This window comes from Aegilops tauschii, chromosome 4 (genome assembly GCF_002575655.3).
Source record: "Aegilops tauschii subsp. strangulata cultivar AL8/78 chromosome 4, Aet v6.0, whole genome shotgun sequence".
NCBI classification, from domain to species: Eukaryota; Viridiplantae; Streptophyta; class Magnoliopsida; order Poales; family Poaceae; genus Aegilops; species Aegilops tauschii.
Window position 1 is genome coordinate 268,830,128 of NC_053038.3, and position 72,089 is coordinate 268,902,216.

Sequence of the window (72,089 nt, forward strand, 5' to 3'; positions counted from 1 at the left end):
CAATGGGCTCTGGTAATCCTTGTTGACCTGCCTAACAATAAGCTGCGAGTCACCCCTGACGATGAGCTTCTTAACCCCGAGGTCTGCCGCGATCCTGAGACCGGCGAGCAATCCATCGTACTCAGCAGTGTTGTTGGTGGACATCTCCCTGGGGAAGTGCATTTGGATCACATACTTGAGGTGCTCTCCGGTGGGTGCGATGAGCAGCACACCGGCACCGGCGCCTTGCAGCGAGAAAGCCCCATCAAAGTACATGATCTAGTCGCGGTCTGCTTCCTTGCCGGGAGATTGGTCTCCTGGATTTCTTCGTTAGGCGTTGAGGTCCATTCTGCAATGAACTCTGCCAAGACTCTGCTCTGGATTGTCGAGGTACTTTCAAACTTCAAACCGAAACTTGATAACTCCAAGGCCCATTCCACAATCCTTCCGGTTGCATCTGGGTTATGCAGTATCCGTTGCAATGGGAGGCGGGTGACGACAGTGATCTCGTGGGCTTGGAAGTAATTACGCAGCTTCCTCGAGGCCATAAGGAGGCCGAAGAGCAATTTCTGCACACCGGAGTACCTCGATCTAGCTCCCTGCAAGAGGGAGCTGACAAAGTAAACCGGGTGCTGCATCATCTTCTTCTTCTGCACCACCTCACTCGACTGCGCGGGCACTGCCTTGGTGGCATCAGACTCTGCCGGGGGCCTCACCTGGCCGGCACCAGGCCCTGCTGGGGGAATCTTTGGCTTGCCATCCGCTGGTTCTGCCGCCGTCACTACCTCCTCGTCTACCTCCCTCTGTGCCACCAGTGCGGCGCTGACCACTTTATTCGTCGCCGCCAGATACAGCAGCAACAGCTCTTGTGGTTTAGGCGCAACCAGTATTGGCGTGGAGGAAAGGTATTTCTTCAGATCCTAAAATGCTGCCTCGGCTTCTGGGGTCCACTCCATTGGGCCTGCCTTCTTCAAGATTTTGAAGAAAGGAAGGGCGCGCTCGGCGGACTTGGAGATGAATCGGCTCATGGCGGCGACGCAGCCGGTGAGCCGACGCACATCCTTGATCCGCTTGGGCGCCTCAATCTGCTCAATAGCCTTGATTTTGTCTGGGTTTGCCTCGACCCCACGCTGCGACACAAAGAACCCAAGAAGCTTGCGGACGGAACGCCGAAGACACACTTCTCAGGGTTTAGCTTGAGGTTGATCTTGCGCAGGTTGGCAAATGTCTCTTCCAGATCTTGCACAAGAGTTGCCCCGTCTTTGGTCTTGACCACTATATCATCCATGTATGCTTCCATATTTCTATGGAGCTGGGGTTCAAAACCAATTTGGACTGCTCTTGCAAACGTCGAGCCAGCACTCTTCAACCCGAAAGGCATCCGCAAAAAGCAATACGTACCACATGGGGTGATGAATGCTGTCTTCTCTTCATCTTCTCTTGTCATGAAGATTTGGTGGTAGCCCGAGTAGGCATCGAGGAATGACAACAGATCACACCCGACCGTGGAGTCAACAATCTGGTCGATGCAAGGCAACGGGAAGGGGTCCTTAGGACAAGCCTTATTGATATCTGTGTAGTCAATACACATCCTCCACTTCCCATTTGCCTTGCACACCACTACCGGATTGGCAAACCACGTCGGGTGGAGCACTCCTCTCACCAAACCTGCCGCTTCCAACTTCCTGATCTCCTCTGTGATGAACTCCTGCCTCTCCAGAGCCTGCTTTCTGACCTTCTGCTTGATGGGCCGCGCATGAGGACAGACAGCTAGGTGGTGCTCAATCACCTCCCTGGGAACACCGGGGATGTCAGATGCTTGCCACGCAAACACATCGACATTCGCCCGCAGGAAGGTGACGAGCGCGCCTTCCTATTTGCTTTCGAGGGTGGAGCCGATGGTGAAGGCCCCTCCCGTGCCATCCTCCCTGACGGACACCTTCTTGGTCTGCGACGGCTCAGCTCTGGATTTCTTGCTCTTGCTGGTAGAGCTCTCTGGCACGTCCTCGACGGTAGCACAACACTCCGAGGAGGTGCACTTGCCGAAGTGGGTGCGAGAGGTCTTGCCAGGATTCTTCTTCCATCCTGGGCCTTCAGCGGCAGGAGCAGGTGCCTTGATGGCAGCTGCTGCAATAGCTTCCCTGTAGAGTTGGTCAGCGCAAATCAGCGTGTCCTTCTTGTCGGAGGGGATGGAGATGATGGTCAATGGCCCAGGCATCTTTAGCATGTTGTAGGCGTAGTGTGATGCCGCCATGAACTTGGCTAGTGCCGGGCGGCCGAGGATCCCGTTGTAGGGCAAGGGGATCTCGGCCACGTCGAATATGATCCTCTCCGTCCTGTAGTTCAACTCTCCTCCAAACGTCACGAGTAGTGTGACCTTCCCCTTCAGCTGGCTCCTCCCCGGATTGACCCCTTGAAACGTGCCTGTTTCCTCGAGGTCTTCATCAGGAATTTGCAGCATTTTGATCATGACGGGTGAGATCAAGTTCAGGCCGGCCCCGCCGTCAACCAACATCTTGTTCACCTTGAGGTTGCGTATCGTTGGTGAGACCAACAATGGCAAACACCCGACCGCGGTCGTGCGGTCAGGGTGGTCCTCGGCGTCAAAGATGAGGGGCGTGCTGGACCACTTCAGTGGCTTCTGAGCGTCGAACAACGGCTCTGCTGCTGTAATCTCACGCGCCCACTGCTTGAGCTGGCGGTGAGAAGTATGCAGCGAGGCGCCACCATCGACAGACATGGCCTCCGTAGCCTTCTGGAACTCTTGCTCACCGGACTCGCCATCCTCGTTGTGATCATCGTCTTCTTGTTTCTTGTCACGGCCCTGGGCGGGCCTCTCTTGCTGGTTGTCCTTGCCGGGGTGGCTTCCTTGGCCGCCACGCTTCTTGCCGGATCCCTCAGCACAGTCCTGACCTTTCTCCTTGTCCCGCCTTTCATACTCGGCCTTTTGCTTTTCAGCAAGCAGCTCGACTTGTCGGCAGTTCTGGAGGTCGTGGCCCTTGGTGTGGTGGATCTTGCAGTACTGCTTGCCGGAGCCCCCTGGCTTGTCGGTGGCTGCTAAGGCCCGGCAGGCGGCGCACCCGACAATCTCCTTGCCGGGGCCGTCTGCCTTGACCTTCTTGGCAGCGCCGGTGTCGTCAGACCCCTCGACGGCAAGTAGGGCCTTGCCCTTGCGTTTCCTGTTGCGACGCCGGCCTTTCTTTGTCGGGGTGGCGGCGTCTTCGTCGGTAGAGTCGGTTTCCGCACCGGCGTCTTCGCCGGGGTACTTCCTTCCCTCTTCAGCCCGGGCGCATTTATCGGCCAGAACGTAGAGCTCGGCCACATCCTTAACCTTGGTCATCGCCAGCTCTTCGCGCATCTTGCGATTGCGCACGTTCTGGTGCAACGCGCTGATCACAACGGCAGGATGAATGTCAGGGATGTTGTACTGCACCGGGCTGAACCTCTGGATGTACTTGCGCAGGGTTTCCCCTTCCTTCTGGGGGATGATATGCAGATCGCTGGCCTGGCCATGAGCTTGGTGGCCTCCTGTGAAGGGGCCAACGAACTCATGGCACAGATCCGACCAAGAAGAAATGGAATCCGCCGGCAAGTGCATCAACCAAGACATAACATTGGGCTTCAGCGCCAGTGGGAAATAATTGGCAAGCACCTTGTCGTCGTGAGCTCCGGCTGCCTGCATCGCGATGGTGTAGATGCTAAGGAACTCGGATGGATGGGTCTTGCCAGTGTACTTCTCGCCGACGTCGGGCTTGAACGTGTGGTGGGACGGCCACTTGAACTGCCGCAGCTCACGGGTAAAGGCCGGGCAGCCCACCTTGTAAGGTAGGCCACCGGAGCCCCCCGGTGCTGGGTGGTCCATAGCAGGCCCCGCCCGCTTGTCCGACTGGTGGCGTGATACTATCACCCTAGCGCTCAATAGTGGTCCAAGCATCTTCGTGAGCTCGTTCTCGAAGAACTTGGCGCTGGTCGCGGTGGGTCCGCGGGTCGGACGACGCTATAGAGATGTTATCACAAGCGCCATCACGACGGGCAGACGCCCGCGGCGGCTGACGAGGAGGAGGAGAGTGCAGCGTGGCCGCAGCTCCCCCGGTCCTCCCAGTGCCAGCATGTGGTGGCTCGGTGGAGCGCCGCCCCGAGGGCCCCGCCGGTCGCGGATCATCTTTGTTGGCGACGGCGACGAGGCTTCAGATGGTGGCCCTCCACTCGTCGAGCTTCTCAGCAGCAGGAGGGAAGTAGAGGAGCAGCTGCGCGCGCGCCAAAGCTTCCGCTGGCGTGGGTGGCGGCGCTAGCTGCATGGACCGTGGCGTGCTTCGACTTCTAATCATCTTAGAAGGAGCTCCACCACGACCCAGCGGCTGCGCGCCATTTTCGCGAGCACTTCGGCGGGCATGCTGAACTCCTTCATCCCCCGAACGACGCACAGGGCTCCTCCCACGGCGGTGCCCAGGGTCGCCGGCGTGGTGACGCTGTTCGTCGCGCACACCATGGGAAGAACGCGCAGTGGTCACCGGCGTGGGTGTCTTGCAGGTCGCTGCGCCGCCCGGAGGTGGCACAACGACACCCCTGGAGGGCCCGGCGCCGCCTGCGGGGGGCCCCACTCCGTCTTTGGATCTGGCGACTTGCGGCCGGTCGTCGGGCGTGCGAACGATGCCGCTCGCCAGGCTCTGACTGCCAGGGTGATGCTGGTGCTCGCGAACCGCGGCCCTGGTCCTGTCCGTGACCGGGCCGCTGCTCGCCTGTAGTGGTACGGTCCGTTCGGCCCCCGACGAGCCGATGGCCGTGGCCGTCTTCTTCTTGGGAGCCATGGCGATGAAGAAACGCTAGGCTAGCTACTACACCAGATTCTCACAATTGCACCCCCTACCTGGCGCGCCAAAGATGTCGGTGCGGAACGACACCTATGGGATCACAAGAATCCCTACTATGGTTGCCGGGGCGCGGGGTTGCGAGAAGAGTAGGAATAGTAACCAGCACAAGGATCGTTTGCCCAGGTTCGGGCCGCGAGGATGCGTAAAACCCTAGTCCTGCTTTGGTGGGTGTATTTCAGAGAGTTCTTGAGCTCTCGAACTAGCTGTGGTGTGTGTGTGGTTCGAAAGAGCCGAATCCTTCTCCAGTATGCCATGGGCCTCCTTTTATAGTCGAAAGGGGCTGCCACAGTGGCACATAGGAGGTGGAAAGGCGCACAGTGCTATGAGCTTATCGCTCGTATTATAGGACAAGACGCATTTAATGCGTAGCTTAGATGTCCCCTTGCTTTATCGGGGATGGGGGCGAGGCCCGTCCCGTCCCGTCGCCGCTCCTCCTTGCTTCAACACACGCCCTGGCTAGCGACGCATGCGGCGCCACGTAGGTAGGCAGGCAGCTAAGGTGGCGCGGTGGTGGAGCCTCCACGAAGATCTGCATGCCGCCACGCAGGCGTTTGATGAGTTGGCCTGGGAGCTGCATGTTGCCACGCATGTACCCGCCCAGCTGGTTGGGCTGGCAGCCGCATGTGAACAGTGGTAGAGACTTGGTTGGTGTGGGCCTGGTAGTGGCCCTACTGGCATCCTCGCTGAGGGCCTTGCCGGGTGGCCCGACAAGGGTCTTGCCGTGGCGCGCTGTCGTCCCCGGCAAGGATCCTGCTGAGGATCGTCGTCTTCTAATCCTCATCTGATCTTGAGTGTTCCTTGTCTTCACAAAGATCTGCATGCCACCATGGAGGTGCCTCCCGAGCCCTGGCCCAACGTGATGTTTGAGACCGTGGGCTCAAGGGTGGCTCGCTCTGTTGGTGTGGGGCGAGCTGCCCCGGCAAGGGTCTTGCCGGGGCTGTTGAGGCTGCCCCGGCAAGGGTCTTGTCGGGCGAACCTGCTTCGTCCCTCTGCCCTTTGTAGTCTTGGCCTTGGCGTTGCTCTGGTTATCTTGGGCTTCGGTCTTACCTTGGCTCACCTCCCCTGTTCTGCTTGGTGTGACCGTGGGCGCGGCTCCGACTGCCCGTGCACAGGTAAAGGGGTACAAAAGTGCGCCCCTCCTTTTGTACACCGACATATATATGTTATGGTATCTACCTATGTTACTTCTTCTTTGCCACATCATTATATTTTCTATTCCCGGGTGCATGATACCGGCTATGAAACCCCCATTATGGCCACCCTAATAAGGGTGCTCGTAATATGGGAGTACCAAGCGGTATGATGCATGCCAACTAGACTTTTTGGATGATGTGGCACACAGTTAAATGATGAAAGAGAGGGTGTGTGGTATCATATCATGATACCGTATCATATTAGAATGTTGTACTACTTTGTGTCATGCATGGTAATTAATAAGGAACCTAAGATACTAACTTATGATACTATGCATGTGCGCATTACGGAGGTATTGTCGATCATATACTAGTATCATGCATATATACTCCCTCCTTTCCGGTTTATAGGCTTATCTCAAAATTTTAGTTTTTCCATTTTATAAGGCTCAATTTGGTTGTTCCCCATCACATGTCCAAATTCCAAGGTGCATTAAATCATTGCATGAAAGTATTAAGAGAAAGTTGACCAATGCATGTACTTTATATATGCATGCATGTATTGCAATTAATACATTGGAAAACATAAATTTTGAGGAAAATAAAAGCATTAATTGGGTGTTTTTGCAAGATACAAAAAGTATTCCAGCACTCACCATCTACCTTGGTTGGTGAGATTTTTGAATTGAGCCCTATAAGGCTGGTTGTAATGGGGAGTATCATATATACTAGTAGTATCATGCATATATATGATAGTGTAGCTAGGATACTACTTCTGTAATGCATACTATCATAAGTTAACATCTTAGGTTGCCTTACTAATTGTCATGCATCACACGAAGTAGTAGTACAACATTTAATATGACACGGTATCATGATATGATACCACATCCTCTCTTGTGTGCCACATCATCCAGAAAGTCTAGTTGGCATGCATGATACCGCTTATGATAATACCATTACAACCAGCCTAAACCGGAAAGGAGGGAGTACGAGACTAGCCACAATGGAGAGTAGTACACTAGTAACATACACATATCCCTAGACTATATATGTTACTACCTTCATAGTGGGTAGTAACATAAGGGTAGTGTCATGCAAAGCTTCATTTCTTAGGTTACAGACTCATATTGCATTGGGACATGTGATGCTACAGTAACTAGCTAAGTTACTGAAACTATCTCTCTCCTCATTAACTTATTGCCACATAAGCAAGTTTGCTGAGTTGGAGTCAGTGTTACTGCTGAAGTTACTCCCACTATGGCTAGTCTGATACTAGCTAGTCGTCTATGATATACTAGGTACCTCACTAAGAGCATGGTTAATAATACAGCCAAGGGTCGGCTATAAGAAGTTGCCATGTCATATACAGCAACCTCTTAGCGGGCATGTACAATAATAAGTTTTATATACGTACTAGTTTATCAATAGTTGGCCCACCTTACATCCTCACAAAGTGTCTTGGGTCTCGTGTTGCAGCTGGCTCTACTAACCAAGAGCCCGCTCCTCTTCTCTTTCCTCCAACTAATAAGCACATATATATTATTCTATTCCTTATAACCAGACTACCCACAGTGGGAGTAACATAGGTTGTAACATCAGACATGTCTTGATAAAATATATGATGTGGCAAGCAATAAATAAAGAAATGGAGGAAAGTGGATATGTGTGATGTTACTACCTATGTTACTCCCACTGTGGATATAGTCTTATAATAGTATGAGACTACCCACAATGGGAGTAACATAGGTAGTAACATCACACATATCTAGATAAAGTAGATGATGTGTCAAGCAATAAATGAAGAAAGAGAGGAAAGTAGAAACATAGCTAGTTACTAGTAGTATGAGTAACATCACATGTACATATCAAGGCAAAGATGTGTCTATATCCTAATAAATGAAGTGTTGCATGTTACCACACATATATGTTACTCCCCACTATAGAGGTAGTAATATAGACTAGTAACACATGGGCATGTTAGTAGTCTATGTTACTACCCATTGTGGCTAGTCTGAGTAACATCACACATCTCAAGGCAAGATGAGTCTATACCCTAATAAATGAAGTGTTGCATGTTACTACACATATGTTACTCCCCACTATAGAGGTAGTAACATAGACTAGTAACATTCTATGTTACTACCCATTGTGGCTAGTCTTATGTCACTCTATTGTGAACTTACTTGCTCTAATGCATAGTATCATAGAGTAGCTAGTATCATATGTAGTACTTTATTTATATTGTCATGCATGACAAATAGTAGCATAACATTTATTATGTGTAGCGATCCGACCTCAAACGGTCAAATCTCTGTGCATAACTGTCATCCCTGGATCGGTAATGCTGACACACACAGTACTTGAAGGATTTATAACAGAGTGCAATAACACACTTATTACATCGAATGTCTCAAAAGAGAACTTATTACAATAATATGGCTTAAGGCCATCTAAATAAGATAACAGCGGAAGGCTTGGAAGATAAAGTGAGTCCATCAACTCTATCGACATAGCTGAGTGCACAACAATGACCTAGCGCACCTTACTCTTCGTCTGAAAAGTCTGCAACATGATATGTTGCAGCCCGAAACGGGTCAGCACATGCAATATGCTGGCAAGATAACACAATAGAGCAATGAACAAGTAAATGCTATCACTACATGCATATATGGCTGTTGGAGGCTCTATGGTTATAATGTTTTGCGAAAAGCCAATTTTTTCCTACAACAAAGGAATATATTTTATTTAACTATCATGTTAGTTGATAAATATTGAGAATGGTACCCCCATCTCAATCCCAATTAAACAGTAATTATTAACCCAACAAATTAGTTAAGAGTGATGAGATCAACAAGATAATCCAAGAACCAGATACTCAAGATGTCCATAACCGGGGACACGGCTAACGGTGATTAGTTTGTACACTCTGCAGAGGTTTGCGCACTTTTCCCCACAAGACTCAATCTCCTCCGTTGGATTTCTCGCACTACATGGTGTTTGAGAAATGGATGACCGAGACACAGTCTTTCAGAAGCATTAACTCTTTACTCTGGGTGGATAGTTACACCTACTTTTCCCTACATCTGCTAGCCCACCACTCAAAAAGGTCAAGCAACATACTCAACTATGCTAGAGCCCATAATAGCTTGTGGCTGCACACGGAAGTTTCTAGCATGAATAATCTTATGACCCCTTTGAGTCTGGGTGGCGAACCAAAGGACAACACTAGTATATCCCCAGGTGCCCGCAACCAATCCACCCAGATGTGTATTTAAGTAGCCACCTTAAGTTAACCATTAATTAGCTATCTCACATCTGTCATGGATCACTCAAACCAAACCACGTCTACGAGCATAGCATAGCAGTATAAGCATAACGTAGAAGTAACTCCCAAGGGTTTGACAATAAAAGGGCAATAGGTTCTACCTCATCAACTACTTCCCAATACCCACAAATTAATCACATCCTAATCATGCAGTGTCTGAGGATTGTAACTAATGCATAAAAACTGGGTAATAAAGGGGTACGATCAATGTGTTACTTGCCTTGCTAACGATCCGCAAAACCTAGAGACTCGTAGTAGCACGCTTCCCACTCCGGGAATTCTATTGCAAAGAAACAATAGCATACATAAGCACTCAAGTATAGATTTAAGGGTAAAACTCAAATAAAAAGATCCGAATCTGAAAGTCCAACTGAAGAGCTTCGATCTGCAAAAAGAATCAATCAAATCGGAGCTACGGAACTGAAACTACGGTCAAAAGAACTTCGAAAGCAAATCTGCTTGAAACCAAATTTTAAATTGTCAAAACCATGTTCAAGTTGATTAACCAGGAAGAGGGGCTCGAGACGAAGATTTTGGCATTGGTTTTACTGGATTTGGTTGAACAGTTAAAAAGTTACGAGGGTTTGAAGATCAGGGGCTAATCTGCGATAAAAATAATCGCGGATAGGTCCCTAGCCGAAAGTAAACGGAAAAAGAAAAATCTACCGAACGAACGTCCGCTAACAGAGACTAACGAACGAATTCGTTCGTTAAAACGAGCTAACGAATGAACGTTCGCAAAATAACCTAATCCGAAGAAAACTGGGAAAACCGAACCGATGTGGGAAAAAAACCGATTTAGGGTTTTAAAAAACATGGCGGTGGCTTTGCGGTTTTTACCGGTTCACCAAAGAAAACCGGCGGGTCGGCGGGGTCAATGGCGCGGCGGCTCCGGCGGGGCTCCGCGGCTGTGGCGGGGCGGCGCGGGCAGGCGGCGGCGAGCGACGCGGGCGGCGAGGCTGCTGCGGCGTGCGGGCAGGCGGTGGCAACGGCTGGTGCGGCTGGCTGCTGCGGCAGCGGCGGGACGAGGTGGGGAGGGGCGGCGGCGTTATAAAGGGGGGTGGCGGCCGACTTGGGCAAGGGGGCGACGGGGCGCGGCTCGGAGCCGGACTCCGGCCGGTGTCCGGAGTGGACACGGCGGGGAAGGCGGCGGCGCAACGGGCAGGCTAGGCCTTTGGCCCAGTTCGGTCTAGGAACCCTTTTTTTAATAACTTTCGCCGAAAGGAAAAATCCTAAATAAATATAAAAAATCTAAAAATGCCAAAAACAATTTTTGCCGTCTAAATAAAATATTTAGAACATAGTGAACATTTTCTTGGCCTAAAAATGCAATTTTTGAAAAATGCATATTTTTCTAATTCGAATAAAATAGCAATAAAAATCCAAATAAATTATTTATTTGATTTTAATATTTTTCCTCCAATATTTCTTCTATTTTGGAGAAGTCATTTTATCTCCGCTCTTTTATTTTTTATATTGAAATATTTTGGAGAGAAAAATAGTTAAAACCAAAATGATCCTGTTTTCAATATTTGAGAAGAATTCAAATATGAAAATGAGTGAAATCCCCAACTCTCTCCATGGGTCCTTGAGTTGCTTAGAATTTCTAGGATCAAAAACCAAAATGCAAATAAAATGTGATATGCATATGATGACCTATGTATAACATTCCAAATTGAAAATTTGGGATGTTACAAACCTACCCCCCTTAAGATGAATCTCGCCCTCGAGATTCGGGTTGGCTAGAAAATAGGTGTGGGTGGTCTTTCCGTAGGTCTTCCTCTCATTCCCAGGTGGCTTCATCCTCGATATGGTGGCTCCATTGAACTTTGCAAAACTTAACAACCTTGTTGCGTGTCACTCGACTGGCAAACTCGAGAATCTTGACAGGTTTCTCCTCGTAGGTTAGATCACTATCCAACTGAATTGCTTCTAGGGGCACTGTATCTCTCAGAGGAATATCGGCCATCTCAGCATGGCACTTCTTCAGCTGGGAAATGTGAAACACATCATGAACTCTTGACAGTCCTTCGGCTAACTCCAACTTGTAGGCCACTTCGGCAGAAACTTGGTATGGCCCTACAAATCTCGGGGCTAACTTTCCCTTAACTCCAAAGTGTTTAACTCCTCGCAGAGGTGACACTCGAAGATATGCTCTGTCTCCGATTTCATAGACTACCTCCTTGCATTTTGAGTCTGCATAACTCTTCTGCCTGGACTGAGCTACCTTCAGTATATCGTGAATCAACTTGACCTTCTCTTCGGACTCCCTGATCAAATCTGGTCCGAACAACTATCGGTCTCCAACTTCATGCCACATTAACGGTGTCCTGCACCTCCTTCCATACAAACCTTTGAAAGGTGCCATCTTCAAACTGGCCTGGTAGCTGTTGTTGTATGAGAACTCTGCGTAAGGCAAATTATCATCCCAACTAGATCCATAATCTAGTGCACAAGCTCTCAACATGTCCTCCAGAATCTGATTGACTCTCTCGGTCTGTCCATCTATCTGCAAATGAAAGGTTGTACTGAACTCTAGTCTGGTACCCAAAGTCTGGTGCAGCTGATTCCAAAACTTCGAAGTAAACTTAGTCCCTCTATCTGATACGCTGGTCCTTGGAACTCCATGCAGACACACGATCCTGGTCATATATATCTTGGCCAACTTCGCACTCGTATAGGTGGTTCTCACTGGGATAAAGTGAGCTACTTTGGTCAAACAATCCACTGCTACCCAGATAGAATCGTATCCTGATCGGGTCCTGAGTAATCCGGTGATAAAATCCATGCCAAGCTTATTCCACTTCCATTCGGGTATCAGTAGGCTGCAGTAATCCTGCTGGCTTCTGTTGTTCTGCCTTCACTCGCTGACATACATCACATACGGCTACATACTCGGCAATATTCTTCTTCATTCCTGTCCACCAGAAAAGCTCCTTCAAATCCAAATACATCTTGGTGTTTCCGGGGTGTATCGAGTATGGCGAGTCATGAGCTTCCTGCAGTATTAACTTCCTGATCTCTGCATTATTGGGCACATAAACACGGTCCTCAAACCACAAGGTGTCGTGCTCATCCTCACGAAAACCTTTGGCTTTTCCTTTGCTCATCTTCTCCTTTATCTCAGCAATCTCCTTATCATTCTTTTGAGCTTCTTGAATCTTTCCCAATAATGTTGACTGAACCTCCATCGCTGCAACAAAACCTCTAGGGACTATCTCCAAACATAGCTCCCTGAGATCTTCGGCTAACTCCCTTGGTAATCCCCTGCTTTCGAGGGTATTGGCACAACTCTTCCTGCTCAAAGCGTCTGCTATGACATTGGCCTTGCCTGGATGATAATGCAACTTCATGTCATAATCCTTTATAAGCTCCAACCATCTCCTTTGCCTAAGATTCAGCTCCTTCTGAGTTAAAATGTACTTCAAACTCTTATGATCCGTGTACACATCACAACGGTTTCCAATAAGAAAATTTCTCCAGGTCTTGAGTGCATGCACAATAGCTGCTAACTCCAAATCATGCCTGGCATAATTCAACTCATGCGGTCGAAGCTGCCGTGAGGCATATGAAACAACTTTTCCGTCCTGCATAAGTACACCTCCAAGTCCCAAGCGAGAAGCATCGCAATACACTTGGAAATCCTTGCGTATATCCGGCAGAATCAGCACTGGGGCTGTAACCAAACGTTTCTTCAGCTCCTGAAAACTTGCCTCACATTCATCTGTCCACTTAAACTTAGTGTCTTTCTTCAACAACTCCGTCATGGGCTTCTCAATCTTAGAAAAATTCTCAATGAATCTCCGGTAATATCCCGCGAGTCCAAGAAAACTGCAGATCTCTCCAACTGAGGTGGGTGCCAAGCACTCAGTGATAGACTGAATCTTGGTAGGATCCACTACTATACCTTCTCCTGATATAACATGGCCAATAAATCCAACTTCCTTCAACCAAAACTCACAATTGCTGAACTTGGCATACAACTGGTGTTCCCTGAGCTTCTCGAGAACTAAACGCAAAGGCTCCTTGTGCTCCTCTTCATTCTTTGAGTACACCAAGATATCATCAATGAACACCACAACAAACTTATCCAAGAACTCCATGAAGACCTTATTCATCATACTCATGAAATAGGCAGGGGCATTAGTCAACACAAATGACATAACCGTATACTCGTATAGCCTGTACCTTGTGGTGAAAGCTGTCTTAGGTATATCCTGTTCTTGGATCTTCAACTGGTGGTATCCTGATCGCAGATTGATCTTGGAGAATACTTTAGCTCCTTGCAACTGATCAAACAAATCATTGATCATCGGCAGTGGGTACTTGTTCTTAATCGTCACTTCGTTCGATGCACGATAATCAACAACCATTCTCAAAGATCCATCCTTCTTCTCTACTTAGAGCACTGGGGCTCCCCACGGTGACGAACTTCGTCGAATGTAACCTTTCTCCAATAACTCTTTAATCTGCTTCTTGATCTCCTCCAGATCATTTGCGGGCATCCGGTATGGTCTCTTCGATATCGGTCCAGTGCCTGGCAACAGCTCTATCAAAAACTCAATGTCCCGGTCCGGCGGCATGCCTGGTAATTCCTCTAGAAATACATCCGGGTAATCCTTCACTACAGGCACTGCCTCCTGAACAATTCCCGTGAGAGAATTTACTTGGGTCCTCCTCGGCGCATGCCTGGATACATACTTGATCCTTTTCCCTCCGGGGTGGTGAGCAGAATTGACTTACTGGCGCAATCGATGTTTCCTCCATACATCGATAGCCAATCCATCCCTAGTATCACATCCAATCCTTGCGACTCCAGAATTATTAAGTCTGAGGGGAAAACATGCCTACCTATGGTCACTGGTATCTGAAAACATCCTTGGCTTACCATATACTCCGCTCCTGCCGAGCTTACTAACATGCGTGTCCTAAGAACTTTGGTGGGAAACTTATACTTATCCACAAATCCACTTGAAATGTATGAATGCGATGCACCAGTATCAAAAAGAATGATTGCAGTAAATGACTTAACCAAAATCTTACCTATAAATGCATCTGGCTGCTCTTCAACCTCCTCCACGTTAACGTGGTTCACTTATCCCCTATTGAAAGGGTTGGGCTTCTTCCTAGAGCTTCCATTGCCATTTCCATTCTTTGCTTCAGGACACTCATTGGCATAGTGTCCAGTCTTCCCGCACTTGAAACAAGTAATGTGACTTTGGTCCTTCTTGGCGGGTGTGGCTGGGTTAGAGCGGTTCTGGTTGCTGCCTGCTCCATTCCCATTTCCATTCTCTGGGCCACTGTGGTTATGCGAACTTCCTCCATTGTGCGTATGGCCTCCATGGTTATGGGTATATCCTCCCGAGTTCGGGGTAAAACAAGGCTTCTGCTGAGCACCTGAATTGTACTTCCCTTGTCCATACTTCCTTTTGCGGCTCTCAATCTGCTGCTGCTTCCCTTCAATCATAAGAGCCTTGTCTACCAACTCCTGGTAGTTGTTAAATGTTGCCACCATTAACTGCATACTCATCTCATCATTCAACCCTTCCATAAACTTCTCCTTCTTCGCGGCATCTGTGGCCACATCATCTGGGGCATAGCGGGCTAACCTGCTGAACTCATCCATGTACTGCCCCACAGTACGGTTTACCTGGCGTAAGTTGCGAAACTCACGCTTCTTCATGCTCATAGCTCCAGTTGAGACATGTGATGTGCGGAATGCTTGCTGAAACTGCTCCCAAGTGACATTGGCTATGGGGAAAGTGGTTGTGTAATTCTCCCACCATGAGGCTGCGGGTCCATCCAATTGATGTGCGGCAAAACGCACCTTCTCAGCATCTGTGCAACCTGCGGTGGTCAATTCCCTTCCAATCCAACGTAGCCAATCGTCAGCAACTATTGGCTCGGTGCTACTGGAAAACACCGGCGGCTGCAACCTCAGAAAACGGGCTAAGTTGTCAACTGGAGGTGGTGGCGGTGGGTTGTTGTTGTTGTTGCCTTGGTTCTGTACTAGCAACTGCATCAAGGCATTCTGCTGTTGGATCAACTGAGTGAGCTCCGGTGGGAAGACAAATCCGGGGTCACGTCTCGGAGGCATCTAATGGGTTTAGAGGGGAGAGATTAGAATAGAATGAGGTCTAGTGAGAAAGCACTACCCATATGCACCTGAGACAAACATATTCATATCACACCAAATCAATTCAAACAAGGGCATACAATCGATCTAACTATCGTTATAGTGCTCGGGCTACTACTATATACATGGGGGAATACTACTGATAATATGGTGGTCGACTAGAAGTTTTGGTCGGTGGAAGACTCCATGATATCCGCTCCAGCTTCATCTTCATAATCATCATCACTACTGTCGGGGTCGGAGTCGGTGTCGTCGATGATGATGATGTAGTCTTCCGAACGGATGTCATCGGGATGGTCGTCATCTCCTTGTGGCGCGGGGTCTCCCGTGAATACACCTAGCTTCCTTGTCAGGTCGTCATTCTTCTCCACTAGTATTGCGATTTCCTCCTCATATCCGTCGCGTGTAGACTTGAGTTCCTCTTCAAGCTCCATGTTCCTGGTCATCACCTTCTTCAGGTCTATCATGCTTGCGGACATTTGGTTCTCCTGGCGATGAATGTGCTAGTTTAACTCCTGGATGAAAGCTGCAATGGACTTGTCCCTCCTGGTGCTGATCATCTCCCATTGCTCATCTCGGCGCCCACATATCTGGTAGATGGTGTCCTTAAGATCCTTGTGATAAACTTTGCCGATGCGTCCCATGGCGATGTGGGATGCCTGCTCTTTCCGAGACTCCAGGTTGGTGCATCAAAGGAAAACTCTACGGGCTCAGTAACTGGCGTGAATGTCCTTCCTGGAACTTGAACTCGAATCATCCAACGCTCCTCTTCTGGTAAAGTGGCGGTGTAGGTCCCGGTGAAGCTTGGTATTCCTATGTTCAGGTACCTAGTGACTTCCTTCAAGTATGGTCCAAAAGGTGTGTCTTCATCCGGTTGTGCAAACTTGTTCCTTGAGTCTGCCATCCTATAGTGTGGAAAATGGAGAGGAGTCAGAAATGAGTAGAGAAGAGTGACCTATGGCTTATCTTAGTGGTCGTGTCCTACAATCAACGTGTGCTCTGATACCATCTTGTAGCGATCTGACCTCAAACGGTCAAATCTCTGTGCATAAGTGTCATCCCTGGATCGGTAATGCTGACACACACAGTACTTGAAGGATTTATAACAGAGTGCAATCACACACTTATTACATCGAATGTCTCAAAAGAGAACTTATTACAATAATATGGCTTAAGGCCATCTAAATAAGATAACAGCGGAAGGCTTGGAAGATAAAGTGAGTCCATCAACTCCAACGGCATAGCTGAGTGCACGGCAACGACCTAGCGCACCTTACTCTTCGTCTGAAAAGTCTGCAACATGCTATGTTGCAGCCCGAAACGGGTCAGCACATGGAATATGCTGGCAAGATAACATAATAGAGCAATGAACAAGTAAATTCTATCACTACATGCATATATGGCTGGTGGAGGCTCTACGGTTATAATGTTTTGCGAAAAGCCAATTTTTCCCTACAACAAAGGAATATATTTTATTTAACTATCATGGTAGTTGATAAACATTGAGAATGGTACCCCCATCTCAATCCCAATTAAACAATAATTATTAACCCAACAAATTAGTTAAGAGTGATGAGATCAACATGATAATCCAAGAACTAGATACTCAAGATGTCCATAACCGGGGACACGGCTAACCATGATTAGTTTGTACACTCTGCAGAGGTTTGCGCACTTTTCCCCACAAGACTCGATCTCCTCCGTTGGATTTCTCGCACTACATGGTGTTTGAGAAACGGATGACCGAGACACAGTTTTTCAGAAGCATTAACTCTTTACTCTGGGTGGACAGTTACACCTACTTTCCCCTACATCTGCTAGCCCACCACTAAAGAAGGTCATGCAACATACTCAACTATGCTAGAGCCCATAATAGCTTGTGGTTGCACACAGAAGTTTCTAGCATGAATAATCTTATGATCCCTTTGAGCCTGGGTGGCGAACCAAAGGACAATACTGGTATATCCCCAGGTGCCCGCAACCAATCCACCCAGATGTGTATTTAAGTAGCCACCTTAAGTTAACCATTAATTAACAATCTCACATCTGTCATGCATCACTCAAACCAAACCACGTCTACGAGCATAGCATAGCAGTATAAGCATAACGTAGAAGTAACTCCCAAGGGTTTGATAATAAAAGGGCAATAGGTTCTACCTCATCATCTACTTCCCAATACCCACAATTTAATCACATCCTAATCGTACAGTGTTTGAGAATTGTAACTAATGCATAAAAACTAGGTAATAAAGGGGTATGATCAATGTGTTATTTGCCTTGTTGACGATCCGCAAAACCTAGAGTCTCGTAGTAGCACGCTTCGCACTCCGGGAATTCTATCGCAAACAAACAATAGCATACATAAGCACTCAATCATAGATGCAAGAGTAAAACTCAAATAAGAAGATCCAAATCTGAAATTCCAACTGAAAAGCTTCGATTTGCAAAAAGAATCAATCGAATCGGAGCTACGGAACTGAAACTACGGTCAAAAGAACTTCGAACGCAAATCTACTTGAAACCAAATTTTAAATTGTCAAAACCATGTTCAAGTTGATTAACCAGAAATAGGGGCTAGAGACGAAGATTTTGGCATTGGTTTCTGTGGATTTGGACGAACAGTTAAAAAGTTACGAGGGTTTGAAGATCAGGGGCTAATCTACGATAAAAATAACCGCGATAGGTCCCTTACCGAAAATAAATGGAAAAAGAAAAATCTACCGGACGAACGTCCGCTAACCGAGACTAACGAACAAATTCATTCATTAAAACGAGCTAACAAACGTTCGCAAAATAACCTAATCCGAAGAAAACCGGGAAAACCGAACTGATTTGGAAAAAAACTTATCTAGGGTTTTAAAAAACACGGCGGCGGCTTTGCGGTTTTTACTGGTTCACCGAAGAAAACCGACGAGTCGGCGGGGTCAACGGCGGCGGACGGCGAGGCGACTTCGGCGGCGCGGTAGTGGGGCGCGGCGAGCGATGCGGGCGGCGAGGCTGCGGTGGTGCGCGGGCAGGTGGCGGTGGCGGCTGGCGCGGCTGGCGGCGGCGGCGCGGCTAGCTGCTGCTGCTTGCTGCGGCTGCGGCGGGACAAGATGGGGAGGGGCGGCGGCGAGGTTATAAAGGTGGGTGGCGGCCGACTTGGGCAAGGGGGCGACGGGGCGCGGCTCGGAGCCGGACTCCGGCCGGTGTCCGGAGCGGACACGGCGGGGAAGGCGGCGGCGCAACGGGCCGGCTGGGCCTTCGGCCCAGTTCGGTCCGGGAACCTTTTTTTAAATAAATTTCGCCGAAAGGAAAAATCCTAAATAAATATAAAAAATTCTAAAAATGCCAAAAACAATTTTCACCTTCTAAATAAAATATTTAGAACATAGTGAACATTTTCTTGGCCTAAAAAAGTAATTTTTGAAAAAATGCATATTTTTCTAATTCGAATAAAATAGCAATAAAAATCCAAATAAAGTATTTATTTGATTTTAATATTTTTCCTCCAATATTTCTTTTGTTTTGGAGAAGTCATTTTATCTTCGCTCTTTTAGTTTTTATATTGAAATATTTTGTAGAGAAAAATAGTTAAAACCAAAATGATCCTCTTTTCAATATTTGAGAAGAATTCAAATATGAAAATGAGTGAAATCCCCAACTCTCTCCGTGGGTCCTTGAGTTGCTTAGAATTTCTAGGATCAAAAACCAAAATGAAAATAAAATATGATATGCATATGATGACCTATGTATAACATTCCAAATTGAAAATTTGGGATGTTACATTATGGTACGATTTCATGATATGATACTTAACCCTCACTTTCTTCATTTAATTAATTCTATGACAGCTCATCAAAATTGCCTAGTTGGCATGCATGATACTAGCTATGATACCCCCTTACTATTAGCCTAGCAAAGATGTACATATCATTTGTGCGTCGCTTTGTGAGTTTTCATCCGTTTGTTCGAGAAGCGGGGAGAAGTTTCAAACATTTCGGCCGCGAGGTGCGGCCACTAGCGTAGGCCTAGTTGGTATTTTAATTACAAAAAATTCAGATGGAGTTTGGACATCATCAAAATCGATGTGTGCCTGTGGCGTGCTCTCATGACCCCGTGGAAAAAATTGGTAAAGTTTGGCACAAGTTTTGATGACCGCTCCTTCCAAACCGGAGCATATCACATGAAGGATCATGGTTTTCCAAAAGGAGACATGTCAATTCAAACTCCTATGGCCGGTTACTTCATCGTTTGGCCTCATAAAAATTTCCACGATACGCAATCACCATTATACCACGGGTTTGATTTTCTGGCGCATTTCCGGTATTGTTAGCTATATTTAAGACATTTTTTGAGATTAACATGCAGTTTGTGCATAAAAATAAAATTACAACCGGAAATGCATGTGCTGTCGAAACGGATGAGTATCGTCGTTCGATAGGGAGCATCCAACGGTGCAGACGTACGTTCTGTGGGGTTTGGGTTCTCGCCAATCAGAAAGCACAACTCAGATCGTGGGCGGGGTGACGGGGTTTGGTCGGCACACGGCTTTCATCAACGAACCGTGTGCTATTCGCAAACCAGATTGCATATTTTTGTTCACACATACTGTAGTGAGAACGATTGAGTGTGCTACCTCTATGATATAATAATAATAATAATAATAATAACAACAACAACAAAAAACAGTTTATATTCATTGCCTGAGCTGACAGCATATCAAGGTCAACATATTAACGGTTCTTACATCAACAGAAAACCAGGAATAACTCACAAATTCAGTACACGCGACAGTTCTAAATTGACGAATTAAGTTGTAGGGTAGGCATAAAGACTAGTCTCACGGCTTAATTCCCATATACATGGGGGAACTGGGATCATTAAGTTGACCCCGAATGAACTTGGGATTTTTGATGATTTTACGCTGCTCTGTTGCACGAGTGCGTGATTCCTTGGTTGCAAACTCATCAAATTCATCGTAGTCGTCCTCATCGGCAACATCGTCGACACCCAGGACCCTTCTCTTCCCATGCAACGCTAAATGGCCGTTCTTATGCAAGGGGTCTTCCACAAAGAAAATCTAGGTAGCATCGCTGGCAAGAATGAATGGGTCCGCGTGATATGCCATCGTTGTCCTGTTAACACAGGTCTTCCTGTACTCATCAATCCTTACCTGACCAGGAGCGGTCCATGCGCACCTAAATAATGTCACCTTAATTTTCACATAGTCAAGCTCCCAAATCTCTTTGATGGTTCCATAGTATACCCTTTTATCAGCTTCATTTACAGTCATGCATTCTATTCGAACAGAGCTGTTCTGATATGAGGTCTTCTTATCACGTTCCTCAGTGTAGAACGCGTATCCATTTATGTCATATGCTTGGTATGTCAACACCGTAGGTGATGGCTTTTGTGCCAACCACATAGCAATGTCATCGATGGATCCTTGTGCCAAACGATTTTTCAGCCATTCGGCGTACTTCTTAGTGTGCTCCTTCATCTCCACTTCTGATGAAGGCACCATTGGTAACAAGCTTTGGCGTATCTCCGCCAAGTGTTCTTTGGCATAAGCGATGAGAACTGGGTTGTTAAGCAGTACCGTCAAATGGGCTTTCTTTGCCAATTCTCTGGGTGCACCATTTGCGTGCCAGCAAGGACCGGCTTACCTTTCAGCCTTCCCTCGTGGTGAGAGAGGGGCAAACCTATAGGTCTTTGTTGCATGTATTCAGTGCAAAACTCAACCACCTCCTCCGCGGTATAACCTTGTAGGATGCTTTCCTCTGGATGGTTTCAGTTCCGAGAAAAGTGCTTCAGTATTCCCATGAACCGCTCGAAGGGATACATGTTGCGAAGAAACATAGGACCACAATACTTTATCTCGTCGACAAGGTGCACAGTGAGATGGACCATGACATCAAAGAATGACGATGGGAAAACATCTCTTGGTTGGACAATATTCTTGCAATATCATCTTGCATATGATCCAACTCTTCAGGATTTACAACTTTCTGCCATAGTTGGTTGAAGAAATCACAGAGGTTAATGAGTGTGTTTCTTATATCTTTGTCCATAAAATTCCTGATGGCCACCGGGAGGATTTGCATCAACATTACGTGGCAATCATGTGACTTCATGTGTCCCAACTTCATTTTACCTGAGCTCACATCCACGAGACTTCTGATGTTTGCACAGTAGGAAGAGGGTGTCTTATCTGACAACAAATAGGTGAAGAACCGTGTTGCTTCTTTTGTACTGAAATTGTAACTCTGGCGAGCTTTGGTGAATTTGTCATCATCTTCTGCTTCACTCTTGCGTTGTGATTGATCAGCAAGCATATCGAGTCATGAACCGTCAGCATCCTTTCTTTTACCTTTAACCTTGAGCAGAGTACCAAGGATGCTTTGACATACCTTCTTCTCTACGTGCATCACATCGATGCAGTGACGTACACATAGAATCTCCCAGTGAGGTAATTTCCAGAACACCGATTTCTTCTTAAACACTTGATCCTTGGGTGTTAGTTTCACCATCAAAGGGTGGTTCTTGCCAAGCACAACATTAATTTTTTTAGCCATGTTGTGGACCACCTCCCCTTCATAGGGTCTTGGGCCCTCAGCGGCCTCTGCCGTACCATCAAATTCAGCTTTCATCTTTCGGTATGGGTGCTTTTCTGTAAGAACCTACAATGACGCAAATACACTGTTTTGCGCGAGTTGGGAAGTCTTTTGCTAGCTGTCCTATCCATGCATGTGACACACCCTACATCTCCCCTTGTTTTCTGCCCCGATGTGTTGCCTAATGCCGGCATATCTTGAATGGTGTGCACCAGCATCGCATGTAGATCGAATATCTCCTTTCTGTAAGCATCATAATATTTTACAGCAGGCGCATCTATCCACACTGTCAGCAGTTCTAATACCAGTAGCTGAAAGTAAATGTCGATGTCATTTCCAGGTTGCTTTGGTCCTTGGATAATCATTGACATCGTAATGTATTTTTTCTTCATACACAACCAAGGAGCTAGGTTATATATGCACAGAAGCACATGCCATGTGTTGTGATTGGTGCTCATATTGCCAAAAGGATTCATCCCGTCAGTACACTCCCCGAGCCTTATACTTCTAGGATCCTTGGAAAAATTTCCAAACTTGTTGTCGATTAATTCCCACTGAGCCCCATCTTTCGGGTGCCTCATAAACCTATCCGCAATTCGCTCATCATGATGCCACTGCAACCTCTTTGGCTCTCTAGGGTTTGCAAACAAACGCCTCAACCTTGGAATTAAAGGCAAGTACCAAACAACCTTGAATGGGATTCCTGTCTTGATCTCATCGTCCAATTTGTACTTGTCCTTTGCTCTCCTGCACTTGTGCATGCTTGCATGTGGGACATGCACGAAAATCTTTGTACTCACCATGGTACAATATACAATCATTCACACAAGCGTGTATCTTCTGTACTTCAAGTTCCAATGGGCAAACAATTTTCTTCACTTCATTCGTGCTTCTGGGGAGCACATTATCTTCCGGAAGAATTTCTTTCAAAAGACCTAACATCTCTGTGAAGCCCTTGTTTGATAGATCGTTTGCTACTTTAAATCTAAGAAGCGCCAGGGTGGCACTCAACCTGGAATATTTCTTTTTGCAACCTGGATACAATTATTTCTTGGAGTCCACATCAATGGTTGGCCGATCCTTGTACCCAATCATATCCTTTTCTGGGCCCTCGAAATCTGCAATCATAGCAGCAAAATCTAGCATATCAAGATCGTCGTCATCTGCATGGACGTCTTGGTTTTCCAGTGGGCGTTTTGGCTTTCCAGTGTTCCATTGGTAGCTTGACGCCTTTGCCCTGATGTTAGATTCAACATCCATGTGACATTGATCGGGGTTTGGCATCTCGCTGCCCTGGGTATCTTCATCCATGACCTCCTCTTCACCGTGTCTGGTCCAACGTGTATATCCATCCATGAATCCCCTAGAGAATAAGTGCATCTGACATCTGCAACTTCATGTGACTCTGTATTAGAACAATCAGTACATGGACACGGGATGTAATCTGCATCACCAATTCTCCTCTTTGTACTTTCAGCCAAATTCCTGAACTCTGTCGCGCCACTGATAAAATCTGCGGTTTTCCGATTCTTCATCCATCGAGATCTTTCCATCTGCAGCAGACGAATGGTAATTAAGACAAAACAACAACATTAATACACGGATTAACTTTTGCCCAGAGATGTGTGCATAAATCACAAGGTATTATTTCAATAATTACTCAGGGCGCTCCATGTTGTTATCCAGACGTGCAATGACAAAAATTAATGGCCAGTCAATTTGCATGCAGAGTACTAGTACAACACTACACTTAGGAATTGAATACCTTAATTAAGCCACTCATGAAAAGAATACCTTAATTAATTAGTCACGAGGCGACCTCCACCTAGCAGACAGACAAGCGCGATGCGGCGGCACGCCGAGACAGCAGGGTCGAGGAGCAAAGCTTAGTGCGGCTATCACCTGAAGTTCGACCTCCACTATCCCGCCATCGACCGCGATGGATGTGCTCGAATCACGCCGCCACCGACCTTGATGGTTGAGCTCCTCCTATCTCCCGCCGCAGACCGAGTATTGACCTCCTATGACGCCGCCACCGCCCACTGACCGAGGATTGACCACTTCTCCGATAGCCGCTGCCTAGGCGGCCGCCGCCATCTCTATATGCAGAGTGGCTATTTTTTTTAAGGATGTCCGCGGAGCGGTTGTTTACATAGTATCTCACTGTAACTCAATTATATGGACAGGGTAGTACATCACATACGGTTATGTAACGACAACCGTGTCTAACCTACATTTTCTTCTCACACGGTTTGGTGCAGAAATCGTGTGTGACGTTGTAATACCTAACACAAACGACATGTACAAACACTGTGTCGTATACAACATGTGTATAGTGCCATTAGTAGTTCCTGACCGTTAGCTTATCTCCACAGTTTCCCCATTTCCCCCAAATCCCTACATAGCCTCCAAATTCCCTCGTGTGGCGCTGACATTGGGGGAATGCGGACGAGTGGTGCTGATGGTTTCGATGCGGCTGCTCCTGCTCGTATCGCCGCCACGACGGTGGTCGCCGCCGAGCACTTGCCTAAGGTCATCAGAAGGCAGGTGTACTACGGATACGAATCATCCTGTCAGGTTCCAATCTATCCCGATCTTTTTTAGCATGTCCAAAGTATAGATCCTTGCTGAATCTGTCCTGAATGACCCCCCCCCCCAAGAAAGCGCTCTGCCGCCGGATCCGGAGCTTGACTCCAGACTCCCGCAACACGAGTTCGACTCCGAGTTTTGCGCCACCGAGAAGTACCAAAAGATGAGTTGTGTGCACGGGCACACTCCCGCTCGATGTGTATGCACGGAGGGATTCGACATTGGCAGGCGGTTTCTCAGTTGCCCCTTAGAGGTTAGTGCTAATTATGTTCATCATTTTACTTCAGTTAATGCCTCCACTCATCGAGAATACTATTTAACATTGGCAGGGATATGAGGCTTGTGCCTTTGTTAACTGGCTGGATGAAGAATGGCATGGTAGGGCTCAGAGTGTTATCACCAAGCTCGCAGAAGATAACGTAAAGCTGAAGAAGAAAGTGGCTGATCTGGAATGTACAATCAGTACGATGAAGCAAGAAAGAATCAATCATAGGCAATAGATGAAAGCAAGAGACAAGAAGGAACTAGCATGTGTAGTTGTGGTTGTCGCATTAGCCATGTTCTATGCGCTGTTTGCAATGATGATTAGGGGTTTTGTTTGACAGTATTGCTAAAGCACATCTAGATGTGCTCTAAGTAATGCACATCTACGTCCTATGCCATTGATGTTACGCGAAGATTCATGCATATATTTTTCTTTGTCTTTTTTCTTTTCCTTTCTAGTTTGATGATTACTGGCTTTATCAATAAGAAGAGCTCAATGTATTGCTTGCCAGCTGTCCTACTCCGTTCGTACCGGTACCAGTGCATAATGCCAAAACTCGTTTTGTTTTTGTCCTGAAAAAGGAAACCAGCCAAATATCCAATAGGAGGCCTGCGCAACCCCGTGAATTTGGAGCGACTGGGTACAAATAATTGCGGTTGATTATATCAATGGTTAGGTAATACGTCAACCCCCGTTTCAATCCCTGCTTCAATTGGCAGTTCCTCTTCTCTGCATACCCCACTTAAGTGTCCACCATCTTCATCATCCCCGACAGGCCGCGCTACACACTGGCACACACTCTGCAGCCATGTCGAGCGATAGCGAGGACGACAGTTCGGCCAGCAGTCTGGCGCCCGATGATAGGTCAACATCGGAATAATCCCGCTCGTCTTCCATGAGTCCGGCGTCGAGCCCAAACCTCGATTATATCCGGTTCATGGAAGGGACGCCACCTCCGGAGTAGTCAAACGACAACCAGATGGACAAGGAGCCTTCGGAGGATGAAGAAGAGAACAACGATGATGAGGAGGAGGAATGGTCGAACGAGGAGGAGGACGACGACGACAGCAACGACGATGACGACGGCGGCGACGATGAAAAGCCAACGGTCAGCGGCAAGAAGCGTCCTCGCCAAGACGATGTCGCGGGGCCATCCAACAAGAACAACAACAAGAAGAAGGACTAAATTAAGCAGACTGTATATATCTCTGTTTATCCTGTCAATCTCATCGCAGACGGTTAGTAATATGTATGACAGAGATCTTCTACATTAATACCAACAGGTTGGTTTGTTGAACTGTGTGCCCCGACGAGCACACAATTCACAAAAAAAGACCGTATGGCTGTCTATAATGATCACACACAATTCTGATTACCGACATGTTTGCCGAGTATCACACACATCTTGTTACGCCGAATCATTTGTGTTCACCTCACTCATCGCAAACGGTTCATCAGAGTGAATTGTATGCCGTATATCGCACACACCTTGATTTGGCTGCCCGTTTCTGTTGTCCTGTCTCATCGCAAATAGTTCGTACAGATCAACCTTATGCCCCTCATCACACACACAACTATAATCTGAATCGTGTTTGATGTATCATTCATCACAAACATTTTGCATCATTTCTGACGGTTTTCATACAACACCGTTTGCGATTATTGCATCGCACACAGTTTCTCGAAGGGTCTCTGATTGTAGTGTCGCGTTAGAAGCATCCTGCACTAGTGTAACATACAATGTCGGTAAGAGCATCCTTTGAGGGCTTTGAGCATTCATTAGCATGTGTACCCGTGTGCGTTTTTTGCGTTAATCATTAGAACGTCACAAAACACACGGTTTCTATGTCGTACCCGTCTGCGTCTTTTTGTTGCTTTAATGACCCATAAGTCAGTTACATGTGCAATGTTTCCTAATAAACCAGGCGTACCATTGACCGAAAAAAATCAAGTACACGTGTAAATTTTTTTGGAGACGGGATCTACCAACTTTCTTTTTTCTCACACACCGGTATTTTACGCGCTTCGTCTGTGTTGTGTGTTTCCCCCGCCCAAGTTTCAAGTTTCGCACCGAAATTTTCATTTGGCGCGTGATTTCAGAATTTATTCCTCCAACCACATCCCCTTCCCCTCAGTATCCCCCCTCCCTCGCGCCTCCCCCTACCGGCATCTCAAACCGATGCCACCGCAACCACAGCTTCAACCACATATACGTTCTACTCGGATCCAGTCTGGTAACCCACCGATCTCTATCACGTTCCCGGCCTGATTGCTTAAATGGAGCCTGCAAAACATCCTCATGCATCCAAATCCCCCCCCCCCGCCAGGAGCTGATGGCGGTCCATGGCACGATGGCCGCTGTGCGTGTTGACCCGGAGGAACACCTCGCCTCCGCCGCCGCCACTGATATGGTGCAGGCTCTGGCCCAGATGAAGTCCCCCAACGACTACCCCCCAGGACTTAACAGGTAAGATCTGACCAGCCAAATCTTACCAATACCACTTGCAACGGCTATAATTTGTACGATTGATGTATTAAGCATGTATGTGCCTTGTTTATTTCAGTACTGCACACTGTGTGATGTTCAAATATTACCGTGTCCAGCTCAATTTCACCAATACCAGCAACAAACTTACAATACATGACTCAGGATATCACTAGAGATGCTGCCCATTTGCTATTTTTAGTGGATGCTAACCCTGTTGTACTTAACATGCCTGTACATGTACTTACGCAGGGTCATAATGGCCGATGCTTTTGTTTGCTGTCGAGGTGAGCTGCATCCCATGTCTTACGATATTTCACATAATTTGTGCAATTGCAGTTTAACTTCTACCATTTACGGGTTGCATGTAGGTACACATGTCAGTGCACTGATCCACGCTTCGACCCGGAGGAATAGCTCGCCTCCGCCGTCGCTGACTTTGGGTGAGCTCTGGCCAAGATGAAGTGCCCCAGCAACTACCTCTCAGGACTTACCAAGTATGTACTCACCAGTTCAATCTTACCAATACCAGTTGCAATTAATGGCTATGTTCTGTACGGTCGATGTATTAAGCATGTTCTAGTAAACATGTCTAACATGTTTTTGCTACTTTCCCTACCTTTTTATAGATATCTGGGCCATTCTCTGCTCTGGCAGCACCTGCCTTGTGATGTTTAACTATGCCAATTGCATTTTTATCAGTACCGGTTTCAATGTCTATTAAGCCTGTTGCAATTAACAGTTGAATCCATTTTTAAACAGTTGTATTTCAATGGCTACAAACTTACAAAACATGACTTAGGATGCTGTTAAGCCTGTTGCAATTAACAATTGTATCCATTTTTGAATCTGTCCATTTGCTACCATGCTACTCTCCGCAATGAAGATATACTAGAGATGCTGCCCATTTGCTATTTTTGGTGGATGCTAACCCTGTTGTATTTAACATGCTTGTCCATGTACTTACGCAGGGTCATAATGGCCGATGCTGTTGTTTGCCGTCGAGGTTAGCTGCATCCCATGTCTTACAGTATTTCACATCATTTGTGCAATTGCAGTTTAACTTCTACCATTTACTGGTTGCCTGTAGGTACACATGTCAGTGGCACTGATCCACGCTTTGACCCGGAGGAACAGCTCGCCTCCGCCGCAGCTGACTTTGGGCGGGCTCTGGCCAAGATGAAGTGCCCCAGCAACTACCTCTCAGGACTTGCCAAGTACAACCCACCAGTTCAATCTTACCAATACCAGTTGCAATTAATGGCTATGTTTTGTACTATCGATGTATTAAGCATGTTGTAGTAAACATGCCTAACACGTTTTAGCTATTTTCTCTGCCTTTTTATAGACAACTGGGCCATTATCTGCTCTGGCAGCACCTGCCCTGTGATGTTAACTCTGCCAATTGCATTTTTATCATTACCGGTTTCAATGGCCATTAAGCCTGTTGCAATTAATAGTTGTATCCATTTTTAAAGAGTTGTATTTCAATGGCTACAAACTTACAAAACATGAATTAGGATGTTGTTAAGCCTGTTGCAATTAACAAATGTATCCATTTTTTAATTCGTCCCTTTGCTACCGTGCTACTCTTTCGAAATGAAGATATCACTACAGATGCTCCCGTTTTATTACCATTTGCTATTTTTGGTGGATGTTAACCCTGTTGTAGTTAACATTGGCTTTCCATGTACTTACACAGGACTACAATGGGCGATGTTGTTGTTTGCCGTTGAGGTTAGCTGCATCCCATGTCTTATACACCATCTATTCCTAAATATAAGTATTTTTAGAGATTCCAATATAGACTACATAAGGAGCAAAATGAGTGAATCTAGATTCTAATCTAAACTATATCTATAATTCTATATACATCCGTATGTAGTTCATATTGAAATCTCAAAAAAAAATACTTGTACTTAGGAACATAGGTAGTTGTATTTTACATCATTTGTGCAATCTCAGTTTAGCTTCTAACATTTACTGGTTTCTTGTATGTACATATATGAGCGGTACTGATCCACGCTTCGATCCCTTTTGCGTATGGGGCAATGAGATATTCATGAAAGCGTCAAGTGAGGAAACTAAGAAAGATTGTTAGGCGAAAGAAACGGGTGATTCAAGTTAAGCTCTTTATTTACACTTTGTCGAAGACAACACTGAAATTTAGGATGGTAAGTAATGTGTTGCCTTTTTCCCCTGCCCACAACAAGTTACTCTATTTGACCTCAGTATCTGATATTTTTCTCTTTTCAGTGGTTTCTGAAGCTATTTACTGATGATTACCTTGCAAACTACATGACCAGAGTGGAGGCAACTAAGGTTAAAGTATATAATTCATGCTACCATGATAATGCTCTAGAAGTCTTCCTGAAGGCGGTGAAGAATGGGTGGACGATCGTCACAAGGGGTTGGAAAAAAGTGGTCCGTGCCTATGGCATGCAGGAAGGCACATTATGGGCATTCCGCTTCTTCAACACCGTCGGCAGTCAAAATGATTTACACTTGTCTCTTCACCTTTACCGCCTTTAAATATTGTGGTTCATCATAGTTAATTGCTGCCTAATCCTGTAATTACTGAACATATTGTACTGGCAATTTTATTTATGGATTCGTTGTTGAACCATTGTGTTGAGAATTTGAATTGCACATTTCATATTTCAAAATTTCCAATTATAATAATAAATTACAGGCAAAAATAAAAAGAGAACAGACGGTCATGGAACTTTGCAAACGGTTCTGGTATTAAAAGCGCTTGTGATGGATAGCCCAATGCCACACAGTTTTCTACATCAAATCGTGTGTGATGTAGTTAATGAAAGCAAACAGTTAACCAAGGCAGAGCGTGTATGATAGTTACACCTTTCACACACGAGCGTATACACAAAATTGTGTGGGATGTACATACGAAGGAAAACGTTTTCCCTGGATTGACTGTGTGGGATGTACATTAGAAAGGAAACATATTCCTTGGATTGACTGTGTGTGATATACATACGAACGGAAATGTTTTTCTAGGATTCATCGTGTGGGATGTTCATACCTACGGAAATGATTTTCTTGGATTACCGTGTGGTATGTACATACCTACGGAAATGATTGAGTTTCGATGCCTCGCCCGATCGCACACGGCCCCAGCCTGGGTCCCAGGAGGGCCTATCCCCGACGATTTCTGGATTGTGTGGGAAGGACACCCTATCGCACACACTCACTTGGCAATGGTTCCAAATGCCGTCGCGAAAAGGGGTTAAAAACCGTTTGTTTAGGACCGACGCGTACCAGTGATGATTAACCCCCTCGCAAGCATCCCCAACTACGAGAAAAGTATTAAGATAAAATCTAACCATCGCATTAAAAAAAATTGGATCCAAATCAATCCCTTACAAAGTAGCGCATAAAATAGGGTTTAAGCTTCTGTCAGTCTCGCAACCCATCATCTAATAACTACTCCACAATACATTCCCTTAGGGCCTAATAAGGTGAAGTGCCATGTAGTCGACGTTCACATGACACAATGATGTCTAATATGCAACTTTATTCTTGTAGACACGTGTTGGGCCTCCCAGCGTAGAGTTTTGTAGGACAGTAGCAATTTTCCCTCAAGTGGATGACCTAAGTTTTATCAATCCATGGGAGGTGTAGGATGAACATGGTCTCTCTCAAACAACCCTGCAACCAAATACAAGAAATCTCTTGTGTCCCCAACGCACCCAATATAATGGAAAATTGTATAGGTGCACTAGTTCGGCGAAGAGATGGTGATAAAAGTGTAATATGGATGGTAGAAATATATTTTTATAATCTGAATAAATAAAAACAGCAAGGTAGCAATTGATAAAACGGAGCACAAACGGTATTGCAATGCTTAAAATGAGGCCTAGGGTTCGTACTTTCACTAGTGCAACCTCTCAATAATGCTAATATAATTGGATCGTATAGCCACCCCTCAAAGTGCGATGAAGAATCACTCCAAAGTTCCGATCTAGCGGAGGACATAAGAATAAATTGTTTGTAGGGTACGAAACCACCTCAAAGTTATTCTTTCCGTTCGATCTATTCAAGAGTTCATACTAAAATAACATAAAGCTATTCTTTCCGTTCGATCTATCCTAGAGTTCATATTAAAATAACACCAAAGCAAATTCATATTCATAATACTCAATCCAACACAAAGAAATTCAAAGAGTGCCCCAAGATTTCTACCGGAGAAACAAAGAAAAGAACGTGCATCAACCCCTATGCATAGATTACCCGAATCTCACCTCGGGAATCCACGAGTTGAGTGCCAAAACATATATCAAGTGAATCAATACGATATCCCTTTGTCACCACGAGTATTCAATTGCAAGACATATATCACATGTTCTCAAATCCATAAAAGAATTCAATCCGATAAAATGAAATCTCAAAGGGAAAACGCAATTCATCACAAGATAGAGAGGGGAAAACACCATGTGATCCGACTATATTAACAAAGCCCGCGATACATCAAGATCATGCATCTCAAGAACACGAGAGAGAGAGAGAGAGATTAAACACATAGCTACTGGTACAAACCCGCAGCCCCAAGGGTGGACTACTCCCTCCTCATCGTGGTGGCCGCCGGGATGATGAAGATGGCCACCGGAGATGGTTCTCCCCTCCAACAGGGTGCCAGAACAGGGTCTAGATTGGTTTTCGGTGGCTACAGAGGCCTGCGGCAGTGGAACTTCCGATCTAGGTTAACCCCGAGGGTTTTTAGAATATTTGTGAATTTATAGGGGAAAGAGGGTGTCCGGGAGGCCACCGAGGCGGGCACAACCCACCTGGGCGCGCATGGGCCCCCAAGCGCACCCTGGTGGGTTGTGCCCCCCTCGAGGCACCCCCAGGTGCAGCTCTGACCCATTGGTGGTCTTTTGGTCCATAAAAATGCACAGAAAATTTGGCGGTGTTTGGACTCCGTTTGATATTGATTTCCTGCGATGTAAAAAACATGCAAAAAACAGCAACTGGCACTTGGCACTATGTCAATAGGTTAGTACCAAAAATGATTATAAAACATCCAAGAATGATAATATAACAGCATGGAACAATCAAAAATTATAGATACGTTGGAGACGTATCAGCATCCCCAAGCTTAATTCATGCTCGTCCTCGAGTAGGTAAATGATAAAAATAGAATTTTTTATCTGGAATGCTGCCTAACATGTCATCCCATATTATTTTCTTTATACCATGGACATTTAGCCTTTTATATGGTTCAAAGCAATAGTCTAGTTTTGACATGAGACTTAAATACTCAAGCATATCAATAAGCAAACATGTCTTTCAAAATATCAACGTAAGTTATCCCTAGCCCATCATGCTCAATCATTGATCCATTCATGAAACACACTCGCATATTAGCTACACCCAATGCTCAAGTACGATCATAGTGCCCCCTAGTTGGTGCTTTATAAGAGAAGATGGAGACTCAAATTAAAAATAAAAATTGCATAAAGTAAAAGAAAGGCCCTTCGCGAAGGGAAGTAAGGATTTGTAGAGGTGCCAGAGCTCAAAGCGAAAAACTTAGAGATAAAATCATTTTGGGAGGCATACTTTTCCCACCAACGAAAATGACATAGAGTTCCCAACACTTTCCATGCTAGATATATCATAGGCGGTTCCCAAACAGAAAATAAAGTTCATTCCTTTTTTTCACCATACTTTCACTTTCCATGGCTAACCGTATCCACGGGTGCCCTCCATACCAACACTTTCCAAGGAATTTATTATTTGACAACATAAAGTAAATTCATTTTTCATTTCGGGACTGGGCATCCCTAATACCTTTGCCTTACTCTCGTGCAATGACAAGTGAATAAACACTCATCGTGAGAATAACACATCTAGCATGGAAAATATTGGCCACCCCTCACCGCCTCGCGAGCGATACGAGCACAGAAAAGAGAAATTTATTTTGAAATTAGAGATGGCACATACAAATTTGCTTAGAACGGCAAAAGAATACCGCATATAGGTAGATATAGTGGACTCATGTGGCAAAACTGGTTTAAAGGATTTTGGATGCACAAGTAGTGATCATACTTAGTGCAAAATAAAGGCTAGCAAAAGATTGAGAAGCGACCAACCAAGAAACCAATAATCTCATAAGCGAGCATTGAGCATAGTTAACACTGAATAATGCACCACAAGTAGGATGTAATTTCATTGCATAACTATTGACTTACGTGCTTGCATAGGGAATCACAAACCTTAACACCAATATTCTTACTAAAGCACAATTATTCATCAACATGACTCACATATCACATCATCATATCTCAAAACTATTACAAGGAATCAAGTTTATTTTGTCCAATGATCTTCATGAAAGTTTTTATTATATCCTTCTTGGATATCTATCACTTTGGGACTAATTTTCATGTGTTGCTTTTGATAAGCTCAAACAAATATAAGTGAAGATCATGAGCATAATATTTTTTCTCTCAAATTAATTTAAGTGAAGCAAGATAGATTTTCTTAAAAAATACTAAAGCACACCATGCTAAAAAAGATATAAGTGAAGCACTCGAGCAATTCCATAGAAAATAGCTTCGTTGACGGGATGTGAGTGCCGCTTACCTAGCCTCCTTGGCAACTATTTGAGGACTCTATTTTATTTAAAAACTTTCAGATCTAAGTATTTTATTAAAACAGCAAGCAAAACAAAACAAAATGACATTTCAAGAATAGCACAACTCATGTGAAGAAGCAAAAACTTAGGATCAACCGATACTAACCGATAATTGTTGATGAAGAAGGTGGGATGCCTACCGGTGCGTCCCCAAGCTTAGATGCTTGACACTTCTTGAAATATTATCTTGGGATGCCTTGGGAATCCCCAAGCTTGAGATTTTGTGTCTCCTTAATTCCTTTTATATCACGGTTTCCCTAAATCTTAAAAACTTCATCCACACAAAACTCAACAAGAACTCGTGAGATAAGTTAGTATAGACCAATGCAAAAACCTTATCATTCTCTACTGTAGCAAATCATTAAAATTATTATTCAACATTGCATACTAAATGCCTATGCATATTTAATACTCCTATACTCAAATAGAATCATTAAACAAGCAAACATATGCAAACAATGCAAACATAACAGCGATCTGCCAAAACAGTACAGTCTGTAAAGAATGCAAGAGAATCAATACTTCTTAAACTCCAAAGATTATGAAAATCTACCAAAGTGTAGATAATTTATCAGAGCTTATTTTGCAAAAAAAATCAACATTTTATCACATTCTGACTTTTCTAGGGAATTTTCGCAACAGCGGTATACTTTCTGTTTTGAAACAGCAACAAGTATACTTGCAAAATAAGCATGGTGAAGGCTATCCTTGACATTTTTATTGAAATGAAAGATGAAAAACTTTATTCAAAATAGCAGCAAGAAAATCCTAACAAAATAAATTGACGCTCCAAGTAAAACTCATATCATGTGACGAATAAAAATATAGCTCCAAGTTAGGTTACCGATAATGTTGGAGACAAAAGAGGGGATGCCTTCCGAAGCATCCCCAAGCTTAGTTGCTTGGATATTCCTTTGATATTAACTTGGTGTGCCTTGGGAATACCCAAGCTTAGGGTATTCTCACTCCTTATTCTCCTCATATCAACATCTCACCCCAAAACTTGAAAACTTCAATCACACAAAACTTAACGGAACTTCGTGAGATAGGTTAGTATGATAAAGAGCAAACCATTTCACTTTGGTGCTGTCAAAGACAAGATTCATAATTGTTTCCACACAATTCCTACTCTATCATATCATTTCCACAATTTATATTGAGCAATATAAGCCATAGAAACTACAAAACAAGCAAACTATGCATCGAAAACAGAATCTGTCAAAAACAGAATAGTCTGTAATGATCTGCCGAATAACCATACTTATGCTACTCCAAAAATTCTGAAACAATTAGGACCACGTGAGCAATTTGTATATTAATATTCTGAAAAAAGAATCAACTCAAAATCACTGTTTTGTTAAAAATGATAATTATTTTTGGGAGCGCATAAGTTTCTGTTTTTCAGCAAGATCAAATCAACTATCACCCAACATGACCCCAAAGGCTTTAATTGGCACTTTATTCAAACAAAAGCAATAAAAAATGATTAATACAGTAGCATAATCATTTGAACACAAAAACAGTAGGTAAAAGTGTTGCGTTGTCTCCCAACAAGCGCTTTTCTTTTATGCCTTTTAGCTAGGCATGATGATTTCAATGATGCTCGCATAAATGATATGAATTGAGACATGAAGAGAGCATCATGAAGCATATGACTAGCACATTTAATTCTAAACCACTTCCTATGCATAGGGATTTTGTGAGCAAACAACTTATGGGAACAAGAATCAACTAGCATAGGAAGGCAAAAAAAGCATAACTTCAAAACTTTGAACACATAGAGAAGAAACTTGATATTATTGCAATTCCTACAAGCATAGGTTCGTCCCTCATAAAAATTTCAGTAGAATCATGAATAATTCAACAATATAACCATCACATAAAGCATTCGTTTCATGACACAAAAGCATAGAAAACTTATTACTCTCCACATAAGCAAATTTCTTCTCATCAATAGTAGTGGGAGCAAACTCAACAAAATAACTATCATGAGGGTGAAAATTAAAATCATGATGACAAGTTTCATGGTTATCATTATTCTTTATAGCATACATGTCATCACCATAATCATCATAGATAGCAACTTTGTTATCATAGTCAATTGAAGCCTCATCCAAAATAGTGGATTCATCACTAAATAAAGTCATGACCTCTCCAAATCCACTTTCATCATTATAATCATCATAAATAGGAGGCATGCAATCATTATAACAAATTTGCACATCAAATCTTGGGGGACTAAAAATATCATCTTCATCAAACATAGCATCCCCAAGCTTATGGCTTTGCATATCATTAGCATCATGGATATTCAAAGAATTCATACTAATAACATTGCAATTATGCTCATCATTTATGCCAAACATTTTATTTAATTCTTCTTCTATCAATTGAGCACAATTTTCCGATCCATCATTTTCAAGAAATATATTATAAAGATGATCAATGATATGATGCAACCTCAATTCCATTTTTTATGTAGTTTTCTTTTATAAAGCAAACTGGTGATAAAACAAGAAACTAAAAGATTTGATTGCAAGATCTAAAGATATACCTTCCAGCACTCACCTCCCCGGCAACGGCGCCAGAAAAGAGCTTGATGTCTACTATGCAACTTTATTCTTGGAGACACATGTTGGGCCTCCAAGCGCAGAGTTTTGTAGGACAGTAGCAATTTTCCCTGAAGTGGATGACCTAAGGTTTATCAATCCGTGGGAGGTGTAGGATGAAGATGGTCTCTCTCAAACAACCCTGCAACCAAATACAAGAAATATCTTGTGTCCCCAACACACCCAATACAATGGAAAATTGTATAGGTGTACTAGTTCGGCGAAGGGATGGTGATAAAAGTGTAATATGGATGGTAGAAATATATTTTTATAATCTGAATAAATAAAAACAACAAGGTAGCAATTGATAAAACGGAGCACAAACGGTATTGCAATGCTTAAAAATGAGGCCTAGGGTCCGTACTTTCATTAGTGCAACCTCTCAACAATGCTAATATAATTGGATCATATAACCACCCCTCAAAGTGCGATGAAGAATCACTCCAAAGTTCCTATCTAGCGGAGAACATAAGAATAAATTGTTTGTAGGGTATGAAACCACCTCAAAGCTATTCTTCCCGCTCGATCTATTCAAGAGTTCATCCTAAAATAACATAAAGCTATTCTTTCTGTTCGATCTATCCTATAGTGCGTACTAAAATAACACCAAGCAAATTCATATTCATAATACTCAATCCAACACAAATAACTTCAAAGAGTGCCCCAAGATTTCTACAGGAGAAACAAAGACAAGAACGTGCACCAACCCCTACGCATAGATTACCCTAATGTCACCTCGGGAATCCGCGAGTTGAGTGCGAAAACATATATCAAGTGAATCAATACGATACCCCCATTGTCACCATGAGTATTCAATTGCAAGACATATATCAAGTGTTCTAAAATCCATAAAAGTATTCAATCCGATAAAACGGAATCTCAAAGGGAAAACTCAATTCATCACGATAGAGAGGGGAAAACACCATATGATCTGACTATATTAACAAAGCCCGCGATACATCAAGATCGTGACATCTCAAGAACACGAGAGAGAGAGAGAGATTAAACACATAGCTACTGGTACAAACCCTCAACCCCGAGGGTGGACTACTCCCTCCTCATCGTGGTGGCCGCCGGGATGATGAATGATACGTCTCCGTCGTATCTATACTTTTTGATTGTTCCATGCCAATATTATACAACTTTCATATACTTTTGGCAACTTTTTATACTATTTTTGGGACTAACATATTGATCCACTGCCCAGTGCCAGTTCCTATTTGTTGCATGTTTTATGTTTCGCAGAAACCCCATATCAAACGGAATCCAAACGGGATAAAAACGGACGGAGAATATTTTCGTAATATTTGGAGAATATGGGAGGAAGAATCAACGCGAGACGGTGCCCGAGGGGGGCACGAGGCGGGGGGCGCGCTTGCCCCCCTCGTGGGCCCCCCGTAAGGCGGTTGCTGCTCTACTTTGGCCGCAAGAAAGCTAATTTTCGGAAAAAAATCACGGCGAAGATTTCAGTCCAATCGGAGTTACGGATCTCCATATATACACGAAACGATGAAAGGGCAGCAGGGGGAACACAAAAACAGAGAGAGACATAGAGACAGATCCAATCTCAGAGGGGCTCTCGCCCCTCCCTCGCCATGGAGACCATGGACCAGAGGGGAAACCCTTCTCCCATCTAGGGAGAAGGTCAAGGAAGAAGAAGAAGGAGGGGGGCTCTCTCTCCCTCGCTTCTGGTGGCGCCGGAGTGCCACCGGGAGCCATCATCATCACTGCGATCTACACCAACACCTCCATCATCTTCACCAACATCTCCATCACCTTCCCCCTTCTATCTACAACGGTCCACTCTCCCGCAACCCGCTGTACCCTCTACTTGAACATGGTGCTTTATGCTTCATATTATTATCAAGTGATGTGTTGCCATCCTATGATGTCTGAGTAGATTTTCGTTGTCCTATCGGTGGTTGATGAATTGCTATGATTGATTTAATTTGCTTGTAGTTATGTTGCTGCCCTTTGGTTCCCATCATATGAGCGCGCGCGTGGATCACACCATAGGGTTAGTTTTATGTTGATAGGACTATGTATTGGAGGGCAAGAGTGACAGAAGCTTCAACCTAGCATAGAAATTGATGCATACGGGATTCAAGGGGGACCAATATATCTTAATGCTATGGTTGGGTTTTACCTTAATGAACGTTAGTAGTTGCGGATGCTTGCTAATAGTTCCAATCATAAGTGCATAGAATTACAAGTCAGGGATGACATGCTAGCAGTGGCCTCTCCCACATAAAACTTGCTATCGGTCTAGTAAAGTAGTCAATTGCTTAGGGACAATTTCACAACTCCTACCACCACTTTTCCACACTCGCTATATTTACTTTATTGTGTCTTTATTTAAACAGCCCCTAGTTTTTATTTACGTGCTCTTTATTATCTTGCAAACCTATCCAACAACACCTACAAAGTACTTCTAGTTTCATACTTGTTCTAGGTAAAGAGAACGTTAAGCGTGCGTAGAGTTGTATCGGTGGTCGATAGAACTTGAGGGAATATTTGTTCTACCTTTAGCTCCTCGTTGGGTTCGACACTCTCACTTATCGAAAGAGGCTACAATTGATCCCCTATACGTGTGGGTTATCAAGACCTTTTTCTGGCGCCGTTGCCGGGGAGCAATAGCGTGGGGTGAATATTCTCGTGTGTGCTTGTTTGCTTTATCACTAAGTAATTTTTACTTGCTGTTCTTAGTTGTTATTTATCTTTAGTTATGGATATGGAACACGAAATACCAAAAAATTAGGTGTACTTGCTGCTCATGGAGATGGGGAACCTCCTAAAACCCTCGATGCTCAATATGTGAAAAATATTATGTACCACTTTGATAATCCTGAGAGAACCTCATTCAATTATGTAATGGGAGACACGTTGGATCAACGTGAATACTTTAGGTATTATCGCTTGACTCAAAAAGGGAAATTATTATGGGATCAAATTTATATGTTGAAGTGGTATGCTAGGCAACTATGCTTGAGATATGATTATACTTGTTGCTCTAGGATGAAGTCTCCACACCTTCCCTTTTCATGCGAATTTAATGATAATGAAACCTTGGCTTCTTATGCTAGAGGTATATATGATTAGTATGATGTGGAACAAATAGAAGAATTTTTGCTTTTAAGGGTGCTTATGAAATTGAATTTTTGTTTGAAAAGTATGAAGCTTTTGATGATGATGTTTATAGGCCTGAAAATTTTGCTATATTGAAATATTGCTATGAGAATTATGAATATAATTCCGATATTGATGCTTTTATTGAGAAAATCTCCGCTGTCCAAGAAGAGACTAATATTTTGCAGGAAACTATGGAAGAAGAAATTACTGAAACTGTGAGCTCATTGGATGAAAAAGATGATGAGGAGAGCGAAGAACAAAACGAGGAAGAGTGGATTAGCTACCCGTGCCCACCTTCTAATGAGAGTAACTCTTCAACTCATATACTCCCTCCGTTCCAGAATATAAGGTGTATTGGTTTCCGTGCAAGTCAACCATTGGATTTTTTGACCAAGATTATAGAATAAAATAACAACATCTGACATACCTAATAGATAAAATGTGAAACTACTTTTCATGATGGATCAAATGATATGAATTTCGTATTCCGGATATTGATATATTTTTCTAAAAACTCGGTCAAACATGCACTCGTTTGACTTTTGAAAAAACAAATACACCTTACATAAAGGAATGGAGGGAGTATTATTTAATTCCCCTTCGTGCTTACCGAAGGATGATTGCTATGATGACTGTTATGATCTCGTTGATTCTCTTGAAATATCCCTTTTTGATGATTGTTGCTATGCTTGTGGCCATGATGCCAATATGAATTATGCTTATGGAGATGAACATGCTATAGTTCCTTATGTTAAAGATGAAATTGTGGCTATTGCACCCACACATGATAGTCCTATTATCTTTTTGAATTCTCCCAACTACACTATATCAGAGAAGTTTGCACTTATTAAGGATTATATTGATGGGTTGCCTTTTACCGTTGCACATGATGATTTTGATTAATATAATATGCATGTGCTTGCTGCTCCTACTTGCAATTATTATGAGAGAGGAACTATATCCCCACCTCTCTATGTTTCCCACACGAAAAAATTGCAAGAAACTGTTTATACTATGCATTGGCCTTTACTATGTGTGCATGAATTGTTCTTTTATGAAATTCCGATGCATAGGAAGAGAGTTAGACTTCATCATTGCTTGATATATGTTTCTTTGTGCTCACTACTAAATGCCAAATCATTGCTAATTAAAATTGGCTTTCATATACCTTGGGATCCGGGTGGATTCACTACTTGAGCACTATATGCCTAGCTTAATGGCTTTAAGACAACCTGGAAGTTTTAGAGAGACATTTATTTCTGTTGAGTGCTTTCACATAGTTTAGAAACAAAAAAATAAAGAGGGGAACCTAAAACTTTCCAAAAAGAAAAGTGAAAGTGAGATAGACGAGCATTGTGAAAGTGGGGGACGTCCTTGAACTTTGTTCATGCCCACGGAAACTTTGTGAATCTTAATTACAGAAACTTTTCAAAAAAATAATTATCCCCTTGTACAATTCCATTGTATTATAAAAATAATGTGCCAAGGTTTGCATTTAGGACGTTTACAATGCTTGTTGGTTTGTACAGTACAGGACAGAAACTTTAGCTGTAGTGTGCGATTTTTAGTTTTTTACTGGAACGTTATATGGTTCTGATTCTCTTTGTACTGTCTTTCTATACAAATTTTGTATTTTTACTAATTTTGGCAGAATTGTTCAAGTATCAGAAGTATGGTTAATGTTCATATTATTACAGACTGTTCTGTTTTAGACAGATTCTGTTTTTGATGCATAGTTTGCTTGTTTTGATGAAACTATCGATTTATATCAGTCGATTAAGCCATGAAAAAGTTATATTACAGTAGACACAATGCAAAAACAAAATATGAATTGGTTTGCAACAGTACTTAGAGTAGTGATTTGCTTTATTATACTAACGGATCTTATCGAGTTTTCTGTTGAAGTTTTGTGTGGATGAAGTGTTCGATGATCGAGAAGGTCTCCATGTGAGAAGAAGGAAGAGAGGCAAGAGCTCAAGATTGGGGATGCCCGAGGCACCCCAAATAAATATTCTAGGAGACTCAAGCATCTAAGCTTGGGGATGCCCCGGAAGGCATCCCCTCTTTCTTCAACAAATATCGGTATGTTTTCGGATTCGTTTCGTTCATGCGATATGTGCAAATCTTGGAGCGTCTTTTGCATTTAGTTTTCTCTTTTCTTTTATGCACCATGCTGGTATGAGATAGTCCTTGGTTGATTTATAGAATGCTCTATGCACTTCACTTATATTCTTTGAGTATGGCTTTATAGAATGCTTCATGTGCTTCACTTATATCATTTGAAGTTTGGATTGCCTGTTTCTCTTCACATAGAAAACCTCCATTTGTAGAATGCTCTTTTGCTTCACTTATATTTGTTAGAGCGTGCGCATATATTTTGTAGAAAGAATTAAACTCTCTTGCTTCACATATATCTATTTAGAGAGATGACAGGAATTGGTCATTCACATGGTTAGTCATAAAATCCTACATAAAACTTGTAGATCACTGAATATGATATGTTTGATTCCTTGCAATAGTTTTGCGATATAAAGGTGGTGATATTTAGAGTCGTGCTAGTTGAGTAACTGTGAAATTGAGGAATACTTGTGTTGAGGTTTGCATGTCCCGTAGCATGCACGTATGATGAACCGTTATGTAACGAAGTCGGAGCATGAGGTGTTCTTTCATTGCTTTCCTTATGAGTGGCGGTCGGGGACGAGCGATGGTCTTTTCCTATCAATCTATTCCCTTAGGGGCATGCATAGTAGTACTTTGCTTCGAGGGCTAATAAACTTTTGCAATAAGTATATGAGTTCTTTATGACTAATGTGAGTCCATGGATTATACGCACTCTCACCCTTCCATCATTGCTAGCCTCTTCGGTACCGTGCATTGCCCTTTCTCACCTCGAGAGTTGGTGCAAACTTTGCCGGTGCAATATTGAGTTGTAATATTGAGTTTGAAGTAAATAAAAGTGTGATGATCATCATTATTAGAACATTGTCCCATGTGAGGTTTTCAAAATAAAAGAGGCCAAAGAAGCCCAAATAAAAAAAGAGGCCAAAGAATCCCACCCAAAAAAAGAATAAAAAAATGAGAGAAAAAGAGAGAAGGGGCAATGTTACTATCCTTTTACCACACTTGTGCTTCACAGTAGCGCCATGTTCTTCATATAGAGAGTCTCTTGAGTTATCACTTTCATATACTAGTGGGAATTTTCATTATAGAACTTGGCTTGTATATTCCAATGATGGGCTTCCCCAAATGCCCGAGGTCTTCATGAGCAAGCAAGTTGGATGCACACCCACTGAGTTTCCAATTTGAGCTTTCATACACTTATAGCTCTAGTGCATCCGTTGCATGTCAATCCCTACTCCTCACATTGACATCAAATGATGGGCATCTCCATAGCCCGTTGATTAGCCACGTCGATGTGATACTTTCTCCTTTTTTGTCTTCTCCACATAACCCCCATCATCATATTCTATTGCACCTATAGTGCTATGTCCATGGCTTGCGCTCACGTATTGCGTGAGGGTTGAAAAGGCTGAAGCGCGTTAAAAAGTATGAACCAATTGCTCGGCTTGTCATCGGGGTTGTGCATGATTTGAATGCTTTGTGTGGTGAAGATGGAGCATAGCCAGACTATATGATTTTGTAGGGATGAGATTTCTTTGGCTATGTTATTTCAATAAGACATAATTGCTTGGTTAGTATGCTTGAAGTATTATTGTCTTAATGTCAAATGATAGACTATTGCTTTGAATCACTCGTGTCTTAATATTCATGCCATGATTAGATACATGATCAAGATTATGCTAGGTAGCATTCCACATCAAAAATTATCTTTTTTATCATTTACCTACTCGAGGACGAGCAGGAATTAAGCTTGGGGATGCTGATACGTCTCCATCGTATCTATAATTTTTGATTGTTCCATTCCAATATTATACAACTTTCATATACTTTTGGCAACTTTTTATTCTATTTTTGGGACTAACATATTGATCCAGTGCCCAGTGCCAGTTCCTGTTTGTTGCATGTTTTATGTTTCGCAGAAACCCCATATCAAACGGAATCCAAACGGGATAAAAACGGACGGAGAATATTTTTGGAATATTTGGAGAATATGGGAGGAAGAATCAACGCGAGACGGTGCCTGAGGGGGGCACGAGGCAGGGGGTGCGCCTGCCCCCCTCATGGGCCTCCCGTAAGGCGGTTGCTGCTCTACTTTGGCCGCAAGAAAGCTAATTTTCGGAAAAAAAATCATGGCAAAGATTTCAGTCCAATCGGAATTACGGATCTCCATATATACACGAAACGGTGAAAGGGCAGCAGGGGGAACGCAGAAACAGGGAGAGACAGATCCAATCTCGGAGGGGCTCTCGCCCCTCCCACGCCATGGAGACCATAGATCAGAGGGGAAACCCTTCTCCCATCTAGGGAGAAGGTCAAGGAAGAAGAAGAAGGAGGGGGGCTCTCTCCCCCTCGCTTCCGGTGGCGCCGGAGTGCCACCGGGGGCCATCTTCGTCACCGCGATCTACACCAACACCTCCATCATCTTCACCAACATCTCCATCACCTTCCCCCCTCTATCTACAGCGGTCCACTCTCCCGCAACCCGCTGTACCCTCTACTTGAACATGGTGCTTTATGCTTCATATTATTATCCAATGATGTGTTGCCATCCTATGATGTCTGAGTAGATTTTCGTTGTCCTATCAGTGGTTGATGAATTGCTATGATTGATTTAATTTGCTTGTGGTTATGTTGCTGTCCTTTGGTGCCCATCATATGAGCGTGCACGTGGATCACACCATAGGGTTAGTTGTATGTTGATAGGACTATGTATTGGAGGGCAAGAGTGACAGAAGCTTCAACCTAGCATAGAAATTGATGCATACGGGATTGAAGGGGGATCAACATATCTTAATGCTATGGTTGGGTTTTACCTTAATGAACGTTAGTAGTTGCGGATGCTTGCTAATAGTTCCAATCATAAGTGCATAGAATTCCAAGTCAGGGATGACATGCTAGCAGTGGCCTCTCCCACATAAAACTTGCTATCGGTCTAGTAAAGTAGTCAATTGCTTAGGGACAATTTCGCAACTCCTACCACCACTTTTCCACACTCGCTATATTTACTTTATTGTGTCTTTATTTAAACAGCCCCTAGTTTTTATTTACGTGCTCTTTATTATCTTGCAAACCTATCCAACAACACCTACAAAGTACTTCTAGTTTCATACTTGTTCTAGGTAAAGCGAACGTTAAGCGTCCGTAGAGTTGTATCGGTGGTCGATAGAACTTGAGGGAATATTTGTTCTACCTTTAGCTCCTCGTTGGGTTCGACACTCTCACTTATCGAAAGAGGCTACAATTGATCCCCTATACTTGTGGGTTATCAATGAAGATGGCCGCCGGAGATGATTCCCCCCTCCGGTAGGGTGCCGGAACAGGGTCTAGATAGGTTTTCGTTGGCTACAGAAGCTTGCAGCGGCGGAACTTCTAATCTAGGTTAACCCCGAGGGTTTTCGGAATATTTGTGAATTTATAGGGTAAAGAGGCGGTGAGGGAGGCCACCGAGGTGGGCACAACCCACCTGGGCACGCCTGGGCCCCCAGGCATGCCCTAGTGGGTTGTGCCCCCCTCGGGGCACCGCCCCCCAGGTGCTGCTCTAGGCCATTGGTGGTCTTGTGGTCCATAAAAAAATCCACAAACAAGTTTCGCGGTGTTTGGACTCCGTTTGATATTGATTTCCTGCGATGTAAAAAACATGCAAAAACTGGAACTGGCACTTGGCACTATGTCAATTGGTTAGTACCAAAAAATGATACAAGATGACTAAAAAATGATTATAAAACATCCAAGAATGATAACATAACAGCATGGAAAAATCAAAAAATTATAGATACATTGGAGAAGTATCACACAACTAAGGAAATCACAACATACATACCATCAAAATATCAAACACATATCTAGTTCACATGATTACTTGCAACAAGATTTCTCTCGTGACCCCAAGAACAAAAGTAACTACTCACAAATGATAATCATTCTCAAGATCAGAGGGGTATTAAAATGGACCTGAACATATAATCTTCCACCAAATAAACCATATAGTAATCAATTACAAGATGTAATCAACACTACTAGTCACCCACAAGCACCAATCTAGGGTTCCAGTATAAAGATTGAACACAAGAGATGAACTAGGGTTTGAGAGGAGATGGTGATGTTGAAGATGTTGATGGATATTTCCCTCCCCAAGATAGGAGAGTTATTGGTGATGATGATGACGATGATTTCCCCCTCTGGGAGGGAAGTTCCCCCGGCGGAATCGCTTCGCCGGAGGGCAAAAGTGCTCCTGCCCAAGTTCTGCCTCGAGACGGTGGCACTTCGTCCCGAAAGTCCTCTTCTTATTTTTCTAGGTCAAAATGACTTATATACCATAAGAGGGGCACCGGAGGTGGGCCGAGGAGGGCACAACCCACCAGGGCGCGCCTGGGGGCCCTGGCGCGCCCAGGTGGGTTGTGCCCACCTGGTGGGCCCCCTCTGGTAGTTATTCGCTCCAAGAATTCTTATATATTCCATAAAAATCTCCATGAAGTTTTAGCTCATTTGGAGTTGTGCAGAATTGGTGGCCTGGCGTAGCTTTTTCAGGTCCAGAATTCCAGCTGATGGTATTCTCCCTTTTTGTGTGAACCTTGCATATTATGAGAGAAAAGGCATTAGAATTACTCCAAAAATCATTATTATGCATAAAAACATTAAAAATAACAGTAGGTAATCATGATGCAAAATGGACGTATCAAAGCACAAAAGTCAATAGTTATGCTATGAAGTTACATCCTACTTGTGGTGCATTATTCGGTGTTAGTTATGCTTAATGCTCGCTTATGAGATTTTTTTGTTTCTTGGTTGGATGTTTCTCAATCTTTTGCTAGCCTTCACTTGTACTAAGTGGGATTACTACTGTGCATCCAAAATCCTTAAACCCACTTTTGCCATATGAGTCCATGATACCTACCTATATGCGGTATTTTTGTGCCATTCTAAGCAAATTTGTATGTGCCATCTCTAATCTTCAAAATAAATTTCCCTTTTTTGTGCTCGTACCGCTCATGAAACGGTAGGGGGTGGCTGATATTTTTCCATGTTAGATGTGTGATTCTCAAGAGGAGTGTTTATCCACTTGTCATTGCACGAGAGTACGGCAAAGGTATTAGGGATGCCCACTCCCGAAATGAAAAATGAATTTACTTTATGTTATCAAATAATAAATTCCTTGGAAAGTATTGGTATGGATGGTACCCATGGATTCGGTTAGCCATGGAATGTGAAAGTATGGTGGAAAAAGTAATAAACTTTATTTTCTGTTTGGGAACCGCCTATGATATATCTAGCATGGAAAATATTGGGAATTACTCGATTGTTTTCGTTGACAGGAAAGGCATGCCACCCAAAATGTTTTATCTCTATGTTTTTTCGCTTTGAGCTCTGGCACCTCTAAAAATCCCCACTTCCCTCTAAAAAGGGCCTTTCTATTTACTTTATGCAATTTTTATTTTTATTTGAGTCTCCATCTTCTCTTATAAAGTACCAACTAAGGGGCACTATGATCATACTTGAGCATTGGGTGTAGCTAATATGTGAGTGTGTTTCATGAATGGATCAATGATTGAGCATAATGGGCTAGGGATAACTTGCTTTAGTGTTGATATTTTGAAAGACATGGTTGCTTGTTGATATGCTTGAGTATTGAAATCTTCATGTCAAAACTAGACTATTGCTTTAAATCATATAAAAGTCCAAATGTCCATGCTACAAAAGAAAAGAATATGTGATGAACATGATAGGCAGCATTCCACATCAAAAATTTATTTTTATCATTTACTGTAGGATCGAAAGTAGGTCTAGAGGGGGGTGATTAGACTACTTGACCAAATAAAAATCTAGCCTTTTCCCATTTTTAAGTCTTGGCAGATTTTAGCAACTTAGCACAAGTCAAGCAATCAACCTACACATGCAATTCTAAGAGTGTAGGAGCGGAAAGTAAAACATTGCATATGAAGGTAAAGGGAAGGGTTTGGAGAAGGGAAACGCGATGTAGACATGGAGTTTTTTGGCGTGGTTCTGATAGGTGGTGCTATCGTACATCCACGTTGATGGAGACTTCAACCACGAAGGGTAACGGTTGCGTGAGTCAACGGAGGGCTCCACCCACGAAGGGTCCACGAAGTAGGCAATCTCCTTTCCCTTATAAACTCCTTGGTTAAACTCCACAATCTTGTCGGACGCTCCCAAGTGACAACTAACCAATCTAGGAGACACCACTCTCCAAAAGGTATTAGATGGTGTGTTGATGATGAACTCCTTGCTCTTGTGCTTCAAATGATAGTCTCCCCAACACTCAACTCTCACTCTCACAGATTTGGCTATGGTGGAAAGATGATTTGAGTGGAAAGGAACTTGGGAATGCTAGACATCAAGATTCTTGTGGTTGGATTGGAATGTCTTGGTCTCAACACATGAGTAGGTGGTTCTCTCTCAGAAAATGAGTAGTGGAAGTGTAGGCACGTTCTGATGGCTCTCTCTTGAATAGAGAAGGGGTGGAGGGCTATATATAGCCTCCACATAAAATCCAACCGTTACACACAATTGACCCAACTCGGTCAGACCGAATGGAAGAACTCGGTGAGACCGATTCATTTCAAAATGTGAATGTTAGAAATCTCGGTGGGACGGATGTCCTAGGGCTAGGGCAAAACCTCATCTCGGTGAGACCAATTTCAGCAATGAGTTAACAGAGAGTTGGTCAGGCAAACTCGGTGGGACCGACCGCTCATTTCGGTAAGAACGAAACGTTATGAAGGGAAACAAAGAGTTTGCGTTGCGAACTCGGTGGGACCGATCGCCCATTTCGGTAAGACCGAAACATTACGAAGGGAAACAAACAGTTTGAAATGCCATCTCGGTGAGACCGAGATCCATACCGATGAGAACGAATTTTCTAGGGTTTCTGGCAGTGGCTATGTCAAAAGAACTCGATGGCGCCGGATAGATCAAATCGGTAGGGCCGAGTTTGACTTTGGGTTTTGGACATATTTGGAAATGAGAAAGTGGCTAAGGGCTATGGAGCAATATCACTAAGCACTTTGAGCAAGTAGTCCATTAAGCAACACCTCATCCCCTTTTAATAGTATTGGCTTTCCTATGGACTCAATGTGACCTTGAATCACTAAAATGAAAATGAAGAGTCTTGAGCTTTTGCCAATCTTTTTCCTTAGCATTTTGAGGGCTCCACATCTCGTCCATGCCATGCCAATCATTGAACTTTCTTTAATATTTAACTTGAATGGATATTAGTTCAATGAGATATATGTTGTTATGAATTACCAAAACCACCCGGGGATTAGTTGCACTTTCAATCTCCCCCTTTTTGGTAATTGATGACAACATATAGATCAAAGCTTTGACAAATGATAATATGAATGAAATACATCATCACTTTGAGAAGTATGTGATAAGCAAGAGCTCCCCCTAAATTTGTGCATTATTTAAAATTTGCTTTTGAATGCAAATGCACAATCGATTGGGATCATGGGTCACTCTTCCATATCACATACATCCTGGTGGAGCGCTCAAAATGATAAGAGATAAATAACATGAACTCATCACCAAGGACAACCCATGATTGATCATACACAGATAATGGAGATAGCCATTCAAGCAAACATTAAAGCATAGTATGATCAAACACATGATCATAAAAATATCACACGAGCAAGCAAAAATGGTAGCATAGTAATCAAACAAGCAAACGATCAAAGTAGCAAGAGCGGCAAATAAAAGGCAAAACACGCTCTCTCTCTCTCGAAGCCTAATGATCTATAAACTTTCTCCCCCTTTGGCAACAAGTTACCAAAAATCTTGAAAATGCATAGTGCTATGCGGCACTCTAGGCACGATCTTCGGGAGCTCCTGAAGTGGTCTTCTGGCTGGCTGCTCCGGTGTGCGTAGATGGCATGGAGAGGACAGCATCTGCAAATGCTTCTGAAGATGCCTGAGGAGCTGGAGGAGTTGCAACTGGAGGTACAACGGTGGCAGTTGCTGCAGGTGCTGAAGTAGTAGCTCTGGAGTCTCTGGCAACTGGCACTGCTGAAGACCTTTGTGCCCTTGGCACTCTCTGGAATGTGTCTGTGGTAGGTCTGTTTGCCCTGTCCTCAACTTCTTCCTGGAGCTTCTCCACAGCAGTCTGAATCTCGGTGACCTTCACATCTAGATCATGAAATTCACTCTCAAAGATCCTCTTAAGACTCTGTTGATTTCGAGTCAGGGTGGCTAGTCCTTTCTCTATTCTCGCGGTTGCCTGAAGCAAGTAACTGAGTTGATCTCGTTTGGTCTTGAGATTGACAACTGAAGTATCTGGTACACGAGCTGCCCTTGCTGCTTTAGCAGCCTTTGCTCTCTCTCTCTCTCTCTCTCTCTCTCTCTGTCTCTCTCTCTCTCTCCCCTCTCCTGGGCTTCTACTGAAGTGGGATGTGATGCATCCATGACAACCTTGTTGTCCTCAAATTCTGGCCTCGGGGGAAGGTGCTCTTTGTCAAGAAGATATGTCCATGTCCCCATCTTGGAGTTGATTACCATCTATATGTGAGGGGCATATCCACATGATCTTTTCTGGTCAGCTGCAGTTCTCTTCACTGTTTCAACTATTAAGCTCATCACCTTGAAATTTTGTGGCACATAAAACATATGAAGCAAGTTGATTGAGTGACCATGGATCATTCTGTGATCTCCTGACTTGGCCAATAGAGTGTGCCTCAATATAGTGTTCATCGTGGTTAGACGTGACATCAGATAATAGATGGATCCAAACTTGTGAGTTTCAATGCAGCATCAGGAATTGGCTTATGTGAGCCATAGAGTTGTGATCCTTTCTGGGCTTGGCATACACATCTGTGTCATTTTCATCTTCCTTGGGGGCATTGATCAACTTGGCCCATTCAGCAATTGAAGATTGATACCTTGTTCCTTCTGTCATCCATACAATCTTGCCATCTGGATAGAAATGAGCACTTGAATATAATTGCATAATCATTTCATCATTCCATTTTGTCAACTTTTGACCAACAAAAGTGTCAACACCGTTCGTTCTGAAACTTTCATGTACTCCTGGGAAGTAATCCTCATTGTCATCAATGTAATTCCAGTCAACCCATTTCATGTCACATACAATAGGCTTCTTGTCCAACAAGACAGTCTCATAGAAATCTTGTTGTTCTTTGGCGTGAAAGCGATAATCAAAAGCAATTCTTCTCCTTATAGCATATGGATCAGTCTGTCTCCACAATCTCAGACCTACATCCTTCCTTCCTTTCATGTTTTCAGCAACAGGATGATCATCATTATGATCAGGAATCTTTGGCTTTAAATTTCTGAGCACTTGCTGCTCCTCATCCTCTTGAACTTCAGGCACTGGGGCCTTGTTCTTCTCAGTAGCAGAAATGTTCCTAGTGGATCTCTTGGTTGCAGAAGGTTTTGAAGCTTGAGATTGAATTGGAGGCTTGGGGGCTGTCTTGGGCTTAGATGGAGCAGCCCCAGAGTTTATTGCATCCCCCATGAGCTTCTAAGACTTTGGAGGTGGTGCAGCTGCCTCTTCTTCCTCCTCTTCTTCATCATCACTTTTCCTCATAGAAGGCTTTCCAAGCACCTGTAACATCCCAAATTTTCAATTTGGAATGTTTTACAGTTATTAGCAAAGCATCTATGCATTTTGTTTGAATTGAGTGGCATGTGGAAATTTCAGAGGCATTTGAATTTTATTTGACTTTGAATTCAAATTGGCATTTGAAATTTATTTCAAAAAAATCCTTGACGAATACTTGTGAAAAAGTATGAGAGGAGCTAACATGACACTCCAAAATGTCAGAAGAAATTAATGCCAAAACTTTTGAATTCAAATTTGAGTTTAATTTGGAATTTTCAAAAAAATGTTTTCATATAGTTTTTATTTTGCCTCTAAAAAATAGTTCACCTTATAGCTTTTTCTGATATATATATATATATATATCCTATATAAAGTTATATTTTATTTTCTCTATATTTATTTATTTTCCCTCTGTAAAAATTCAAAAAAAGGAAAAATCCAGGCGCCAGCCAGGCCAGCCGGCCCAGCCAGCGCCGAGCCGCAGCCCACCACGACCGCAAGGGCCTGCCCTAGTGCGCCAGCGCCCGAACGCCTCCCGATCGGCCGCCCGATCACTGATGAGGACATAGACCTAGGGTAGGGCGATAGGCCTGACCTATACGTCCTACCTAAGGTCCTCGTCCTAGAAGCAAAGAAGTTCAAGAGCAAATAGAGAGGGCTCAACAAAGGTGTTGAGTGCAATCCACTCGACCTACCATTCGCTCGGAGATCTCTCCTTATTTAGGTCACTCGACCACTCAACCACTCGACGTGCAGAAGACCTAAAGCCACTCTACGCAGCAACGGTCGGACATTTACTCATAGACTTAATGATCATTTATAGCACTTTATTATTGACGTTACCTGTAACCTCTCACTTTATGTACATTGAATCCTGTGTAACGGAGGGGAGCTGGGGTCCTGGCACACTCTATATAAGCCACCCCCTCTTCTGAGACAAGGGTTTGCACCCCCTGTAACAAACACACACACATATAATCCAGTCGACCGCCTCCGGGCTCTGAGACGTAGGGCTGTTACTTCCTCTGAGAAGGGCCTGAACTCGTAAAACTCTTGTGTACAACTTCTCCATAGCTAAGATCTTGCCTCTACATCCCTACCCCCATTCTACTATCAGACTTAGAACCACGACAGTTGGCGCCCACCGTGGGGCAGGTGTCTTAGCGACTTGTTGGAGAAGTTGCAATTTTTCTGATCGCCATCAGCATGGTTTCAGGTGGAGGATTGACTGAGGGCCGCGAGATCCGTCTCGGCACGCTCGTGTTCGTCGCTGACGACTCTACTTGGCTCCAAGAGGCTCCACTCGACGTCGAGGCGCTCCCCGTCCGCGGCGCAACGCACTTTCGCGCGTGTGTCCGCGGCGTCCTCCTGCGGCAGCCGTCGACTCAGTATCGGTCGGCTCTGGTGGCGTCTTCACTGCCTGCTGCCCGCCGGCACAAGCATTCTGGTCGGTCGAGGCTCCAGCAGTGGGTGAGGCACGCGGTGGCTCGCCAATCGGCCACCCCCCATGTCGCGGCAATCGAGCCCGACGAAACTCTCTACGGCCTGTTCGATTGGCTCCGTTGAGACTGCGTCCGAGTGCGACAGCATTGACCCCGCGGCGGAAGTCCTGATGGTCAACGGACCACGCAGTCCTCCTGGCTTCCCCTGCGAGGATGGTGGCGACGGCGGAGGCGATCCGTCGCATGCCCATGAGGAGTACCGCCCCGAGCCCCTCTCTTCGCAGCAGAGGGAAGAGCTTCGCCGCCGCAACATGGATGCACTTCACACTCCTATCGTTGGAGAAACCCCTGAGGCCCGGGCCTTGGAGGAGGTGCGCCTGGCCAACTTGGCTGACCGCACTCGACTGGAGAATCTCCAGCACTTACTCGACGAGCGTGCTCGGCAGCGGATTCCTGAGTCCAGTCGACGACAACTTTTTTCCGCCTCCTACTCAGGTATACCGAACTCCGATTCAGAATCTCACTGCTGCAGCCCGAATAGCAGAGTCGATCCAGCCCTCCCAATCAGAAGCTGGCAGAGGTTTGATGCAGATCAGGGCTTTACTCCGGGCAGCAGGAGAACAAAACACAGCAGTATCTCAGTCATGGAATAGGATCCATAGCAGGTCCGTGGTAGCAGACACAGTCCAGTCGGCTCACGGTCCCAGATCGCCCCCGAGGCGTGAGGGACGTGGAGACCGACGAGATCTGTACAGAAACCGTGAGCAGTATGATCACCAACTCGACCACGATGATCGTCGCCGAGTTCCCACGCCTCCCCCAAAGAGTGGGTCATACGCACCGCGGCAACACGATGACAGGCGCCCTCACAGTGGTGGGCGAAGGACTCCAGTCGACCCCCGGGAGCCAGGCTTTGACACGAGATCCATTATCGTTCAAGGTTTGGTTGACAGGAACAGAGCACATAGAGATGGCCACGATAGAGATTACCCGACCGGCAGCAGGGTGCATGTTTCGGGTCCCGAGTGTTTCAGCAGAGCCATCAGAGCAGCAGTGATTCCTCCCAACTTTAGGTTGGTGACTGGAGTCAGCAAATTCACTGGTGAGTCCAAGCCTGACACTTGGCTTGAGGACTACCAAGTGGCTGTGCAGATTGGTGGTGGCAATGATGAAGTGGCCATGAAGCACCTGCCTCTGATGTTAGAGGGTTCGGCCAGAGCGTGGTTGAATCAGTTAGCACCTGGCAGTATTTACAGTTGGGAAGAGCTTGCCCAAGTGTTTGTCAGAACATTTGAGGGTACATGCAAATGGCCAGTGGGGCTAACTGAGCTACAGTCTTTGAGAGATTATATCCAGAGGTGGATCACGTTGCACCACACAGTGGAAAATGTGTCTGATCACCAAGCAGTTTGTGCCTTCAAGGAAGGCGTCAAGTATCGAGAATTGAATCTGAAGTCCGGTCGGACCGGAGATATGTCTCTGAGTCGAATGATGGAAATTGCCACCAAGTATGCTAATGGTGAAGAAGAGGATCGGCTCCGGAGTGGCAAGCACAAAACAGTCGCCCACGAAACCGGGGGAGGGAACTCCAGTCGGAAGCAGAAGCGCAAAGCCGAGCCAGCTGCTCCTGGAGAAACCTTAGCCGTGACTCAAGGAAAGTTCAAGGGGAAGCCCAAAGGGCCATGGAAGCCCAACAAAGTAAAAGGTCAAGACGGAAATGATGTGTTGGATTTACCATGCCACATTCACATCAAAAAAGATGAGGAGGGTAATCTCATTTACCCGAAACACACCACTCGACAATGTCCGATCCTAATCCAGCAGTTCCGAGAGAAACAGCCCAAAGAAAAGGAGAAAGAATCGGACAAAGTTGAGGATAAGGAAGAGGACGATGATGGTTACCCCCACGTCAATTCCACTCTGATGATTTTCGCTGATGTTGAGAGCAAGAGTCGACTGAAATTCATCAACAGAGAAGTGAACATGGTCGCTCCGGCGACGCCCAGTTATTTAAAGTGGTCCCAGACCGCCATTACATTCAACCAGTCTGATCACCCAACACACATAGCCACCCCTGGGAGGCAAGCGTTGGTGGTCGACCCAGTCGTCGAAGGCACTCGGTTGACTAAGGTTCTGATGGATGGTGGCAGTGGTCTGAACATACTGTATGCCGAGACCTTGAAAGGAATGGGCATTCCGATGTCTAGACTCAGTGAAAGCAATATGAGTTTCCATGGGGTTATTCCTCGCAAGAAGGCTGAGTCACTCGGCCAGATCGCCCTCGATGTGGTTTTCGGTGATTCCAAGAATTATCGCAAGGAAAAGTTGACGTTTGAAGTCGTTGATTTCTAGAGTGCTTATCATGCTATTCTGGGTAGGCCGGCTTATGCATGTTTCATGGCTCGACCATGTTACGTTTACCTTAAATTGAAGATGCCTGGTCCTAAAGGAGTGATTACCATCACTAGCAATCGGAAGAAGGCAGAAGAGTGCTTCCAGAAGGGCTCAAAGATCGCCGATGCACAAATGGCAGTTGTGGAATTACAGGAGTATCACAAAAATGCAGATCCGAGTGATTTGTTGCGAGCTAAGAAGCCTGCCACGGATTCAGCATTTCAGTCGTCTGGTGAAACGAAGCCGATTCATATTCACCCGACCGATCCCAATGCTGCTCCGACTCACATCTCGACAACACTCGACTCCAAATAGGAAGAAGCGCTCATCCAGTTCCTCCGTGAGAACTGGGACATCTTTGCATGGAAACCTTCTGACATGCCAGCTGTTCCCAGGGGGCTGGCTGAGCACCATTTGCGAGTCGACCCAAAAGTGAAACCGGTCAAAGAAATCCTTCCACGGTCCGTCGTGCAGAAGAGAAAAGCAATCAGTGAAGAAGTGGCTCGACTCCTAGCAGCTGAGTTTATCCAAGAGATTTACCACTCCGAGTGGTTAGCCAATGTTGTCATGGTCCCCAAGAAGGACGACTCACTTTGCATGTGCATTGACTTCAAACATATCAATCGGGCCTGCCCGAAAGATCACTTTCCTCTCCCCCGCATCGATCAAATTGTCGACTCGACTGCAGGGTGTGAGCGCTTGTCCTTTTTGGACGCTTATTCCGGGTATCATCAGATCCGACTGTATGGACCCGATGAGATAAAAACAGCTTTCATCACTCCATTCGGGTGCTTCTGTTATGTCACCATGCCATTCGGTCTGAAGAATGCTGGAGCCACATTCATGAGGATGATTCAGAAGTGTTTACTCACTCAAATCAGTCGGAATGTGGAAGCATACATAGATGACATTGTGGTCAAGTCACGTAAAGGTTCCGACCTGTTGGCTGACCTTGCTGAAACTTTTGCCAACCTAAGAAGGTATGATATCAGGCTTAATCCATCAAAGTGCACATTCGGATTTTCGGGCGGAAAATTACTCGGTTTCCTCGTTTCCGAACGAGGAATCGATGCTAACCCAGAGAAAGTTAGTGCCATTCTTTGAATGAAGCGCCCTGTGCGTGTGCATGATGTCCAGAAGCTTACAAGTTGTTTGGCCGCCTTAAGTCAATTCATTTCTCGCCTCGGTGAAAAGGCATTGCCTCTTTACCGACTAATGAAGAAGTCTGATAAGTTCGAGTGGACTCCTGAAGCTGATGCAGCATTTGCAGAGCTCAAAGCCCTGCTTTCCACCCAGCCGGTGCTTGCTGCCCCAATCAGCAAAGAGCCTTTACTGCTTTACATTGCAGCCACTAGACAAGTTGTCAGTACAGTACTTACGGTCGAACGGGAAGAGGAAGGAAAAGCCTATAAAGTTCAGCGCCCAGTATATTATGTTTCTGAAGTTTTGACCCCATCAAAGCAAAGATATCCACATTATCAGAAGCTTGTTTATGGGATTTATATGACCACGAAGAAGGTTGCACATTATTTCTCTGGCCACTCCATTACAGTCGTTAGCGACGCTCCATTATCAGAGATTCTGAACAACAGAGATGCAACTGGTCGAGTGGCAAAGTGGGCTATTGAACTCCTTCCCTTGGATATTAAGTTTGAGGCAAAGAAAGCTATCAAGTCCCAAGAAATAGCAGATTTCCTCGCCGAGTGGATCGAACAGCAACTGCCGACTCAAATCCACTCGGAGCACTGGACCATGTTCTTTGATGGTTCCAAGATGCTGAATGGTTCCGGTGCCGGGGTGGTACTGGTATCCCCCCGAGGAGACAAGCTCAGATATGTTCTCCAGACTCACTTTGATTCCTCCAATAATGAAGCGGAATATGAAGCACTTTTGTATGGGTTACGTATGGCCATCACACTAGGCGTCCGTCGCCTCATGGTCTATGGCGACTCAGATTTGGTAGTCAATCAAATGATGGAGGAGTGGGACGTCAGAAGCCCAGCTATGACTGGTTATTGCAATGTGGTGAGGAAGTTGGAAAAGAAGTTTGAGGGGTTAGAGCTCCATCATATACCCCGACTGAAAAATCAAGCAGCCGATGATTTGGCAAAGATAGGTTCCAAGAGAGAAGCCATTCCCAGCAACGTGTTTTTAGAACACATTCATACACCTTCAGTTCAAGAAGATCCTTTCACTAATGAGCCCCCGCAGCCTAAGAGTGCCACAGATCCGAGTGAAGTCGAAGTCCCAGCCGTGGTCGACCTGATCATGGAGGTTTTGGTCATCACTCCCGACTGGACAGTGCCATACATTGCGTATATCCTTAGGAAGGAACTCCCAGAGGATGAAGAAGAGGCTCAACAGATCGTCCGTCGATCCAAAGCCTTCACTGTGATAAAAGGACATCTGTCCAGGGAAAGCGTAACTGGGGTCAGCCAGAAATGCATAACATCAGAAGAAGGTTGAATGATCCTCAACGACATCTACTCGGGGACCTGTGGTCACCATGCGTCCTCTCGGACCATTGTGGCCAAAGCATACCGAGCTGGATTTTATTGGCCACAAGCAAATGAAATGGTGAAAGATATAGTCGACAAATGTGAAGGCTGCCAGTTTTACTCCAATATGTCCCACAAGCCTGCGTCAGCCCTGAAGACTATTCCACTCGTCTGGCCCTTTGCTGTTTGGGGATTGGATATGGTTGGACCCCTGAGGACTGGTAGGAGCGGCTTCACTCATGTGCTTGTAGCAGTTGACAAGTTTACCAAATGGATTGAAGCCAAGCCTATCAAGAATCTTGAGGCCAGTACTGCCGTCAGTTTCATCAGAGAATTGACATTCAGATACGGAGTTCCGCACAGCATCATCACTGACAACGGGTCGAACTTTGATTATGATGAGTTCAGAGCCTTCTGTGCTTCCCAAGGCACACGAGTCGACTATGCTTCAGTCGCCCACCCACAGTCGAATGGACAAGCAGAAAGAGCAAATGGCTTGATTCTCAAAGGACTGAAACCCCGTCTAATGCGTGATCTCAAGCACGTAGCAGGCGCCTGGGTCGATGAACTTCCATCAGTTCTTTGGGGATTGAGGACAACTCCCAATCGGTCGATTGGCCGAACTCCATTCTTTTTGGTTTATGGAGCTGAAGCTATTCTACCGAGTGACTTGCTTCACAATGCACCCCGAGTCGAGCTCTTCTCTGAAGATGAAGCAGAACAGGCCCGGCAGGACGCAGTCGATCTCCTAGAGGAGGAAAGAGAGATGGCCTTAATCCGGTCGACCATTTATCAGCAAGACTTGCGTCGACTCCATGCCAGAAACGTGAGGGGCTGAGCCTTTCAAGAGGGAGACTTGGTTCTTCGAGTGGATCAGCAGAAACCACACAAGCTCGCCCCTGCTTGGGAAGGTCCCTTCATTGTCACCAGAGTTCTCCACAATGGAGCATACCATCTTTACAATGTCGAGCATCAGAAAGACGAGCCACGGGCTTGGAATGCGGAGCTGCTCCGCCCCTTTTATACTTCAGTACTCATTCGGATGAGATGTAATAAGAAATACCTTTGTAGTTTGTTTATCAAAGACAAGAGCTTTATAGTCTTCCTAAATGGTTGTTGTTACTTTTGTTTGCGTCTGAAATCCCCCAGTGGGTGACTTTGCCGCGAATCAGTTTCACCTAAGTTTGAAAAATTATACCGAGTGATGAGCAAGCTTCTCACTCGGGGGCTTAGCCGCGAATCCGTTTCGCCTAAGTTTGAAAAATCCTACCGAGTGATGAGCAAGCCTCTCACTCGGGGGCTTAGCTGCAGTCCAGTACTTTCCTAAGTGTAAAAAATCCTACCGAGTGGTGAGCAACCCTCCCACTCGGGGGCTTAGCTGCAGTCCAGTACTCGCCTAAGTTTGAAAAAATCCTACCGAGTGATGAGCAACACTCCCACTCGGGGGCTTAGCTGCAGTCCAGTACTCGCCTAAGTGTGAAAAATCCTACTGAGTGATGAGCAACCCTCCCACTCGGGGGCTTAGCTGCAGTCCAGTACTCGCCTAAGTGTGAAAAATCCTACCGAGTGGTGAGCAACCCTCCCACTCGAGGGCTTAGCTGCAGTCCAGTACTCGCCTAAGTTTGAAAAAATCCTACCGAGTGATGAGCAACCCTCCCACTAGAGGGCTTAGCTGCAGTCCAGTACTCGCCTAAGTTTGAAAAAATCCTACCGTGTGATGAGCAACCCTCCCACTCGGGGGCTTAGCTGCACTCCAGTACTCGCCTAAGTTTGAAAAAATCCTACCGAGTGATGAGCAACCCTCCCACTCGGGGGCTTACCTGCAGTCCAGTACTCAACTAAGTTTGAAAATCCTACCGAGTGATGAGCAACCCTCCCACTCGGGGGCTTAGCTGTAGTCCAGTACTCGCCTAAGTGTGAAAAATCCCACCGAGTGGTGAGCAACCCTCCCACTCGGGGGCTTAGCTGCAGTCCAGTACTCGCCTAAGTGTAAAAAATCCTATCGAGTGGTGAGCAAGCCTCTCACTCGGGGGCTTAGTTACAGTCCAGTACTCGCCTAAGTGTAAAAAATCCTACCGAATGGTGAGCAACCCTCCCACTCGGGGGCTTAGCTGCAGTCCAGTACTCGCCTAAGTTTGAAACACATCCTCATCCGCAAGGACGACGAGGTGCAGGTCGACTGCAACCTTCTCCTCAAAGCTACGCCACAAGTGCAACGTACGCTCCATCCTCATCCGCAAGGACGACGAGGTGCAGGTCGACTGCAACCTTCTCCTCGGAGCTACGCCACAAATACAACGTACGCTCCATCCTCATCCGCAAGGACGACAAGGTGCAGGTCGACTGCAACCTTCTCCTCAGAGCTACGCCACAAGTACAACGTACGCTCCATCCTCATCCGCAAGGACGACGAGGTGCAGGTCAACTGCAACCTTCTCCTCAGAGCTACACCACAAGTACAACATACGCTCCATCCTCATCCGCAAGGACGACGAGGTGCAGGTCGACTGCAACCTTCTCCTTGGAACTACACCACAATTACAACGTATGCTCCATCCTCATCCACAAGGACGATGAGGTGCAGGTCGACTGGAATCTCCTCCTCAGAGCGGCATCTCAAGTTCAAAGATTATTCCGAGTGAAGAACAAAACCCACTCGAAGACAAACGCAAGCATATTTCGAGGTAAACAAAGTTCAGATAAATCCTAAGCTTCCGGACCGCATATCAAAAGTACTCGAGCATCAAGCCCGAAGAAGTTTAAAGATTACACAATCACTCGGTGTTCCGAGGCAAATAAAGGTGGAGCATAATGTTTTTTGGTCACTCGTCGGGAGAAGGACTGGCTGGGTCACAAAAACTGTCAAGGTCTATGCTGTCTGCGATGCGAGTGGCAGCGTCAAGGAAAGTGTCCATAAATGACTAGAAAGTGTGCCTTTTGTGTTAGCAACCTTGAGCTCCGCTAGCTTGTCTTCTTTGACATCCTTGCAGTGCACTCGGACCAGAGACAAGGCGACATCAGCACCGCAGCGAGCAGACGAGTTTTTCCATTCTTGCACTCAGTCAGGTATTTGGTTCAGTCGAGCCATCAGAGACTCGAGGTCTTGAGATAGTTCCGCCTGAGGCCAGAGTTCAGAATCAACCCGAGTCATCGCCGCCTTCAGGCGGGCAAGATAAGCAACCGCGCTGTCCATGCGAGATTCCAATCGCAGCACTTTCATTGCGACGTCATCTTTGACTGGGCAATTTATGGGGTCGAGACCTGTCTCGACCCGCCCAGTTTCCGCTTCAAAATCTTGGCAAGCTCTGCACAGTTGAGTAAACGGTGAGTCGACGATATGATCGGGCTTGACAGTCGACTGCAATAAGTCAGTCAATCATCAGTACCTTCATGTTTTAGGACCAGCTTTGCAGCAAGCTAGCCCAGATAAGACTCCAACTCGCCCTTCCTGGCCTTGAGGCTCCCAAGCTCGTTTGTCCGCTTGTCCTTGTCTTTCTTCAGTCGCTCGACCTCCCGATTGGCGTCAGAAATAGCAGCCTTCAGTTCGGAGTTGTCTTCTTCTAACTTGCCGACTGAAGCAAGCTTCTTGTCAGCAAGCGCCGTCTTCTCTCGCGCTTCCTTCTGTGCAGCAGCAAGATCCTGATCCTTCTTCTCCAAAGCCTGCTTCATTTTCTCTAAAGAAATAACATTCTTCAGACGGGCTTGGAGTTGACGGTTTTCACTACATACATCTGCTCGAATGGAGTCACTCGGTTCAAAAAATAGAAAGGAAAAGTGCCAGCAGTGAGATAGACAGTTGACGATTGGTTACCTCCCATGGAAGCTACTTCATCACGAGCAGTCTTGAGATTCTTCTTGGCCAATTCCAGATCAAGGTTGAGGTTGATTTGCTGTTTGTTCATTGCAGAAAGCTGAGCCCCAATATCACAAGATTTCTGCAGTATAAGCCATATCAGTTGACTGAGATAAAAAGACATCACAGTAATAGCTACTCTAAGACTACCACCGAATAAACATTCAACGGCAGTCTCGGGGACTACACCCAGTGGGTGCACTTAGCGTGCCCCCACTGGTTTGAATAAACACTCAACATGGCCTGCCCAGCGCGAGTGTAAAAAAAAGAAGTTCTCAGACCATAGTCGACTGCCCGCAGTCAACCACGGTCTCCGGGACTACACCTAGTGGGTGCACTTAGCGTGCCCCCACTGGTTCTGGTTTCATTCGACCTGGTCCGTCCAGACCGAGTGACAAAATTTCGATTCTCAGACCACAGCCGACTGCCCGCAGTCAACTATGGTCTCGGGGACTACACCCAGTGGGTGCACTAAGAGTGCCCCCACTAGTTCAAAGATTCAATTCAAGACGACTCAAAATTACCTCGTACAACTTCATAACAGTCACACCCAGTGGGTGATCGGATGAGAAGTATGATCAATCAGGAATCAACTAACCTAGACATTGGTCTGCAGAGCTGCTCCAGCGTAGAAGGCCACTTGACTGGCCTCATGCACCACTTTCATTTGCCCCATCACAAGGTTCAACTGAGGAAGAGCTTCTTTGGCAGCAGCCGGTGGGTCGTCCGGAGTCTGATATGCAGTGAAAAGCGATGATGGCAGAGCAATCGGTATTGGCGCAGCAGAAGTCTGAGCAGCTGATCCTGATGGGCAATCAGTCGACAGCGGGATAGCGAAAGTTATGTTGGTACGTGCCGGATCTGTCGATCGCTCGACTGCCGTCTCAGGCATCTCAGTCGACTGAGGAACCTAGACCTCAGGCATCTTCCCACTCAGTTCCGCGTCCCTCCTCCTCCTTCCCCTCAGCGGTACTTCTTCTTCATCGTCCGGGAGCACAACAACGTCTCGTGGTGCTGCAACAGACAGAGAAAGTCAAAGAGATAGCTGACAAACAGTCCAGTCGTCCAAATAAATTCGAGTCGGGCAGACTTACTAGCTTTGGAGGTAGCTGCATCGGTGGTTTCCTCGTCGACTGGAGTCTTGTCGATATCCATATCAGTCGCAGCCGAGGCCGGGTTGTAAAGGTTCATCATCCACTCGGTCAGTACAAGAGAATCGGTCAGAACAAGAAAATACAGGGAGAACATTTACCCAGAAGCAACAAGAACATCCATCTTGATTTTAGGCAGGGTCTTCCGAGCCTTCGAAGGATTGATCTTGGGCTGCTTGGTGACCTTCTCAGCCAATTCTGGAGTCGAAGACCGAGCGCGCTTTTGAGATGGAGCGCTCGAGGCCACAGCCTTGCCGCGCCTGCCCGCGGGATCATGGTGCTGCTTGGATAGACGTTCGGAACGAGGTGGTGAGTCGGCTACCTCCTCGTCGTCCGACTCATCGCTCTCATCTTCATCACTGTCGGCTGGTGACTCCCACTCGCCGCTCTCCTCCGTGCTAGCCTTGCCTTCATGGTCCTGCTCCAGAGCTTGCTCGCCATTGGGCATTGAGTACATCTTTGTATAAATCTACAAAACAAGGAGCCGAGTGGAAATCAGTCGGATCAACAAACAGTCAGAAAACACATCCAAATTCAATCAAGTGTAGTGGCCAAACCTTGTCTGGCTGGTTGCTTTCGCTAAAAGGTTTGACCCTCCTGGCACCCCTGGGGTTGTCCTTGTTCCCGGTGATGCCCCTCAACCACTCGGCCACTGTTTTGGCCTCCACCTCCTCCGGATGAACCCGAGCGGTATCACCAGCCCCGAAGTACATCCACATGGAGTGGTCACGAGCTTGGAGTGGTTGAATGCGTCGACTGAGGAACACCTCCAGCAGATCCATGCCGGTGACACCTTGGTTGATCAGTTGAACTACTCTCTCGACCAACATGCCCGTCTCCGGCTTCTCCGCGGCGGTCACTTTCAACGAAGATGGAGTTTGAACACGATCAAGAGAGAAAGGGGGAAGTCCAGTCGACTGGCCTGGAGTCGCAATATCCTAGCAATAGAACCAGGTCGACTGCCAGCCCCTGACTGACTCAGGAAGTGTCATCGAAGGGAAGGAACTCCTCTTCCTCTTCTGAATACCCAGACCCCCACACATCTGGATAACATGGGTTTTCTCGTCGTTCGAGTTCGCTTTCTTCACTGTTTGGGAGCGGATGGTGAAAATGTGCTTGAAGAGACCCCAGTGCGGTCGACAACCCAGAAAATTCTCGCACATGGGCACGAATGCGGCAAGGTATGTGATGGTGTTGGGAGTGAAATGATGGAGTTGAGCCCCAAAGAAATTCAAGAAACCTCGAAAGAAGGGGTGTGGAGGAAGCGAGAAACCGCGGTTGACATGGGTGGCAAGCAGAACGCACTCACCCGGTTGCGGCTGTGGCTCCGTTTCCCCCTCCGGCAGCCGCGCGGACCCATGGACGATCAGCCCTGACTCGGCCATATCATCCAAGTCCTCCTGCTGAAGCGAGGAACGGATCCAACCTCCCTGGATCCAACCCCGCGGCAGCCCCGAGCATGATGAAGATCCCCAATTCGTCTTCTTGCCTTTCGCCGCCCCCCTCGCCTTCTTCGCGCGCTCCAGCGCCGCCGTTTTCTCCTTCCCCATGGCGGCGGAGCGGAGGCGTCGAGAGTGGAGAAGTCGGATGGGGTGAAAGAGCGAGAGGAAGAAGAAGGGGAATGGGCACGCACAGTGCGGACGCCTTGGCCTCCGTTTATCCACTCCGCTTACCACGGCACGCTCCGCCTGGCGCGCTTCACCAAAATTTTGAATCCCGCGAAATCCGGGATCCTCTGCAACCGATCACGCCAAAGATTTCGCGTCAAAGACAACACTCGGCGGGTGACATTATAAAAACCAATCGGCAATTCCTGAATCGATCAAGGCGACTGAAACGAAGCCGAAGTACCAACACTAGCCTCCGTTCAGAGATGAGTTCTTGAGAAAGGCAAGAGTCAAAGCAAGATCAACTTCAACCTTCTTTTCACTCGGACCTCAATCCATTCGGGGGCTAATGATGAGGACATAGACCTAGGGTAGGGTGATAGGCCTGACCTATACGTCCTACCTAAGGTCCTCGTCCTAGAAGCAAAGAAGTTCAAGAGCAAATAGAGAGGGCTCAACAAAGGTGTCGAGTGCAATCCGCTCGACCTACCATTCACTCGGAGATCTCTCCTTATTTAGGTCACTCGACCACTCAACCACTCGACGTGCAGAAGACCTAAAGCCACTCTGCGCAGCAACGGTCGGACGTTTACTCATAGACTTAATGATCATTTATAGCACTTTATTATTGACATTACCTGTAACGCTCTCACTTTATGTACATTGAATCCTGTGTAACGGAGGGGAGCTGTGGTCCTGGCACACTCTATATAAGCCACCCCCTCCTCTGAGACAAGGGTTCGCACCCCCTGTAATACCCACACATGCATATAAGCCAGTCGACCGCCTCCGGGCTCCGAGACGTAGGGCTGTTACTTCCTCCGAGAAGGGCCTGAACTCGTAAAACTCTTGCGTACAACTCTCCATAGCTAAGATCTTGCCTCTACATCCCTACCCCCATTCTACTGTCAGACTTAGAACCACGACAATCACCCCCTCCGCCTCTTCTCCCATTGACCCACGGACCCCACATCGTCTACCTCCTCCCGCAAGACGCGCTCGCGTATCTCGCTCCGCTCGACGCCGGCCAAGTCCGCGCCCCTCTGAAAACCCTACCCCGAAGCTTCCCCTCGCGCAAGAAAGCTGCCCTATATAAATCCCTACGCCTCCTCCCTCGACCCCTTAAACCCCGACGCCAAAACCCTCTATAGCCCACTCCACCTCCAAACTGGTCTCGCCTCCGCCGCCGTAGTTTGCCGCCGTTGTCGTCACCGGTGAGGACCCCCTGCCCTCAAACCTTGTCAGCAGCACCCCCTCAAAACCCCGCACCTCTCTGACATCTTTCCGCCGCCTAGGAATCCTCGAAGCCACCGTCTCGAGCATCGCCGCCCGTCGCCGGAGCTACAGCTCGCCCGAGCGCTGTCGTCATCGTCCCGACCATCTCCGTCGTCCCCGATCCACCCCAACGTCACCACCGCCTCTGCGTCGCCCCGACGTCTCCGTCGTCGACTCGGACCACTGGAGCACCCCGCTGGCCAACGCCCGAGCCGCCGTCGTCGTCTCCGTCCGTCGCCGCTGTCGCTATCAGCCCGCACCCCCTCTCCAGCGTCCGATCTTGAATCTAGGGCCTAGATTAGATCACGCGAAGGTTAGGTTTATTTGTATTAGATCGGTTTTTGTTCAGTTTAGTTTACGGCTTATTTCTGGTTTAGTTATGGTTTAGTGCAGACCGGCCCGATCGGTTTTATTTTATTAAACAGACGTGTTCAGTTATATAATGGCCTAGCGTAATATAGTTACAGATCGCACACCCCTAAGCCCAGTAGCGCATGTCTGTTTTTTTATTTTAGTATTTTCGTTTCTGTTTCTAAAACAGAATAGTTCTGTTTTTATAAAATTCATATCTCTTACGTTATTTGGAGATTTTGATTGATTATTTTTGCTCTAGTGGGGAAATTTCCTAAAGTTTGTGTAGACATAAATTATGTTCATGTTTGAAGTTTTAAAAATTGTTTTGCATGAATTTTGTCCAAACCACTGTTTTTTGCAATAACTGGAGCTAGGATTAATATTTTTAGGCGATTCTTTTTGCTACTGTTTTGTTTGGACCTTAGCTATCAGTAGGCTTAGTTTGAGAGGTTTAGATTTTAATTAAAATTAGTTTAGCAGCGAAACAGTACTGTTTTGTCTTTATTGACTTTTGCACTATTTCTTTTGCTTTAAATTGTTTTAAATTAGTTTGTTTTGTTATTTTTGTTTTGTTCAGATTAGTTTCTGTAGAATTAACGATGGAACTTTTATTTGTAGAAAAAAATGTTTAATCTTACTAGAAACTTGTTTTAGGCATAAAAGGAGTTTTATAATAGCTTTTAATGTGATTCTTTTTGCATAAAAATTGTTTGTTGTTTTTCTTTCTGTTATTTAACAAAAACCTTTTTTATCTCTGTTTAAGAAAATTTTAGTAGGAGAAAACTATTTTTAGGGTTTGTCTTACTTGTAGTAAAAACCTTGCTTGATTCTATGACTTCGTTGGTTTTATTGTTGGATTTTCTTTGTGTGTTATTAAATTTTACTTGCTGTTGTAGTAGCAATTGTATGATGGTATACTTATTTGTGTTATGTTTGACTCGATAGAATTCCCAGAGTGCGAGGCTTGCTATCACGAGTCGCTAACTTTCGAAGATCGTCAGCAAGGCAAGTCTTGATCATGAATTTATTTACCTATGTTTTATTGCATTAGTAGTATATCCTCCCCACCATGCATGCAGTAGGAGAAATTGAATTAGTCTTGAGTAGTATCATGTGGTAGGTTGACCCAAAATCCCTTTGTTACTATTGCCCCGGACGATGTAGTTTATTTTTGCTATGCTCGTAGACGGGGTTGGTTGAGTGATTGATATGGGAGATGTGAGAGTCAAGATGATGACAACCCCATGACTTCAAGATGCTCAAGATGGACTTCAAATTCACTACTGGGTGGAGGACGGATTGATGGCACCCTGGAGCAACCAGCGGATGGCCGGGATGCATGGAGAAGCGCCATGACATCTTGCGGAAAGCTTCACCCAGCCACGAAGAGACGGATGGATACACCTTGACCGGAAGCTTACCTGTGTAGATGCAAGCCATTATGGGCTCTGGCTTGGTCGACCCTAGGCTTGAATCTAGCCGGACGGTGCTACGAGATGCAGAAGAACGGTAGGATTGGATGGGCACCAGCAGTGGCCCAGAGGAACTGTACGGAAGACCATGTTTCGTTCGTCCCGTCTTCAAACACCAGGCTGTGCAAGGACATAAAGGAGGGAACGATTCTTGTGGGTAAAGTGCACAAGAGTCTGCAGAGTGAAAACCTAATCGATTAGTCGTGTCCCGGCTACGGACAACTGAGCCTCTGGAATTGGAGTATTTCAGAAATCTCAACACCGAACGTAATTAATTAATTGATTGGGTTATTAACAATTTTAGGTATGAGACACTGGTTGGCGGAACCATCTCAATAACAACCAATATTTCGTAGTCATTGCAAGCAAGTCCTTTTCGTTATAGGAAAAATTGGCTTTTTCGCAAAAACTTAAACTTAGAGCCCCACAGCCAAATTGCATATAGTGTTAGCATTATTATTATTGTTGTTCTCTCTATGACTTGCCAACATATTCAAAATGCTGACATACACGGTTGCAACATCTCATGTTGCAAAGGAGTTTTCCGACCAGGAGGATACGATCTACGCTCGGTGATTGCCCTATGGAGTCGAATGGACTCGCTTATCGTCTACGCTTCCGCGGCATTTAGTTTTTCTCATGAGTTGGCCTTCGGCCGAATTTATTCTATTGTAATAAAGACTCTGTATGAGAATCATGTAATAAATCAGGTGTGATTTAACTTTGAATTTTTCATAAATGTACTGTGTGTGCCAGCATGATCTTGGGATGGTACAAATACATAGAGACTTGGCCGATTTTGGGTCGGGTCGCTACAGCACCTTTGTAGTGGTCGTTCTTGCTCTCTTTTCTTCTTGCCATCCTTTGCAGCCTCATCATCATATGATTGCTCTATAGTGAACTACATAGTTTCTTTGGTAGGAACTTTCCAGGGTGTGGGCATTGGAGCTCTCCTAGGTGGATCTTTCTTAGCACCAGGTTTAGTAGCAACGGCAGCATCATACTCTTTCTTGAGAACTTTCCTCTTTGAAGTCACTTCTTCAGCAACAAAGTCATCATCCTCAGATTCTGAGGTTTTCTTCTTTCTTTGCCTAGTTGCAGCCTTAGGCAAATTGCTTGGGGTGCTTCTACTACCTTCATCATAGCTCCTGTTGGAGGGACTAGTGCCGTCACTGAGATTCACCTGCTCCTCTGACCTGTTCTGACTGTCACTGCCTTCTGACATGGCTGAAACTGACCCTGTGCATAGATGGGTATAGATAGAGTGGATGAGCATCACAAAGTGCAGCTATTTTGCAAAATTTGAGACAAAAACTTAATTTTAGTTTTCTACAGAAAGCATTTCGGAGCTACCGATATGAAAAACTCGGTGACACGAAAGCAACTTTAAAGTCTAAACATACAATTTTGGTCAGACCAAAATGCAGTCCGGTGACTCCAAGATGCTAGGGTTTCACAGAGAAAGTGAACTCGGTCACACCGATTAGTACACTTTGGTCAGACCGAGTAGTACATGTGCAATGGCCTGAGCCAAATTGGTGAGACCGAAATCTTCAGATCAGTCGGTCCGAGATGAGTTCGGCGAAAATCTAACCCTAAGTTTTTGCATCAAATCTATTCTAATGGAGTTTTCTGTGGATAGATTGATCTCATTCGTGGAAAGAAACTATGCATTGATCTTTGTGCAAGAATCGGAGTAAAAGGGCGCACAAAGAGATGAAGTTCGTACCCTAGCTTGGCGACGAACTCGCTACAGCGACAACAGTGGTGAGATTTCTGTTGACGGCGACGGAGACCAGCGGCAGGAGGGCACTGGCAATGACGGAGATGATCCGGGGACCAGGATGGGGGCAGAGCTGGGTAGGCGCGGTTGGGTGTTTGAAGAATTTTCCAAATTTCAACCCGCAGTGTTTATACCCGGTCTTTATACCCGGTCACTGTCGGTGTGACCGAGTGGAAGGACTCAGTGGCACCGAGATGCAGAATCGCAAGCGGTAACTGCAACTCGGTGGGACCGAACAATTCTAATCGGTTGCACCGAGGTGAAAACCTAGATCAACTCACTGAGGGGAAAGAATAGGTCAGACCGAAAGCCATTAAGAGGTTTTGGAGTTTAAGCCCTTGACGGATCGGTGGCTCCGAGTGCTCCTCACCCGGAGGGTCCGAATTCGATTTGTTCAAACTTTGTGATGTAGCATGAATAGAGTTTGAGATGAGAAAAGCATAGATAGCTAGAGAAAGTACTTAGACATTTTTGTCCATCCATTTGGCCCAAGAAAAAACAAACAAGCAAAACTACAAATGGATGTTCTCGAATGGAGAAAAATATGCAATCAACATGCTCACACAATAAGATAGCAAATCAAATATGTGGCAAAGCATGCACAAACACTCTGGTATCTATCAAGCAATTGGCGATGACTAGGTCATCTATATATGAGTATATTGACTGAGGAGTCAAATGAGAACATTTGATCATAGGTCATACTCATCGTTTAAGCACAAGTGGGGTTACCACTTTTACATAAAGCATTGTTGTGTTCACACCATTAGAGTTGCTTTAGCTCAATTCTTAGAGCAAAGCTCCCCCTAGATGTGATATCCCCCCTAAGAGGGAAGAACTAAGCTTCGGTTTTGTTGATGATGACTTCATGTAGGTGTTGAAGATGTAGATGCTCAATGTTGATGTAGATCATTTGGATCAATCCATTTGAGTGAGTTGCACTTTCAATACCTACATGGATTAGTCCCACAACGAACACACAAGGTGTAAGTGCATCTAGTGCCACCCCTAGTTGGTTTTGGAGTATTGATGACAAACCTGGTTGAGAAACTAATGTCTTTGTGAGAATTGCAGGATAACACAGGTAGTAGTCCCTCATTGATTCGGTTTACCTACCGTAGATGACCCCTAAAAATGTATGAAGACATTGAAGACAATGGTTTTATATGAAGACAATCACATTGAAGCTTATGACTCGAGAAGACATTCACGTGAAGACTATGGAGTGCGAAGACATAGTTGTTTCGTAGTTTCCTTTTCATCTTTGTTGAGTCATAGGAACCACCGTACTGTTAAGTGGGGTCCAAGTGAACAAAGTCAGAATGACTGAAGTGATGCTCAACCAAATCCTATGTCTTCGAGCGAAGACAATGAGAGCAAATCTTATCCAGAGGCGGATGAGTCAGCTTTACTTGTAGCCCAAGTCAAGCTGTCGCGTGTGTTTGAAATCTGACCGTTGGAACATGTGTCAGTTCCTTAGTGACCCAGGGTCATTTCGGACAAATCAGGTCGGGTTGCCTAGTGGCTATAAATAGCCCACCCCCTGCACCATAAATCGGTGGCTGCTCAGAGTTAGTGCATGGCTTTTGTCGTTTGAGAGCAACCCACCTCCGAAGCTTTTGAGAGAGAGAAATCCTTGCGAGGACAAAGCCCAAAACACCGAGAGCCAAAGAGTGTTAGGCATCACTGAAGTCTTTCTGTCCACGTGACTTGAAGACTTGTTACACTTGAGGACTGTGAATCCTCCAGCCGGTTAGGCGTCGCATTTTGAGCATCCAAAAGTCATTGTTGATTGCTGGTGAACGAAGTTTGTGAAGGTTTGGAAGTCTACCTTGAAGACTTACCAGAGTGATGGGGCGAGGACTGGGTGTCCTGAGCTCAAGGGGAATAAGGTGAAGACGCGGTCTTCTGAGTTAAATCTCAGCCTCCCTAACCAGACGTACAGTTGTCACAGCAACTAGAACTGGTCCAACAAATCCTTGTCCTCACCAAGCGACTGGTTCTATCTTCTCCCTCTCTTTACTTACAGTTTGTCTTCGTGAAGTCATTGCATGCCTGCGTTACCTGTTTGACTTCACTGTGTGACTACTATTGTTGTTTGGCTTCATACTATCTTCCTTCCTGATCATTACTACTGAGCTGCTATTAGTCTTCGTGCTTTCTCTTCATTGAATACTTGACTATGGCTTGCCTAGTGTAGTCTACCTTCCATTGCATGTTAATAGGTTCATTTCTATTGTTTGTCTTTGAAACTTCCATGTTTTGAAGACTTTCGTAAAAGTCGCCTATTCACCCCCCCCCTCTAGTCGATAACTAGCACTTTCAATTGGTATCAGAGCAAGGTACTCCCTTGTTCTGTGTGATTCGGTTTAACCACTTGGAGTTTTAGCTATGTTGACTGCAGGGATAATCAGAGTCTCCGCTGCGTGCCTTCGATGGCACTGATTACCCCTACTGGAAGAATAAGATGTGCATACATCTTGAAGCCATTGATGTCGATCTATGGTATGTCGTCAAGAACGGCGTTCCTAAGACTGGTGAAGGAGTCACCCCTGGTGATGTCAAGAAGTTCGTTCAACTGGATTCTACCGCCAAAACATCATCTGTGGTCATCTGACCAAAGGACAGTATGGCCGTGTGAGTGCTCTGGAAACATCAAAGCTAGTCTGGGACTGGCTCTCCAAGGTCAACGAAGGCGTCTCAACCGAGAGAGATCAAAGGATCAGTGTTCTTCGCAACCTCTTGAACCGCTTCAAGAGAAACAACAATGAGAATGTCCAGCTCACG